General features: G+C 45.3%; 3 protein-coding genes and 1 non-coding gene across 6 annotated transcripts in view; 1 reads left to right on the forward strand and 3 right to left on the reverse strand.

Annotated features, from left to right (window-relative positions):
* The first annotated feature begins 37892 nt into the window (after window positions 1–37892).
* Window positions 37893–37965, forward strand: TRNAF-GAA (transfer RNA phenylalanine (anticodon GAA)). The gene has a single exon. It is a non-coding gene; the product is annotated as a tRNA-Phe (tRNA).
* A 5699-nt stretch (window positions 37966–43664) lies between these two features.
* LOC123116084 (uncharacterized) lies at window positions 43665–50085 on the reverse strand. Its single transcript, XM_044537088.1, has 2 exons — window positions 48145–50085; window positions 43665–43966 (listed from the first exon to the last, which is right to left on the reverse strand). Exon 1 carries the CDS (start codon window positions 49983–49985, stop codon window positions 48156–48158), a length of 1830 nt encoding a protein of 609 aa, XP_044393023.1. The 5' UTR covers window positions 49986–50085; the 3' UTR covers window positions 43665–43966; window positions 48145–48155.
* Window positions 50086–61099: 11014 nt separating this feature from the next.
* On the reverse strand, window positions 61100–63128 carry LOC123111752 (uncharacterized). 2 transcript variants are annotated; one of them, XM_044532607.1, is made up of 3 exons: window positions 62699–63128; window positions 61562–61670; window positions 61100–61463 (listed from the first exon to the last, which is right to left on the reverse strand). In XM_044532607.1, exons 1-3 carry the CDS (start codon window positions 63084–63086, stop codon window positions 61403–61405), a joined length of 558 nt encoding a protein of 185 aa, XP_044388542.1. In that variant the 5' UTR covers window positions 63087–63128; the 3' UTR covers window positions 61100–61402. The 2 variants fall into 2 exon arrangements, with proteins under 2 accessions (XP_044388542.1, XP_044388543.1); XM_044532608.1 differs by lacking the exon at window positions 61562–61670 and having other exon boundaries at window positions 62699–63123.
* Window positions 63129–71569: 8441 nt separating this feature from the next.
* LOC123111753 (uncharacterized) overlaps window positions 71570–72089 on the reverse strand; it is a 4613-nt gene continuing 4093 nt past the window's right edge. For both annotated transcript variants that reach the window (XM_044532610.1, XM_044532609.1), the window contains one exon: window positions 71570–72089. This exon is cut by the window's right edge and continues 325 nt beyond it. In XM_044532610.1, coding sequence (XP_044388545.1) covers window positions 71868–72089 — 222 coding nt within the window. In that variant the 3' untranslated portion in view covers window positions 71570–71867.

The raw sequence follows: 72089 nt of genomic DNA on the forward strand, positions 1-72089 counted from the left end.
ACCCTAGGCCTCGTTTCCTACCATTGCAATACCGTTTACGCTCACTTTTATCGCTCATTACCTTGCTGTTTTTATTATTTCAGATTACAAAAACCTATATCTACTATCTATTTTGCACTTGTATCACCATCTCTTCGCCGAACTAGTGCACATATACGTTTTACCATTGTATTGGGTGTGTTGGGGACACAAGAGACTCTTTGTTATTTGGTTGCAGGGTTGTTTGAGAGAGACCATCTTTATCCTACGCCTCCTACGGATTGATAAACCTTAGGTCATCCACTTGAGGGAAATTTGCTACTGTCCTACAAACCTGTGCACTTGCAGGCCCAACAACGTCTACAAGAAGAAGGTTGTGTAGTAGACATCAATTTGGAAGTGCAGAAACCACTTTTGGGTGAAGTGGACATATTTGACGGATCGAAAAAGCGGTAAAAAGTGAGTTTTATTTACCACAAAGGAACTGATAGATGGGGCAGAACGGATGCCGAGCAGTTCAATCTCCCGTGCCCTAACTTGGTGACGGAAGACACCTACGGTGGCGGTGGAGAAGACGAGGTCCGCGGCCGGCGTGAGGATGGCGTCGAAGAAGTCGCGGCAGCTAAGCGCTTCGTCTTCAGCGTCGACACGAGCTAGCAGTGGCACTAGGGTTTGAGCGAGATGGCGAGGTGGAAGAGGAGATAATGACCGCGTGGATGTGTATTTATAAGGAGGAGGGCGGCGCAGCGCAATTACGCAGGTGCCCCTGGCGGTTCACATTTGATGGACACGTGGCATGCATGCAACTTATCAGGAGTTGAACCATGTTCCCATGCACGCCTGGATTGTCGGGTGGTCGTTCCGGCTTCTCCGGTTTTTAGGCAAAAGATAAGGCGTTAAAAATAGTTTTAAACGTGTGTCTCTGTATCTTCAGCTGACAAGGACACAGTGAAGACATTTCTACACGTGTCAACATAATGCATATGACTAGACAGAAAGAATTTGAGGGAGTAGCACAGATGAGGTCAGGGTCCGATCACATTCACTTAGGTTAGAAGAATAGCAACTCGAAGACATAGCTATAAGTGAATGTTGTAGAGGACATAACACATATATAGTATTGAAGATAAAACAACATTGCAAAGATATAGATCTTGAAGACAAATCAATGTTCAATACAATCCAAATGTGAAGATAATGCAATCATGACGCCAAATGAAAATCTTCAAGAAAGTGTGGTGGTGGCGTTACCCACCGTATAGGGAGTATTAGACCTAGACACGACACACAATTATCGTGGCGCTCTGAAGTCAAATTCCACATTAATGTATTCACACTCAAAGGGTACGTCTTCATTGATTGAAGAAATACATTACTTTGTGTGTTGCACATCTAAGTCATCAACATGCATAAGCGTTAGGATGTGTGTCCATTCACTGGACATTTGAGGATTCTAAGATATTTAGCTCACACCGCAGCTTGCAAAACCTTTTCTCATCCAAGGGTTTTGTGAAGATATTTTCCAGTTGCTCTTCAGGGTTGACGTGAATGATATCAATATCTTCCTTGATGACATGATCTCTGAGAAAGTAATGACGAATCTCAATGTGCTTTGTCTTCGAGTGCTGAACTGGATTCTTGGCAATATTGATGGCGCTTTCATTGTCGCAGAAGAGTGGCACATTCTTCATGTTGATGCCATAATCCTTGAGTGTTTGCTTCATCCAAAGAAGTTGAGCACAACAAGATCCAGCAGCAATGTATTCAGATTCAATAGTGGAGAGAGATACACAGTTCTGCTTCTTTGAAGACCAACAGACAAGAGACCATCCAAGAAAGTGACATGTGCCTGATGTAGACTTGCGATCAACTTTGTCACTAGCATAATCAGCATTTGAGTATCCAACTAGATCAAACAATGAGCCCTTTGGATACCATAATCCTAGTGTTGGGGTATGAGCCAAATATCGAAGAATTCGCTTCACAGCAAGGTGATGCGATTCCTTTGGTGCCGCTTGGAATCAGGCATACATGCAAACACTAGGCATAATATCAGGCCTAGATGCACATAAGTATAGTAAAGAACCAATCATGGAGCGGTATACCTTTTGATCGAACTCTTTACCATTGTCTTCAGGGCCAAGATGAGTTTTGGTTGGCATTGGCGTCGTGTACCCTTTGTAGTCTTGCATTCCAAACTTTTTCAGGCAATCTTTGAGATATTTTTCTTGTGATATGAAGATGCCAGTGCGTTGTTGACGGATTTGAAGACCAAGGAAGATTTTCAGCTCTCCCATCATGGACATCTGATATTGCTCTTGCATCATGTATCCAAGCTCATCACTGTATCTCTTATCAGTGCAGCCGAAGATAATGTCATCCACATATATTTGGCACACAAATAGTTCACCATCATATGTCTTCGTGAAGAGAGTGGGATCTAGAGAACCAGGTTTGAAGCCTTTGCTCTTCAGGAACTCTTTGAGTGTGTCATACCAAGCGCGAGGTGCTTGTTTGAGGCCATATAGTGCCTTGTTGAGCTTGTACACCATATCAGGATGCTTTGGGTCTTCAAAACCAGGCGGTTGCGCGACATACACTTCTTCTTTGATTTTGCCGTTGAGAAAGGCACTCTTCACATCCATTTGGTACAGAAGAATGTTGTGATGGTTAGCATAGGCCAGCAGTATGTGAATGGCTTCAAGCCTAGCCACAGGAGCAAAGGTTTCATTGAAGTCGATTCCATCCACTTGTGTGTAACCTTGAGCAACGAGGCGATCTTTGTTTCTGACAACTTGTCCAAGTTCATCTTTCTTGTTGCGATAGATCCATTTCGTGCCAATGATATTGTGCTTTTGAGGATCAGGACGTTTGACAAGCTCCCAGACATTATTCAGCTCAAACTATTGAAGCTCTTCTTGCATAGCTTGAATCCATTCTGGTTTCATGAAGGCTTCTTCAACTTTCTTGGGTTCAGATATAGAGACAAAGGCAAAGTGACCGTAGAAGTTTGCCAGTTGTGTAGCTCTTGATCGAATGAGACGACCAGGTGCATTGATGCTATCAATTATCTTCTCAATTTGGACTTCATTTGCAACCTGAGGATGAACTAGACAAAGATTTTGATCAGACTGACTATTTTCTTCATCTTCAGGATTTCCGTCAGGCTGGGCATTGTCTTCAGGTTGATTAGGCGCAAAAATAATGATCTCATCCTCAGCCTGTTCCTCGGTGGGTATGATTTCTCCAGTACCCATTAGCCTGATAGCTTCGCCTGGTGTAGCTTCATCTAGTACATTTGGCAGGTGTTCTCTTTTCGAGCCTTTAGTCTCATCGAACCGCACATCTACAGTTTCAACCACTTTATAGTGAAAATAGGTGGAAGACTCTGTAGGTGTGCGAATCCTTTCCGTAACCAAGCATAAAACCTTCATGAGCTTTCGGTGCGAATTTAGAAGTGTGATGTGGATCCTCGATCCAGAACCTAGCACCAAAGACTTTGAAGTAACTGACGTTCGGCTTCTTACCAGTCAGAAGTTCATAAGATGTCTTCTTGAAGAACTTGTGAAGATAAACTATGTTGATGATATGGCATGCGGTATCAATGGCTTCGGGCCAGAATTTTCTTGGAGTCTTGTATTCATCGAGCATCATGCATGCCATCTCAATGGGCGTTCTGTTCTTGCGCTCCATGATGCCATTCTGCTGAGGTGTGTATGGAGCAAAGAACTCATGGGTGATGCCCAAGGTATCAAGATAAGTGTCTAGGCCAACGTTCTTGAACTCAGTGCCATTGTCACTCCGGATGTGCTTGATCTTAACACCATAATTCGTCATGGCTCGATTTGCGAAGCGTCTGAAGACATCCTGCACTTCAGTCTTATAGAGAATTATGTGTACCCAGGTGTATCTCGAATAATCATCAACAATAAACGAAGCCATAGAGATGTGCAGTGGTAGTAAGGGTAGAGTAGTGAGTAGGGACAAATAAGTCCATGTGAAGCAACTCGAAGGGACGTGAGGTAGTCATGATTGTCTTCCGGGGATGCTTGGCTCTAGTCATCTTCCCAGTTTCACAAGCACCACATAGATGATCCTTCTTGAACTTTACGCCCTCAATGCCAATGATGTGCTTCTTCTTCGCGAGAGTGTGCAAGTTCCTCATGCCCGCATGTCCTAGCCGTTGATGCCATAGCCAGCATTCTAAAGCCTTTGCTAGAAGACGCACGGTAAGCTGTGGTCCTGCTGAGAAATCTACCACATACAGATCACCTCTTTGATAGCCTTCGAAGACTAGAGATTTGTCAGATTCCATTAGCACAAGACAACGATATTTTCCAAATATCACAATCATGTTCAGATCACAGAGCATTGACACAAACATTAAGTTGTATCCAAGGGATTCAACAAGCATCACTTTATCCATGTGCTGATCCTTTGAGATAGCAACTCTACCAAGACCCAATACCTTGCTTTTACCAGTGTCAGCGAATGTGATGTGGCTCTTAGTAGATGGACGTAGGGTTGAATCCATGAGAAGACTTCGATCACCAGTCATGTCGTTGGTGCAGCCGTTGTCCATGATCCATTCAGTGGCTTTTACAGTTGTACCCTACAGAGCAGTTAGCGGGATAGGCTTCACCAAGAGTATTGTGAAGCAAAAACATGTATCGAACAAGCATATTATCAAAGTTTAGATTCTGGTTAGGCATGATAGGATGCTCGTCAAGGAACCCTGGGATGAAATACATGGTAAGACCATTGGGGCATTTTATCTTGCGTCCCACAAGATGTTTTAGGTCTCCAGCATTGTCGTCAGAAGTCTTTGATTTCCGGCTGGAGACCTTTCCCTATAAGAGAAGTTAATTCTTCTTAACCGCCCACATCTTCAGGGGTGGCTTAGAAGCAATGAGTCTAAGTGCAGCATCTGAGAATTTTGGCTTGGGAGCCCTAGCAAATAGCTTCGCGGGAGGAGAATAATACTCATATGAATATGCAGAAAAGTTCTTAGTTTTGTGAACATAGCGGTTAGAGGAAACACGCTCATATTCATGAGTCTCATAATGGTTCTCCTGCAAAACATTGGTGTTAGGGTGACCATGAGTGGTCCTCTGTCTGTATGAAGCCTTTGGGCCATATGATGCCTTTGGCCTGGGGTTTGTCTTCTTCCCAGGTGGTGTCATGATGACATTCATGGGAAGCTTCTCAAGACAACTTTTGGGCACCCAGATCTTCTTCAGGGGTGGCTCGTTCCTGCAGTTAGTACCAATGTACCTGGCAAACACTTCACCATTCTGATTCTTAAACATTTTATAATTGGCATCAAAGGATTCATCAATGACTATTGGGTTAGCATAAGTGAAGCCAGATAAAGTAGATGGGTCCACTTAAGGATCCTTAGCAGTAACCCAGGTAGTTTTGGTACTGCTCGGGCGCCCAGTATGAACCATCAACGTTCATTTTCCTCTCGAACCCAACACCTTCTTTCCTAGGGTTTCGGTTCAGAATCTGTTTTTGAGGACATCACACAAAGTTGATGCCCTTTGAGGCTTTTGTACATGCCAGTCTCAAGCAATGTCTTCAACCTAGCATTCTCATCAGCAATAGTGGTGGTATTCTAAGTAGAGGGGTTAGTTACCACATCAACAGTTGAAGATATTGCAACATCATAAGTAGTAGAACATCCAGCAACAAAGACAACACTATCACGCTCAAGATATTTTAAACATGGTGGAACAAATTCTTCCTAAGCGGAACTGATCTGTTGGGCGAGTAGTGAATCATTCTCTTTTTGAAGATCTTCATGAGACACTCTCAGTTTCTCAAGGTCTTGCTTCCTTTGAAGATAATCGTAGGAAAGCTTCTCATGAGAGGTTGAGAGAGTTTCATGACGACTTTCAAGTTCTTCATACTTAACGCAAAGACTTTTAATATCTTCGATTAAGGACTGAATTCAATTCATTTCCGCGTCCAACAGGTCATCGCTTTTGTCTAGCAGCTTTTGAATATGTTCCATTGCAGTTTGTTGCTCAGTTGCAATTTTAGCAAGTGTCTTATAGCTAGGTTTGGATTCACATTCAGAGTTGTCTTCACTAGAGGTTTGGAAATAGGCATCGCGTGAGCTTACCTTGGCACCACGTGCCATGAGGCAGTAGGTTGGAGAAGATGGCTCGGGTTCGAAAGCCATCGTTTTAAGAGACTCCTTGAATTCACAGAACCAGGGATCTTGACGAGTTCGATGACCTTCATAAACATCAGAAATCATGTCCCATATAAGCTTTGCATTGCAGAGATTCATGATGCACCTGAACTCGTCATTGGATAGGCAGGAGCATATGATATCCTTTGCCATGATATCCAGCTGAGTGTACTTGCGAATGTCGTCAACTTGCGCCATCTTGCATAGATCGGTGAGACCAATCTCCGTGATGGTCCAAAGCTCACTGTTCACCGCAAGGAGGCGCTTCCGCATCATGACCTTCCATTTGGGATAATCATGACCATCAAAAATAGGACACGCAGTGGAGACCTTTATTATCCCTGCAGTCGACATAGCTAAAACTCCAGGTGGTTAAACCGAATCACACAGAACAAGGGAGTACCTTGCTCTGATACCAATTGAAAGTGCTAGTTATTGACTAGAGGGGGGGGTGAATAGGCGATTTTTATGAAAGTCTTCAAAACACAATGGCTTTGAAGACAAACAAGTAAACTGAACCTATATAGTAAGCAGCAAAATGTAAACTACACTAGGCAAGCATTAGTCAAGCATACAATAAAGTTGAAGCACGAAGACTAACTACAGCTAGGTAGACAAGATCATAATGGAAGACAATACGAACCCAAACAGATATAAGTCTTCACACTGTGAAGTCAAATGAATCAGGCAGGCAAGCAATAACTTCTCGAAGACAAACTGAAGAGTAGGGAGAGTAAGGGATAGAACCAGTTGCTTGGTGAAGTCAAGGATTTGGTAGACCAGTTCCAGTTGTTGTGACAATTGTACGTCTGGTTAGGGAGGCTGAGATTGAACTCAGAAGACCGTGTCTTCACCTTATTCCCCTTGAGATAAGGACACCCAGTCCTCGTCCAATCACTCTGGTAAGTCTTCAAGGTAGACTTCCGAACCTTCACAGACTTCGTTCACCGACAATCCACAATGACTCCTGGATGCTCAAAACACGATGCCTAATCGGCTGGAGGATTCACAGTCCTCAAGTGTAACAAGTCTTCAGATCATGCGGATAGAAAGACTTCAGTGATGCCTAACACTCTTTGGCTCTGGGTGTTTTGGGCTTTGTCCTCGTAAGGATCTCTCTCTCAAATGCTTCGGAGGTGGGTTGCTCTCGAATGACAAAAGTCATGCACTAACTCTGAGCAGCCACCAATTTATGGTGTATGGGGTGGGCTATTTATAGCCAAGTGGCAACTCGACCTGATATGGCCGAAATGACCCTGGGTCACTAAAGAACCGACACGTGTCCAACGGTCGGATTTAAAATACACATGACAGCTTGGCTTGGGCTACAAGTAAAGCTGACTCATCCAGCTCTGGATAAGATTTGCTCTCATTGTCTATGCTCGAAGACATAGGATTTGGTTGAGCATCACATCAGTCACTCTGACTTTGTTCACTTGGACCCCACTTAATAGTACGGTGGTTCCTATGACTCAATAAAGAAGAAAGGAAACTACAAAACAACTATGTCTTCACACCCATAGTCTTCAAGTGGATATCTTCACACGTCATATGCTTCATCGTGAATGTCTTCACGAACCACCATTGTCTTCAATGTCTGCATACATTTTTAGGGGCCATCTCTGGTAGGTAAACCGAATCAATGAGGGACTACTACCTGTGTTATCGTGCAATTCTCACAAACACATTAGTCCCTCAACCACGTTTGTCGTCAATACTCCAAAACCAACTAGGGGTGGCACTAGATGCACTTACACAGACATTATTCCTACTAAGGGACATCGCCGCCACCACACAGCCCCAACCAAGATATTGAGTCTAACAAGAATGAGAACGTGGTCCCTCCCACCGATGGGAGGTCGAGATCCTCCACACCTCCATGGCCAGAGGCCATCGGAGATGGCGCGGACCGACGACAGCGCCGACAGGAGGAGAAGGGGATTTTCTTAGGAGGAAAGCGATACTTTCTAACTTTATTATTAAAAAATTATCAACTCATTATTTCTTTGCCAGGTACTCCCCCATGATCTAAACGCTCTATATTTCCTTACAGAGGGAGTAACATTTTTCTCTTAATATCAATTTTAAGACATAACACTGCCAAGACTATAGTAAAAAAAACTACAGTTAGAGAGCAACGATGTTATCACTTGTTCACCTGCAGGAACTTGAATGGTGATAAAATGGTTTCTGAAATCCCTTGAGTCGCTCATCTAAAAAGATCAACTCGTGAGCTATGAGCATGCTTGTGTCCGGATAATACCCTAGAAATAGAGACCGTCAACCACTAAATCTTCACTACAACATTGAGGAAATATTTTAAATCCACCAAGAATTAAACCAACAGAAACAATATGACATATAAGTTCATCATATCCGAATTATAAGATCTACAAGGATACAAACCTCCATGGCTCCATGGCACCGCCATAGAGAACCGGAGTAAATTTATTCATAAAACACAACGACCAAGACTACTAATTTGTTGAAGATCTGAGGCCCCCACCTCTAAGCAACTAGATGGTAGCTGGAGGCAAGGGGACAAGAAATTCTCCTCCGACGATGGCTAGGGCTCCAGCTCTGGCAAATGCAGTTTGCGCAAACACATTTGCTTGCATATTTCACTGACATCCCTACTGTCCAGCATTGGGAGTCACTCACACCTCTGGACTATGTATTCGTCATCGTGCGGTCAATTATCCTTGCAATGACATGAAGCGACATTGGTATTCAGAAGCTTTCCTTTGTCCACATAGGTTGGCAATTGGGTAAACATGAAATACGTATTCAAGTTTAATCACACAAAAGAAAAAAACAAATTGAATAATTGTTTTTTCTATACCGTGTTTCGACGTTCTTTCGAAAATTGGACATTAAAGGAGAAAAGTCAAATTCTGTATCTAAGAGAACTTAAGGGAGTTTCACCTTTTCTTCTTGGGTACACAATCACATTCCCATCTTCATGAACAATTATTTCCTTGTAACTTTTTCGGCATGATCAAAACTAGAGCCACAAATCCCAATACAAAACAAAGGGTTGATGCACACTCAATCAACACAAACAAACAACCACGGCGAGGAGATACCCATGTGACAATGGTCGAGCATTCCCGGTGTGTAGCTTTTTCATGTGCTCTAAAATTGTTAGCCATAAAAGCTTTAAGTTCCCCCAAAAGGGTTCAAGTTAGCCAAAAATGACATAATGTAGACAGCAGACCCGATTTTCTTAATTCAGGGAAATCCACACCAAAGAAACATGTCATCTCACTGTTAGTCTTATGCTATCACACCTGGATTTTTTGGTACATTTTCCCCATAGATTCGGTGCTTAGCTTGCACCTCTCCTAGTATTCTCCGCTGCGTATAGACTCCCCTACTCACTCACGTGAACAAATTGTTGCGAGGAAGTCACCTTATGAGTACACCCTTATCACTAGTATATCGGATGTTGTTCACCACCATGTCATCTATGCCGAATACCTCTAAACAAACACAGACAATTATTCCAAAGAGCATCAAAAGGAAGCACGATTACAACATGGGGCCAAGATGAAAGGAAATTTCAACATTCTATTGATCACTATCGATCACTTCATGATTGATCACCCAATGTGCTATGCACTTGTATAAAAATAAGATGTTGTACTTGCACAAAGGGTTTGAAGAAACCATGACAGGGTGCAGTATTTCTCCGTTGGCAACAAGGTCGCTTCTTCTTTGTGAGGTGTTTTTTATCAATACCTTGGCATGCATCATGGATGAAGAGACGCACCATGATGTAGAGCAACCCCAAGGATCAAGAGCACATTAATCGCTTAGAACTACAAGATGTAAGGTATAGTTCTTTTTTTGGAAACCCCACCGATATGTTAATTCAATTAAAATGTTCATACAATCATTCATCAAGCTTTCACCATGTATGGAGAAACACTATTAATAGCACACCATCAGACCGATTATTAAACTAAACTTCGTAACCTTTCCAGGCACCATATTGGCCTTTCTGTTAATCTTGGAGATCTTTAAATTCGTCAACATCCTAGAGATACTCAACGCTTCCTTCTTCAGGTCCACAAGGTGTGACATGTCAAGATTATCTTTCCCAATAAAGGAAACCATAAAAGAGCAATCTGTTTCCAAGATGATGGGTTCGTGAAGAGTAATACCTATATAAAGGCCAGATAGGGTAGCTTTAAGTTCCGCTTTATCAACGATATTGCACACCCCAATATAATCCCAAAGTAAATGATAACTTCTCCAGTAGGGCTGATACGTCTCCAACGTATCTATAATTTTTGATTGTTCCATGCTATTATATTACCCATTTTGGATGTTTATGGGCTTTATTTTACACATTTATATTATTTTTGGGACTAACCTACTAACCGAAGGCCCAGCCCGTATTGCTGTTTTTTTTGCCTATTTCAGTATTTCGAAGAAAAGAAATATCAAACAGAGTCCAAACGGAATGAAACCTTCGGAGGCGTGATTTTTGGAACGAACGTGATCCAAAGGACTTGGAGTGCAAGTCAAGAAGCAACCGAGGACTCCACGAGATAGGAGGGTGCCCCCCTATAGGGCACGCCCCCTGTCTCATGGGCACCTCGGGCGTCCACCGACGTACTTCTTCCTCCTATATAAGCCTACGTACCCCGAAAACATCCAGGGAGCAGACGAAACACAATTTCCACCACCTTAACCTTATGTATCCGCGAGATCCCATCTTGGAGCCTTCGCCGGCGTTCTGCCGGAGGGGGAATCGACCATGGAGGGCTTCTACATCAACATCCTTGCCCTCCGATGAGTTGTGATTAGTTTACCATAGACCTACGGGTCCATAGTTATTAGCTAGATGGCTTCTTCTCTCTTTTTGGATCTCAATACAATGTTCTCCCCCTCTCTTGTGGAGATCTATTTGATGTAAACTCTTTTTGCGGTGTGTTTGTCGAGATTCGATGAATTGTGGGTTTATGATCAAGTTTATCTATGAATAATATTTGAATCTTCTCTGAATTCTTTTATGTATGATTGAGTTATCTTTGCAAGTCTCTTTGAATTATCAGTTTGGTTTGGCCTACTAGATTGGTCTTTCTTGCCATGGGAGAAGTGCTTAGCTTTGGGTTCAATCTTGTGGTGTCCTTACCTAGTGACAGAAAGGGTTGCAAGGCATATATTGTATTGTTGCTATCGAGGATAACAAGATGGGGTTTATATCATATTGCTTGAGTTTATCCCTCTACATCATGTCATCTTGCTTAATGCGTTACTCTGTTCTTATGAACTTAATACTCTAGATGCAGGCAGGAGTCGGTAGATGTGTGGAGTAATAGTAGTAGATGCAGGCAGGAGTCGGTCTACTTGTTACGGACGTGATGCCTATATACATGATCATGCCTAGATAATCTCATAATTATTCGCTTTTCTATCAATTGCTCGACAGTAATTTGTTCACCCATCGTAATACTTATGCTATCTTGAGAGAAGCCACTAGTGAAACCTATGGCCCCGGGTCTATCTCTTATCATATTTGCTTCCAATCTACTTTTATTTGCATCTTTACTTTTTTGCATCTATATTATAAAATACCAAAAATATATTTATCTTATATCATACTATCTTTATTAGATCTCACTTTCGCAAGTGGCCGTGAAGGGATTGACAACCCATTTATTGCGTTGGTTGCGAGTTCTTTGTTTGTTTGTGTAGGTGCGTGGGACTTTTGAGGAGCCTCCTACTGGATTGATACCCTGGTTCTCAAAAACTAAGGGAAATACTTACGCTACTATTGTTGTATCACCCTTTCCTCTTCAAGGAAAACCAACGCAAGCTCAAGACGTAGCAAGAAGGATTTCTGGCGCCGTTGCCGGGGAGGTCTTCGCTCAAGTCAAGACATACCAAGTACCCATCACAAACTCATCTCCCTCGCATTTACATTTTTTGCCATTTGCCTCTCGTTTTCCTCTCCCCTACTTCACCCTTGCCGTTTTATTCGCCCTCTCTTTCCCAATCTCCTCCTCTCTCTTTCGCTTGCCTTTTTCCGTTTGCTTGTGTGTTGGATTACTTGTTACCATGGCGCAAGATAATACCAAATTGTGTGATTTCTCGAATACCAATAATAATGATTTCCTTAGTACTCCGATTGCTCCTCTTAATGATGTTGAGCCTGGTGAAATTAATACTGCTTTGCTGAATCTTGTTATGAAAGATCAATTCGCCGGCCTTCCTAGTGAAGATGCCGCTACTCATCTAAACAACTTTGTTGATTTGTGTGATATGCAAAAGAAGAAAGATACGGATAACAATATTGTCAAATTGAAGTTATTTCCATTTTCACTTAGAGATCGTGCTAAAGTTTGGTTTTCGTCTTTGCCTAAAAATAGTATTGATTCTTGGAACAAGTGCAAAGATGCTTTTATCTCTAAATATTTTCCTCCCGCTAAGATCATTACTCTTAGGAACGATATTATGAATTTTAAACAACTTGATCATGAGCATGTTGCCCAATCTTGGGAAAGAATGAAATTGATGCTTCGCAATTGCCCTACTCATGGTTTGAATTTATGGATGATTGATACGTCTCCAACATATCTATAATTTTTGATTGCTCCATGCTACTTTATCTACTGTTTTGGACTATATTGGGCTTTATTTTCCACTTTTATATTATTTTGGGACTAACCTATTAACCGGAGGCCCAGCCCAAAATTGCTGCTTTTTGCCTATTTCAGTGTTTCGAAGAAACGGAATATCAAACGGAGTCCAAACGGAATGAAACCTTCGGGAACGTGATTTTGTCACTGAACGTGATCCAGGAGACTTGGACCCTGCTCCAAAGAACAAAAGAGTCGGTCATGAGGGTGGGGGGCGCCACCCCCCCTAGGGCGCACCCCCCTACCTCGTGGCCCCCCTATTGCTCCACTGATGTACTCCCTCCTATATATACCTACGTATCCCCAAACAATCAGAAGAGGAGCCAAAAACCTAATTTCACCGCCGCAACCTTCTGTATCCACGAGATCCCATCTTGGGGCCTGTTCCGGAGCTCCGCCGGAGGGGGCATCCACCACGGAGGGCTTCTACATCAACACTATAGCCCCTCCGATGAAGTGTGAGTAGTTTACTTCCGACCTTCGGGTCTATAGCTAGTAGCTAGATGGCTTCTTCTCTCTTTTTGGATCTCAATACAATGTTCTCCCCCTCTCTCGTGGAGATCTATTCGATGTAATCTTCTTTTTGCGGTGTGTTTGTTGAGACCGATGAATTGTGGGTTTATGATCCAGCTTATCTATGAATAATATTTGAATCTTCTCTGAATTCTTTTATGTATGATTGAGTTATATTTGCAAGTCTCTTTGAATTATCCGTTTGGTTTGGCCAACTAGATTGGTAGTTCTTGCAATGGGAGAAGTGTTTAGCTTTGGGTTCAATCTTGCGGTGTCCTTTCCCAGTGACAGAAGGGGCAGCAAGGCACATATTGTATTGTTGCCATCGAGGATAACAAGATGGTTTTTTTTATCATACTGCATGAATTTATCCCTCTACATCATGTCATCTTGCTTAAGGCGTTACTCTGTTTTTAACTTAATACTCTAGATGCATGCTGGATAGCGGTCGACGAGTGGAGTAATAGTAGTAGATGCAGAATCGTTTCGGTCTACTTGTCTTGGACGTGATGCCTATATACATGATCATACCTAGATATACTCATAACTATGCTCAATTCAGTCAATTGCTCAACAGTAATTTGTTCACCCATCGTAGAATATCTATGCTCTTGAGAGAAGCCACTAGTGAAACCTATGGCCCCCGGGTCTATTCTCATCATATCAATCTCCATCACTTTATTACTTGCTTTGTTTTCTTCTTTGCCTTTTACTTTTCACTTTGCATCTTTATACCAAAAATACCAAAAATATTATTTATCATCTCTATCAGATCTCACTCTCGTAAGTGACCGTGAAGGGATTGACAACCCCTAATCGCGTTAGTTGCGAGGAGCTATCGTTTTGTGTAGGTACGAGGGACTTGTGAGTGGTCTCCTACTGGATTGATACCTTGGTTCTCAAAAACTGAGGGAAATACTTACGCAACTTTGCTGCATCATCCTCTCCTCTTCGGGGAAATCCAACGCAGTGCTCAAGAGGTAGCAAGAAGAATTTCTAGCGCCGTTGCCGGGGAGGCTCACGCCAGAGCAAGTCAACCATACCAAGTACCCATCACAATCCCTATCTCTCGCATTACATTATTTGCCATTTGCCTCTCGTTTTCCTCTCCCCCACTTCACCATTGCTGTTTTATTCGCACTTTCTTTCCCAATCTCCTTCTGTCCTTCCCGTTTGCCTTTTCCCGTTGCCTTTTTGTTTGCTTGTGTGTTGGATTACTTGTTGCCATGGCGCAAGATAATACCAAATTGTGTGACTTCTCGAATACCAATAACAATGATTTCCTTAGTACTCCAATTGCTCCTCTTAATAATGATGAGTCTTGTGAAATCAATACCGCTTTGTTGAATCTTGTTATGAAAGATCAATTCGTCGGCCTTCCTAGTGAAGATGCTGCTACTCATCTAAACAATTTTGTTGATTTGTGTGATATGCAAAAGAAGAAAGATACGGATAACAATATTGTCAAATTGAAGTTATTTCCATTTTCACTTAGAGATCATGCTAAAGTTTGGTTTTCGTCTTTGCCTAAAAATAGTATTGATTCTTGGAACAAGTGCAAAGATGCTTTTATCTCTAAGTATTTTCCTCCCGCTAAGATCATCACTTTTAGGAAAGATATTATGATTTTTAAACAACTTGATCATGAGCATGTTACCCAATCTTGGGAAAGAATGAAATTGATGCTTCGCAATTGCACTACTCATGGTTTGAATTTATGGATGATTATACAAAAAATTTATGCCGGATTGAATTTTGCTTCTAGAAATCTTTTAGATTCAGCCGCGGGAGGCACGTTTATGGAAATTACGTTATAAGATGCTACAAAATTGCTTGATAATATTATGGCTAATTATTCTCAATGGCACACCGAAAGATCTTCTAGTAAAAAAGTGCATGCTATGGAAGAAATCAATGTTTTGAGTGAAAAGATGGATGAACTTATGAAAATATTTGCTACTAAAAATACTCCTCTTGATCCCAATGATATGCCTTTGTCTACTTTGATTGAGAATAATAATGAATCTATGGATATGAATTTTGTTGGTAGGAATAGTTTTGGAAACAACGTGTATAGATGAAATTTTAATCCTAGGCCTTATCCTAGTAATCCTTCTAATAATTATGGAAACTCCTACAACAACTCTTATGGAAATTTTAATAAGATGCCCTCTGAATTTGAGAGTAGTGTTAAAGAGTTTATGAATTCACAAAAGAATTTTAATGCTTTGCTTGAAGAGAAATTGCTTAAAGTTGATGATTTGGCTAGGAATGTTGATAGAATTTCTCTTGAAATTGATTCTTTAAAGCTTAGATCTATTACTCCTAAGCATGATATCAATGAATCTCTCAAAGCCATGAGAATTTCCATTGATGAGTGCAAAGAAAGAACCGCTAGGATGCGTGCTTCCAAAGATGCCTTTATATAAGCGTGTTCTTCCAATTCCTATGAAAATCAAGATGAAGATCTAAAAGTTATTGATGTGTCCCCCATTAAATCTTTGTTTTGCAATATGAATCTTGATGAAACTGAATATGATCTTCCTTTACCTAGAAGGCTTTCTAAGAATTCGGAGTTTCTAGATCTTGATGATGAAATTGATGAAAGTGGGATTGAAAGAAATAAAAACCTAGATGTTGCTAAACCCACTATTTTGGATCTCAAGGAATTTAATTATGAAAATTTCTCTTTAAATTGGTTGTATTTTCTTGTTGCAATACGTGCTAGATTCTCCTCATGCTTATAGTCAAAATAAAGCCTTTACCGAACACATTGTTGATGCCTTGATGCAATCTTATGAAGAAAAACGTGAGTTGAAAGTTTCTATCCCTAGAAAACTCTATGATGAGTGGGAACCTACTCTTAAAATTAAAATTAAAAATTATGAGTTTCATGCCTTGTGTGATTTGGGTGCTAGTGTCTCTACTATTCCCAAAACTTTGTGTGATTTGCTAGATTTTCGTGACTTTGATGATTGCTCTCTAAACTTGCATCTTGCGGATTCCACTATTAAAAAGCCTATGGGAAGAATTAATGATGTTCTTATTGTTGCAAATAGGAATTATGTGCCCGTAGATTTTATCGTTCTTGATATAGATTGCAATCCTTATGTCCTATTATTCTTGGTAGACCTTTCCTTAGAACGATTGGTGCAATCATTGATATGAAGGAAGGGAATATTAGATTCCAATTTCCCTTAAAGAAGGGCATGGAACACTTCCCTAGAAAGAAAATAAAATTACCACATGAATCTATCATGAGAGACACTTATGGATTGCCTACCAAAGATGGCAATACCTAGATCTATCCTTGTTTTTATGCCTAGCTAGGGGCGTTAAACGATATCGCTTGTTGGGAGGCAACCCAATTTTTTTTTATTTTTTGTTTTTTCTTCTATTTAGGAATAAATAATCCATCTAGCCTCTGTTTGGATGTGGTTTTATGTTTTAGTTAGTGTTTGTGCCAAGTAGAACCTAGAGGATAACCTACGATGATAGTTGATTTGATTCTGCTGAAAAACAGAAACTTTACACGCAAGAATATAATTTTTTTTAAATCACAGAAATGTTCTTTTGCGTTGATTCTTTTTGCTTCTGTTCAATAAACAAATTGTCCAGGACTTCCTATTTTTGTAGGATTTTTAGAGTTCTAGAAGTTTGCGTTAGTTACAGATTACTACAGACTGTTCTGTTTTTGACAGATTCTGTTTTGTGTGTGTTGTTTGCTTATTTTGATGAATCTATGGCTAGTAAAATAGTTTATGACACATAGAGAAGTTGGAATACAGTAGGTTTAACACCAATATAAATAAATAATGAGTTCATTACAGTACCTTAAAGTAGTCTTTTGTTTTCTTTCTCTAACAGAGCTCACGAGATTTCTATTGAGTTTTGTGTTGTGAAGTTTTCAAGTTTTGGGTGAGTTCTTTTGATGGATTATGGAACAAGGAGTGGCAAGAGCCTAAGCTTGGGGATGCCCATGGCACCCCCAAGATAATCCAAGGACAACCAAAAGTCAAAGCTTGGGGATGCCCCGGAAGGCATCCCCTCTTTCGTCTACTTCCATCGGTAATTTACTTGGAGCTATATTTTTATTCACCACATGATATGTGTTTTGCTTGGAGCGTCTTGTATCATTTGTGTATTTTCTTGTTAGTTTACCACAATCATCCTTTCTGTACACACCTTTTGAGAGAGCCATACATGAATTGGAATATGTTAGAATACTCTTTGTGCTTCACTTATATCTTTTGAGCTTGATAGTTTTGCTCATAGTGCTTCACTTATATCTTTTGAGCATGATAATTTTTGCTCTAGTACTTCACTTAGATCTTTTAGAGCACGGTGGTGGATTTGTTTTAAAGAACTATTGATCTCTCATGCTTCACTTAGATTATTTTGAGAGTCGTTAATAGCATGGTAATTTGCTTAATGTTAATATACTTGGTATTCAAGTTATGTGAAACTTTCTTTTGAGTGCGTTGAATACTAAGATAAGTTTGATGCTTGATAATTGTTTTGAGATATGGAGGTGATAATATCAAATTTGTGCTAGTTGAGTAATTGTGAATTTGGGAAATGCTTGTTGAAGTTTGCAAGTCCTGTAGCATGCATGTATGGTTAAAGTTGTGTAACAAATCTGAAACATGAAGTGTACCTGGCTTGTGTATCCTTATGAGTGGCGGTCGGGGACTAGCGATGGTATTTTCCTACTAATCTATCCCCCTAGGAGCATGCACGTAGTACTTGATTTTTGATGACTTTTAAATTTTTGCAATAAGTATATGAGTTCTTTTGACTAATGTTGAGTCCATGGATTATACGCACTCTCACCTTTCCGCCTTTGCTAGCCTCTTCGGTACCGTGCATTGCCCTTTCTCACCTTGAGAGTTGGTGCAAACTTCGCCGGTGCATCCAAACCCCGTGATACGATACGCTCTATCACACATAAACCTCCTTATATCTTCCTCAAAACAGACACCATACCTACCTATCATGGCATTTCCATAGCCATTCCGAGATATATTGCCATGCAACTTCCATCATCATATTCATGACATACATTACTTTTGTCATGTTGCCATTGCATGATCATGTAGTTGACATCGTATTTGTGGCAAAGCCACCATGCATTATTTTTCATACATGTCACTCTTGATTCATTGCACCATCCCGGTACACCGCCGGAGGCATTCATATAGAGTCATATCTTGTTCTAAGTTTCGAGTTGTAATCCTTATGTTGTAATCAATAGAAGTGTGATGATCATCATTATTAGAGCATTGCCCAAAAAAAGAGAAAGGCCAAAAGAAAAAAAAGAAGGCCAAAAAAAGGGCAATGCTACTATCTCTTTTTCCACACTTGTGCTTCAAAGTAGCACCTTGTTCTTCATGTAGTGAGTCTCATATATTGTGCTTCAAAGTAGCACCTTGTTCTTCATGTAGTGAGTCTTGTAAGTTGTCTTTTTATACTAGTGGGAATTTTTCATTATAGAACTTGGCTTGTATATTCCTACGATGGGCTTCCTCAAATGCCCTAGGTCTTCATGAGCAAGCAAGTTGGATGCACACCCACTAGTTTTCTTTTGTTGAGCATTCATAGCTCTAGTGCATCTGTTGCATGGCAATCCCTACTCTTCATGTTGACATCAATTAATGAGCATCTCCATGGCCCGTTGATTATCCTCGTCAATGTAAGACTTTCTCCTTTTCTGTCTTCTCCACACAATCCCCTTCATCATATTCTATTCCAGCCATAGTGCTATATCCATGGCTCACGCTCGTATATTGCATGAAGGTTGAAAAAGTTTGAGATTATTTAAGTATGAAACAATTGCTTGGCTTGTCATCGGGGGTATAGAAGTTGGGAACATCTTTGTGTGACGAAAATGAAGCATAGCCTAACTATATGATTTTGTAGGGATGAACTTTCTTTTGCCATGCTATTTTGAGAAGACATGATTGCTTTGATTAGTATGCTTGAAGTATTATTATTTTTTATATCAATATGAACTTTTGTCTTGAATCTTTCGGATCTGAATATTCATGCCACAATTAAGAAGATTTACATTGAAATTATGCCAAAGTATCACTCCGCATCAAAAATTCTTTTTTATCATTTACCTACTCAAGGACGAGCAGGAATTAAGCTTGGGGATGCCTGATAAGTCTCCAGCGTATCTATAATTTTTGATTTCTCCATGCTACTTTATCTACTATTTTGGACTATATTGGGCTTTATTTTACACTTTTATTTTATTTTTGGGACTAACCTATTAACCGGAGGCCCAGCCCAAAATTGTTGCTTTTTGCCTATTTCAGTGTTTCGAAGAAATGGAATATCAAACGGAATGAAACCTTCGGGAACGTGATTTTCTCACCGAACGTGATTCCGGAGACCTGGACCCTGCTCCAAGGAACAAAAGAGTCGGTCACGAGGGTGGGGGGCGCCCCCCCTAGGGCGCGCCCCCCTCCTCATGGCCCCCCTGTTGCTCCACCGACGTACTCCTTCCTCCTATATATACCTACGTATCCCCAAACGATCATAAGAGGAGCCAAAAACCTAATTCCACCGCTGCAACCTTCTGTATCCACGAGATCCCATCTTGGGGCCTGTTCTGGAGCTCCGCCGGAGGGGGCATCCACCATGGAGGGCTTCTACATCAACACCATAGCCCCTCCGATGAAGTGTGAGTAGTTTACTTCAGACCTTCGGGTCTATAGCTAGTAGCTAGATGGCTTCTTCTCTCTTTTTGGATCTCAATACATTGTTCTCCCCCTCTCTCGTGGAGATCTATTCGATGTAATCTTCTTTTTGCGGTGTGTTTGTTGAGACCGATGAATTGTGGGTTTATGATCCAGCTTATCTATGAATAATATTTGAATCTTCTCTGAATTCTTTTATGTATGAGTGAGTTATCTTTGCAAGTCTCTTCGGATTATCCGTTTGGTTTGGCCAACTAGATTGGTAGTTCTTGCAATGGGAGAAGTGTTTAGCTTTGGGTTCAATCTTGCGGTGTCCTTTCCCAGTGACAGAAGGGGCAGCAAGGCACGTATTGTATTGTTGCCATCGAGGATAACAAGATGGTTTTTTTATCATATTGCATGAATTTATCCCTCTACATCATGTCATCTTGCTTAAGGCGTTACTCTGTTTTTAACTTAATACTCTAGATGCATGCTGGATAGCGGTCGATGAGTGGAGTAATAGTAGTAGATGCAGAATCATTTCGGTCTACTTGTCTTGGACGTGATGCCTATATACATGATCATACCTAGATATACTCATTGTTGGGGAATGTAGTAATTTCAAAAAAATTCCTACGTACACGCAAGATCATGGTGATGGCATAGCAACGAGAGGGGAGAGTGTGTCCACGTACCCTCGTAGACCGAAAGCGGAAGCGTTAGAACAACGCGGTTGATGTAGTCGTACGTCTTCACGGCCTGACCGATCAAGCACCGAAACTACGGCACCTCCGAGTTCTAGCACACGTTCAGCTCGATGACGTCCCTCGAACTCCGATCCAGCCGAGTGTCGAGGGAGAGTTCCGTCAGCACGACGGCGTGGTGACGATCTTGATGTACTACCGACGCAGGGCTTCGTCTAAGCACCGCTACGATATTATCGAGGTGGATTATGGTGGAGGGGGGCACCGCACACGGCTAAGAGATCCAAGGGATCAATTGTTGTTTTGTCCTAGAGGTGCCCCCCTGCCCCCGTATATAAAGGAGCAAGGGGGGAGGGGGCGGCCGGCCTAGGAGGGGCGCGCCAAGGGGAGTCCTACTCCCACCGGGAGTAGGACTCCCTCCTTCCTTGTTGGAGTAGAAGAAGGGGGGAAAGAGGGGGAGAGGAGGAAGGAAAGGGGGGCCGCACCCCTTGTCCAATTCGGACCAGAGGGGGGCTGCGTGCCTCCTTCCTTTCGGCCTCTCTCCTCTATTCTCGTATGGCCCAATAAGGCCCATATACTCCCGGCGAATTCCCATAACTCTCCGGTACTCCGAAAAATACCCGAATCACTCGGAACCTTTCCGAACTCCAAATATAGTCGTCCAATATATCGATCTTTACGTCTCGACCATTTCGAGACTCCTTGTCATGTCCCCGATCTCATCCAGGACTCCGAACTCCTTCGATACATCAGAACTCATAAACTCATAATAAAACCATCATCGAAACCTTAAGCGTGCGGACCCTATGGGTTCGAGAACTATGTAGACATGACCTAGAACTATTATTGGTCAATAAACAATAGCGGAACCTGGATGCTCATATTGGCTCCTACATATTCTACGAAGATCTTTATCGGTCAAACCGCATAACAACATACATTGTTCCCTTTGTCATCGGTATGTTACTTGCCCGAGATTCGATCGTCGGTATCCAATACCTAGTTCAATCTCGTTACCGGCAAGTCTCTTTACTCGTTACATAATGCATCATTCCGTAACTAACTCAATAGCTACATTGCTTGCAAGGCTTATAGTGATGTGCATTACCGAGAGGGCCCACAGATACCTCTCCGACAATCAGAGTGACAAAACCTAATCTTGAAATAAGCCAACCCAACATGTACCTTTGGAGACACCTGTAGTACTCCTTTATAATCACCTAGTTACGTTGTGACGTTTGGTAGCACCCAAAGTGTTCCTCCGGTAAACGGGAGTTGCATAATCTCATAGTTACAGGAACATGTATAAGTCATGAAGAAAGCAATAGCAATATACTAAACGATCAAGTGCTAGGCTAACGGAATGGGTCATGTCAATCACATCATTCTCCTAATGATGTGATCCCATTAATCAAATGACAACACATGTCTATGGTTAGGAAACATAACCATCTTTGATTAATGAGCTAGTCAAGTAGAGGCATACTAGTGACTATATATTTGTCTATGTATTCACACATGTATCATGTTTCCGGTTAATACAATTCTAGCATGAATAATAAACATTTATCATGAAATAAGGAAATAAATAATAACTTTATTATTGCCTCTAGGGCATATTTCCTTCAGTCTCACACTTGCACTAGAGTCAATAATCTAGTTCACATCGCCATGTGATTTAACACTAACATTCATATTTGTATATGATTAACACCCATAGTTCACATCGTCATGTGACTAACACCCAAAGGATTTACTAGAGTCAATAATCTAGTTCACATTGCTATGTGATTAACACCCAAAGAGTACTAAGGTGTGATCATGTTTTGCTCATGAGAGAAGCTTTAGTCAACGGGTCTGTCATATTTAGAGCCGTATGTATTTTGTAAATATTCTATGTCTACAATGCTCTGCACGGAGCTACTCTAGCTAATTGCTCCCACTTTCAATATGTATCCAGATTGAGACTTAGAGTCATCTGGATTGGTGTAAAAGCTTGCACCGATGTAGCTTTTACAATGAACTCTTTTATCACCTCCATAATCGAGAAATATCTTCTTAGTCCTCACTAAGGATATTCTTGGCCGCTGTCCAATGATCTACTATTAGATCAAAATTGTATTCCTTTTGCCAAACTCAGAGCAAGGTATACAATATGTCTGGTTCACAGCATAGCATACTTTATAGAACCTATGACTGAGGCATAGGGAATGACTTTTCATTCTCTTTCTATTTTCTGCCATGGTCGGGTCTTGAGTCTTACTCAACTTCACACCTTGCAACACAGGCAAGAACTCCTTCTTTGACTGTTCCATTTTGAACTATTTCAAAAATTTATCAAGGTATGTACTCATTGAAAAATCTTATCAAGCGTCTTGATCTATCTATATAGATCTTGATGCTCAATGTGTAAGCAGCTTCACCGAGGTCTTGCTTTGAAAAACTCTTATTCAAGTATCCTTTCATGCTATCCATAATTTCCATATCATTTCCAATTAACAATATGTCATCCACATATAATATTAGAAATGCTACAGAGCTCCCACTCACTTTCTTGTAAATACAGGCCTTTCCAAAAGTCTGTATAAAACCATATGCTTTGATCAACTCATCAAAGCGTATATTCCAACTCCGAGATGCTTGCACTAGTCCATTGATGGATCGCTGGAGCTTGCACATTTTGTTAGCACCTTTCGGATCGACAAAACCTTTTGGTTGTATCATATACAACTCTTCTTTAAGAAAACCATTAAGGAATGCAGTTTTGACATCCTTTTGCCAGATTTCATAAAATGTGGCAATTGCTAACATGATTCTGACAGACTTAAGCATCGATACGAGTGAGAAAATCTCATCGTATTCAACACCTTGAACTTGTCGTAAAACTTTCGCAACAAGTCGAGCTTAGTAGATAGAAACACTACTATCAGTGTCCGTCTTCCTCTTGAAGATCCATTTATTTAACATGGCTTGCTGATCATCGAGCAAGTCAATCAAAGTCCATACTTTGTTCTCATACATGGATCATATCTCAGATTTTATGGCCTCAAGCCATTTCGTGGAATATGGGCTCATCATCGCTTCCTCATAGTTCATAGGTTCATCATGGTCTAGTAACATGACTTCCAGAACATGATTACCGTACCACTCTGGTGCGGATCTTACTCTGGAAGACCTACGAGGTTTGGTAGCAACTTGATCTGAAGTTTCATGATCATTATCATTAACTTCCTCACTAATTGGTGTAGGAATCACTGGAACTGATTTCTGTGATGAATTACTTTCCAATAAGGGAGAAGGTACAATTACCTCATCAAGTTCTATTTTCCTCCCACTCACTTCTTTCGAGAGAAACTTCTTCTCTAGAAAGGATCCATCTTAGCAACGAATGATTTGCCTTTGGATCTGTGATAGAAGGTGTACCCAATAGTTTCCTTTTGGGTATTCTATGAAGACGCACTTCTCCGATTTGGTTTCAAGCTTATCTGGTTGAAGTTTCTTCACATAAGCATCGCAGCCCCAAACTTTAAGAAACGACAACTTTGGTTTCTTGCCAAACCATAGTTCATAAGGCGTCGTCTCAACGGATTTTGATGGTGCCCTATTTAACGTGAATGCAGCTGTCTCTAATGCATAACCCCAAAACAATAATGGTAAATCAGTAAGAGACATCATAGATCGCACCATATCCAATAAAGTGCGGTTACGACGTTCGAACACACCATAACGTTGTGGTGTTCCAGGTGGTGTGAGTTGTGAAACTATTCCACATTGTTTTAATTGAAGACCAAACTCGTAACTCAAATATTCGTCTTCGCGATCAGATCGTAGAAACTTTATTTTCTTGTTACGATGATTTTTCCACTTCACTCTGAAATTCTTTGAACCTTTCAACTATTTCAGACTTATGTTTCATCAAGTAGATATACCCATATCTGCTCAAATCATCTGTGAAGGTCAGAAAATAACGATACTTGCCACGAGCATCAACACTCATTGGATCGCATACATCGGTATGTATTATTTCCAATAAGTTAGTAGCTTGTTCCATTGTTCCGGAGAACGGAGTTTTAGTCATCTTGCCCAATAGGCACGGTTCGCAAGCATCAAATGATTCATAACCAAGTGATTCTGAAAATCCATCTCTATGGAGTTTCTTCATGCGCTTTACACCGATATGACCAAAACGGCAGTGCCACAAATAAGTTGCACTATCATTATTAACTTTGCATCTTTTGGCTTCAACATTATGAATATGTGTATCACTACGATCGAGATCCAACAAACTATTTTCATTGGGTGTATAACCATTGAAGATCTTATTCATGTAAACAGAATAACAATTATTCTCTAACTTTTAAATGAATAACCGTATCGCAATAAACACGATCAAATCATGTTCATGCTCAACGCAAATGACAAATAACATTTATTTAGGTTTAACACTAATCCCGAAAGTATAGGGAGTGTGTGATGATGATCATATCAATCTTGGAACTACTTCCAACACTCATCGTCACTTCCCCTTCAACTAGTCGTTGTTTATTCTGTAACTCCTGTTTCGAGTTACTAATCTTAGTAACCGAACAAGTATCAAATACTCAGGGGCTACTATAAACACTAGTAAGGCACACATCAATAACCTGTATATCAAATATACCCTTGTTCACTTTGCCATCCTTCTTATCCACCAAATATTTGGAGTAGTTCCACTTCCAGTGACCATTTCCTTTGCAGTAGAAGCACTCAGTTTCAGGCTTAGGTCTAGCTTTGGGCTTCTTCACGGGAGTGACAACTTGTTTGCCATTCTACTTGAAGTTTCCCTTTCTTTCCCTTTGCCCTTTTCTTGAAACTAGTGGTCTTGTCAATCATCAACACTTGATGCTCTTTCTTGATTTCTACCTTCGTTGATTTCAACATCACGAAGAGCTCGGGAATCTTTTTCGTCATCCCTTGCATACTATAGTTCGTCATGAAGTTCTAGTAACTTAGTGATGGTGACTAGAGAATTCTATCAATCACTATCTTATCTGGAAGATTAACTCCCATTGATTCAAGCGATTGAAGTACCCAGACAATCTGAGCACATGCTTACTAGTTGAGCGATTCTCCTCCATCTTTTAGCTATAGAACTTGTTGGAGACTTCATATCTCTCAACTCGGGTATTTGCTTGAAATATTAACTTCAATTCCTGGAACATCTCATATGGTCCATGACATTCAAAACACCTTTGAAGTTCCGATTCTAAGCCGTTAAGCATGGTGCACTAAACTATCAAGTAGTCATCATATTGAGCTAGCCAAACGTTCATAACGTCTGCGTCTGCTCCTGCAATAGGTCTGTCACCTAGCGGTGCATTAAGGACATAATTCTTCTGTGCAGCAATGAGGATAAACCTCAGATAACGGATCCAATCCGCATCATTGCTACTAACATCTTTCAACACAATTTTCTCTAGGAACATATCAAAATAAACATATGAAAGCAACAATGCAAGCTATTGATCTACAACATAATTTGCAAAATACTACCAGGACTAAGTTCGGGATAAATTTAAGTTCAATTAATCATATTACTTAAGAACTCCCACTTAGATAGACATCCCTCTAATCCTCTAAGTGATTACGTGATCCATATCAACTACACCATGTCCGATCGTCACGTGAGATGGAGTAGTTTCAACGGTGAACATCAATATGTTGATCATATCTACTATATGATTCACGCTCGACCTTTCGGTCTCCACGTTCCGAGGCCATATCTGTATATGCTAGGCTCTTCAAGTTTAACCTGAGTATTCCGCGTGTGCAACTGTTTTGTACCCGTTGTATTTGAGCGTAGAGCCTATCACACCCGATCATCACGTGGTGTCTCAGCACGAAGAACTTTCGCAACGGTGCATACTCAGGGAGAACACTTCTTGATAATTAGTGAGAGATCATCTTAAAATGCTACCGTCAATCAAAGCAAGATAAGATGCATAAAGGATAAACATCACACGCAATCAATATAAGTGATATGATATGGCCATCATCATCTTGTTCTTATGATCTCCATCTTCGAAGCACCATCGTGATCACCATCGTCACCGGCGCGACACCTTGATCTCCATCGTAGCATCGTTGTCGTTAAGCCATCTATTGCTTCTACGACTATCGCTACCGCTTAGTGATAAAGTAAAGCAATTACAGGGTGTTTGCATTTCATACAATAAAGCGACAACCATATGGCTCCTGTCAGTTGCCGATAACTTCGGTTACAAAACATGATCATCTCATACAATAAAATATAGCATCACGTCTTGACCATATCACATCACAACATGCCCTGCAAAAACAAGTTAGACGTCCTCTACTTTGTTGTTGCAAATTTTACGTGGCTGCTACAGGCTTAGCAAGAACCGTTCTTACCTACGCATCAAAACCACAACGATAGTTCGTCAAGTTAGTGTTGTTTTAACCTTCGCAAGGACCGGGCGTAGCCACACTCGATTCAGCTAAAGTGAGAGAGACAGACACCCACCAGCCACCTTTAAGCACGAGTGCTCGCAACAGTGAAACCAGTCTCGCGTAAGCGTACGCGTAATGTCGGTCCAGGCCGCTTCATCTCACAATACCGCCGAACCAAAGTATGACATGCTGGTAAGCAGTATGACTTGTATCGCCCACAACTCACTTGTGTTCTACTCGTGCATATAATATACGCATAAAACCTAGGCTCTGATGCCATTGTTGGGGAACGTAGTAATTTCAAAAAAATTCCTACGTACACGCAAGATCATGGTGATGGCATAGCAACGAGAGGGGAGAGTGTGTCCACGTACCCTCGTAGACCGAAAGCGGAAGCGTTAGAACAACGCGGTTGATGTAGTCGTACGTCTTCACGGCCTAACCGATCAAGCACCGAAACTACGGCACCTCCGAGTTCTAGCACACATTCAGCTCGATGACGTCCCTCGAACTCCGATCCAGCCGAGTGTCGAGGGAGAGTTCCGTCAGCACGACGGTGTGGTGACGATCTTGATGTACTACCGACGCAGGGCTTCGCCTAAGCACCGCTACGATATTATCGAGGTGGATTATGGTGGAGGGGGGCACCGCACACGGCTAAGAGATCCAAGGGATCAATTGTTGTTTTGTCCTAGAGGTGCCCCCCTGCCCCCGTATATAAAGGAGCAAGGGGGGAGGGGGCGGCCGGCCTAGAAGGGGTGCGCCAAGGGGAGTCCTACTCCCACCGGGAGTAGGACTCCCTCCTTCCTTGTTGGAGTAGGAGAAGGGGGAAAGAGGGGGAGAGGAGGAAGGAAAGGGGGGCCGCACCCCTTGTCCAATTCGGACCAGAGGGGGGCTGCGCGCCTCCTTCCTTTCGGCCTCTCTCCTCTATTCCCGTATGGCCCAATAAGGCCCATATACTACCCGGCGAATTCCCGTAACTCTCCGGTACTCCGAAAAATACCCGAATCACTCGGAACCTTTCCGAACTCCGAATATAGTTGTCCAATATATCGATCTTTACGTCTCGACCATTTCGAGACTCCTCGTCATGTCCCTGCTCTCATCCGGGACTCCAAACTCCTTTGGTATATCAAAACTCATAAACTCATAATAAAACTGTCATCGTAACGTTAAGCGTGCGGACCCTACGGGTTCGAGAACTATGTAGACATGACCTAGAACTATTCTTGGTCAATAACCAATAGCGGAACCTAGATGCTCATATTGGCTCCTACATATTCTACGAAGATCTTTATCGGTCAAACCGCATAACAACATACGTTGTTCCCTTTGTCATCGGTATGTTACTTGCCCGAGATTCGATCGTCGGTATCCAATACCTAGTTCAATCTCGTTACCGGCAAGTCTCTTTACTCGTTACGTAATGCATCATTCCGTAACTAACTCATTAGCTACATTGCTTGCAAGGCTTATAGTGATGTGCATTACCGAGAGGGCCCAGAGATACCTCTCCGACAATCAGAGTGACAAAACCTAATCTCGAAATAAGCCAACCCAACATGTACCTTTGGAGACACCTGTAGTACTCCTTTATAATCACCCAGTTACGTTGTGATGTTTGGTAGCACCCAAAGTGTTCCTCCGATAAACGGGAGTTGCATAATCTCATAGTTACAGGAACATGTATAAGTCATGAAGAAAGCAATAGCAATATACTAAACGATCAAGTGCTAGGCTAACGGAATGAGTCATGTCAATCACATCATTCTCCTAATGATGTGATCCCATTAATCAAATGACAACACATGTCTATGGTTAGGAAACATAACCATCTTTGATTAATGAGCTAGTCAAGTAGAGGCATACTAGTGACTATATATTTGTCTATGTATTCACACATGTATCATGTTTCCGGTTAATACAATTCTAGCATGAATAATAAACATTTATCATGAAATAAGGAAATAAATAAAAACTTTATTATTGCCTCTAGGGCATATTTCCTTCACTCACAACTATGCTCAATTCTGTCAATTGCTCAACAGTAATTTGTTCACCCACCGTAGAATATCTATGCTCTTGAGAGAAGCCACTAGTGAAACCTATGGCCCCCAGGTCTATTCTCATCATATCAATCTCTATCACTTTATTACTTGCTTTGTTTTTTCTTTGCCTTTTACTTTTCACTTTGCATCTTTATACCAAAAATACCAAAAATATTATTTATCATCTCCATCAGATCTCACTCTCGTAAGTGACCGTGAAGGGATTGACAACCCCTAATCATGTTGGTTGCGTGGAGCTATCGTTTTGTGTAGGTACGAGGGACTTGTGTGTGGTCTCCTACTGGATTGATACCTTGGTTCTCAAAAACTGAGGGAAATACTTACGCTACTTTGCTGCATCATCCTCTCCTCTTCGGGTAAATCCAACGCAGTGCTCAAGAGGTAGCAATGATCATACAAAATTTTTATGCCGGTCTGAACTTTGCTTCTAGAGGTTATTCGGCCGCGGGAGGCACGTTTATGGAAATCACGTTAGGAGATGCCACAAAACTTCTTGATAATATTATGACTAATTATTCTCAATGGCACACCAAAAGATCTTCTAGTAAAAAAGTGCATGCTATAGAAGAAATCAATGTTTTGAGTGGAAAGATGGATGAACTTATGAAGTTGTTTGCTACTAAAAATACTCCTCTTGATCCCAATGATATGCCTTTGTCTTCTTTGATCGAGAATAATAATGAATCTATGGATGTGAATTTTGTTGGTAGGAATGGTTTTAGAAACAATGCTTATAGAGGAAACTTTAATGCTAGACCGTTCCCTAGTAATTCCTCTAATAATTATGGAAATTCCTACAATAATTCTTATGGTAATTTTAATAAGATGCCCTCTTATTTTGAGAATAGTGTGAAAGAATTTATGATTTCTCAAAAGAATTTTAATGCTTTGCTTGAAGAAAAATTGCTCAAAGTTGATGATTTGGCTAGGAACGTTGATAGACTTTCGCTTGATGTTGATTCTCTTAAAATTAGATCTTCTTCTCCTAAGCATGATATCAATGAGTCTCTCAAAGTAATGAGAATTTCCATTGATGAGTGTAAGAAAAGAACCGCTAGATTGCGTGCTAAAAAAGATAGCTTTATAAAAGCGTGTTCTCCTAGTTTCCATAAAAATAATGATGAGGATCTTAAAGTTATTGATGTGTCTCCTATTAGATCTATGTTTTGCAATATGAATCTTGATAATTATGGGACTGATGATGAGTCAACTTTGCCTAGAAGGCGTCCCAAGAATTCGGAGTTTTTAGATCTTGATGCTAAATTTGGTAAAAGTGGGATTGGAGAGGTCATGACTTTAAATAGTATTGAACCCACTATCTCGGATTTCAAGGAATTTGATTATGATAATTGTTCTTTAGAAGGTTGTATTTCCTTGTTGCAATCTGTTGTTAATTCTCCTCATGCTTATAGTCAAAATAAAGCTTTTACCAAACATATCGTTGATGCCTTGTTACAATCTTATGATGAAAAACTTAATTTGGAAGTTTCTATACCTAGAAAACTTATGATGAGTGGGAAACCTACTATAAGGACTAGAATTAAATATCATGAGTGTTTTGCTTTGTGTGATTTGGGTGCTAGTGTTTCCATGATTCCGAAAACTTTATGTGATATTCCAGGTTTCCATGATCTTGATGATTGCTCTTTAAATTTGCACCTTGCGGATTCCACCATTAAAAAGCCAACGGGAAGGATCAATGATGTTCTCATTGTTGCAAATAGAAATTTGGTGCCCGTAGATTTTATCGTTCTTGATATAGATTGCAATCTTTCTTGCCCTATTATTCTTGGTAGACCTTTCCTTAGAACGATTAGCGAGATAATTGATATGAAGGAAGGGAATATTAGATTACAATTTCCATTAAAGAAAGGCATGAAGCACTTTCCAAGAAAGAAAGTCAAATTACCTTATGAATCTATCATGCGTGCTACTTATGAATTGAGTGTCAAAGATGGCACTACTTAGATCTATCTTCGGTTTTATGCCTAGCTAGGGGCGTTAAACGATAGCGCTAGTTGGGAGGCAACCCAATTTTCTTTATGTTTTTTGTTTTTACTTCTGTTTAGTAATAAATCTTGCATCTACCTTCTGTTTAGATGTATTTTTATCTTTTAATTAGTGTTTGTGCCAAGTAGAACCTATAGGATAACCTATGATGATAGTTGATTTGATTCTGCTGAAAAACAGAAACTTTGCGCGCACGAATTTAGTTTTGTTAAATCACAGGAATGCGCTTTTGCATTGATTATTTTTTCTGGTGATCAATAAACAAATTTTCCAGGACTTCCTATTTTGGTAGGAATTTTAGAGTTCCATAAGTTTGCGTTAGTTATAGATTACTACAGACTGTTCTGTTTTTGACAGATTCTGTTTTTTCTGTGTTGTTTGCTTATTTTGATGCATATATAGCTAGTAAAATAGTTTATAAACCATAGAGAAGTTGTAATACAGTAGGTTTAACACCAAAATAACTAAAGAATGAGTTCATTACAGTACCTTATGTGGTGGTTTTCTTTTCTTTCACTAACGGAGCTTATAAGATTTCCTGTTGAGTTTTGTGTTGTGAAGTTTTCAAGTTTTGGGTAAAGCTTTTATGGACTATGGAATAAGGGGTGGCAAGAGCCTAAGCTTGGGGATGCCCAAGGCACCCCAAGATATTCAAGGATAGCCAAAAGCCTAAGCTTGGGGATGCCCCGGGAAGGCATCCCCTCTTTCGTCTTCGTTTATTGGTAACTTTACTTGGAGCTATATTTTTATTCGCCACATGATATGTGTTTTGCTTGGAGCGTCATGTATTATATTAGTCTTTGCTTTTTAGTTTACCACAATCATCCTTGCTGTACACACCTTTGGGGAGAAGCCTACTTGATTAGAATTTGCTAGAATACTCTATGTGCTTCACTTATATCTTTTGAGATTGATAGTTTTTGCTCTAGTGCTTCACTTATAACTTTTAGAGCATGGTGGTGTCTTAATTTTGAAGAAATTGCTAGTCTCTCATGCTTCACTTATATATTTTTTAGAGTCTTTTAGAATAGCATGGTATTTGCTATGGTTACAAAGTTGGTCCTAGAATGATGAACATCCAAGTTGGGTATAATAAAAACTATCATAGAATAAGAATTGGATGCTATGATCAATATGATGCTTGATAATTGTTTTGAGATATGGAGGTACTGATATTAGAGTCATGCTAGTTGAGGTGATTATGAAAAATACTTGTGTTAAGGGTTGTGATTCCCGTAGCATGCACGTATGGTGAACCGCTTTGTGATGAAGTTGGAGCACAATTTTATTTATTGATTGTCTTCCTTATGAGTGGCGGTCGGGGACGAGCGATGGTCTTTTCCTACCAATCTATCCCCCTAGGAGCATGTGCGTAGTGCTTTGGTTTTTGATGACTTCTAGATTTTTGCAACAAGTACATGAGTTCTTTTGACTAAAGTTGAGTCCATGGATTATACGCACCTCATCCTTCCATTATTGCTAGCCTCTCTTGTGCCGCGCAACTTTCATCGGTACCATACACCCATCATATACCTTCCTCAAAACAGCCACCATACCTACCTATTATGGCATTTCCATAGCCATTCCGAGATATATTGACATGCAACTCTCCACCGTTCCATTCATATGACACGCATTACTTTTATCATATTTCTCTTTGCATGATCATGTAGTTGACATCGTATTTGTGGCAAGGCCACTTTCATAATTTTCATACATGTCGCTCTTGATTCATTGCATATCCCGGTACACCGCCGGAGGCATTCATCTAGAGTCATATGTTGTTCTAGCTTTGAGTTGCAATTCTTGAGTTGTAAATCCATAAAATTGTGATGATCTTCATTATTAGAGCATTGTCCTAGTGAGGAAAGGATGATGTAGACTATGATTCCCCCACAAGTCGGGATGAGACTCCGGACTTTAGAAAAATAAAAAAAATAAAAAAAGAAAGGCCAAAAAGAAAAAAAAATGAAGGGCAAAGAAAAAAAAGGGAAAGAAAAAAAATAAGAGAAAAAGAGAGAAGGGGGACAATGCTACTATCTCTTTTTTCCACACTTGTGCTTCAAAGTAGCACCATGATCTTCATGATAGAGAATCTCATATGTTGTCACTTTCATATACTAGTGGGAATCTTTCATTATAGAACTTGGCTTGTATATTCCAATGATGGGCTTCCTCAAAAGTGTCATAGGTCTTCGTGAGCAAGCAAGTTGTATGCACACCCACTTAGTTTCTTTTGTTGAGCTTTCATATATTTATAGCTCTAGTGCATCTGTTGCATGGCAATCCCTACTCACTAACATTGATATCTATTAATGGGCATCTCCATAGCCCGTTGATACGCCTAGTTGATGTGAGACTATCTTCTCCTTTTTTGTCTTCTCCACAACCATCATTCTATTCCACTTATAGTGCTATGTCCATGGCTCACGCTCATGTATTGCGTGGAAGTTGAAAGAGTTTGAGATTATTAAAGTATGAAACAATTGCTTGGCTTGTCATCGGGGTTGTGCATGATTAAATACTTTGTGTGATGAAGATAGAGCAACAGCCAGACTATATGATTTTGTAGGGATAACTTTCTTTGGCCATGTTATTTTGAGAAGACATGATTATTTTGATTAGTATGCTTGAAGTATCACCATTTTCATGTTAATATGAACTTTTATTTTGTATCATTTGGATCTGAACATTCATGCCACAATAAAGAAAATTACATTGAGAATTATGCTAGGTAGTATTCCACATCAAAAATTTCTTTTTTATCATTTACCTACTCGAGGACGAGCAGGAATTAAGCTTGGGGATGCTTGATACGTCTCCAACGCATCTATATTTTTTTATTGTTCCATGCTATTATATTACCCCTTTTGGATGTTTATGGGCTTTATTTTACACATTTATATCATTTTTGGGACTAACCTACTAACTGGAGGCCCAACCCGTATTGCTGTTTTTTTGCCTATTTTAGTATTTCGAAGAAAAGGAATATCAAACGGAGTCCAAACGGAATGAAACCTTCAGAGGCGTGATTTTTGGAACGAACGTGATCCAGAGGACTTGGAGTGCAAGTCAAGAAGCAGCCGGGGACTCCACGAGATAGGAGGGCGCGCCCCCTGTCTCGTGGGCCCCTCGGGCGTCCACCAACGTACTTCTTCCTCATATATAAGCCTACATACCCCAAAAACATCCAGGGAGCAGACGAAACACAATTTCCACCACCGTAACCTTCTGTATCCGCGAGATCCCATCTTGGAGCCTTCGTCGGCATTCTGCCGGAGGGGGAATCGACCATGGAGGGCTTCTACATCAACATCCTTGCCTCTCCGATGAGTTGTGAGTAGTTTACCACAGACCTACGGGTCCATAGTTATTAGCTAGATGGCTTCTTCTCTCTTTTTGGATCTCAATACAATGTTCTCCCCCTCTCTTGTGGAGATCTATTCGATGTAAACTCTTTTTCGGTGTGTTTGTCGAGATCTGATGAATTGTGGGTTTATGATCAAGTTTATCTATGAATAATATTTGAATCTTCTCTAAATTCTTTTATGTATGATTGAGTTATCTTTGTAAGTCTCTTCGAATTATCAGTTTGGTTTGGCCTACTAGATTATTCTTTCTTGCCATGGGAGAAGTGATTAGCTTTGGGTTCAATCTTGCGGTGTCCTTATCTAGTGACAGAAAGGGTTGCAAGGCACGTATTGTATTGTTGCCATCGAGGATAACAAGATGGGGTTTATATCATATTGCTTGAGTTTATCCCTCTACATCATGTCATCTTGCTTAATGTGTTACTCTGTTCTTATGAACTTAATACTCTAGATGCAGGCAGGAGTCGGTCGATGTGTGGAGTAATAGTAGTAGATGTAGGAAGTAGTTGGTCTACTTGTTACGGAAGTGATGCCTATATACATGATCATGCCTAGATAATCTCATAATTATTCGCTTTTCTATTAATTGCTCGACAGTAATTTGTTCACCCACCGTAATACTTATGCTATCTTGAGAGAAGCCACTAGTGAAACCTATGGCCCCCGGGTCTATCTCTTATCATATTTGCTTCCAATCTACTTTTATTTGCATCTTTACCATTTTGCATCTATATTATAAAATACCAAAAATATATTTATCTTATCATACTATCTTTATTAGATATCACTTTTGCAAGTGGCTGTGAAGGGATTGACAACCCCTTCATTGCGTTGGTTGCGGGTTCTTTATTTGTTTGTGTAGGTGCATGGGACTTTTGAGGAGCCTCCTACTGGATCGATACCTTGGTTCTCAAAAACTGAGGGAAATACTTACGATACTATTACTGCATCACCCTTTCCTCTTCAAGAAAAACCAACGCAAGCTCAAGACGTAGCAAGGGCTTCTGGCAATGATTCCCATGCTCGTAGCTAATGGCCTGCACAAAACGAGCATCGACATTAATATTAATGAACTTTGAGATGGAGGGTTGCCAAGAAAAAAATTTGCTCTCCATATTATTGATGGTTTGCAAGCCATCCATCAGTTCCTTATCTTTGTTACTTAGCTTCACCCACTGTTGCCATGACAAGACGAAAAGGATGCCCAGTAATTTTGTAGACCGAGAGAGGCAGAAATAACTTCCTCTCACGTACCAAATATCAGACCATTCCTCAAGTGTCATGCTCTACACAATATGAATATAGTTTGCTCACACATTTTCTTTCTTTTTTTGTGATAAAATGCTACAACATCCAAGGTCTATGCCGGTCGTCATTAGTTTCATTAGCACTAGGTCTTGGAAAACAAAATAGTTTAGCATAAGGTCTTGGAATTTTTTCTTTACCAAGTCATGCATCTATTAGATTTGGCCTAGGGTATGAGGTACTACATCTGTTTGGATTTATTAGTCCTCATCGTATTTTGGGTCACACTTTAACCACATATTTGACTGCGATAACTCCCCCATCCAGTTCAGACCTTGCCCAAGGTGCACACAGGAAGACCAAGTGAAATTGCTAAGGACACACACAAAGTAATGAAACTAATGATGTCGGTACATTAAAAATAGGAAATGATTCTTTCGACCAACTAAAAACGCGTTGCGCGTCCGCCGTCTTCTCTATGCTACACATGTCTATGTGGGCCCATGAACCTTGTCTCCTCCCTTTCCCGGTCTTATCACATCTTCTTTCTTCTTCACAGGTAGTACACACCTGCAGCGGCCATGGTTAGATGGAGCACGCGTGCGTGCGCTACGGGGTGCGGCTGCGGCTGGGGCACACACGTGTGACACAGAGGGCCCACGCTGAGCTTGAGCTTCTCCATGGACGTGGCCATGACATCCGGGCTCGAGCGTATAGATGCCTTTTCTTGCAACAATGCTTTTTGATGTGGCTTTTTGCAACATCGGCAGTGTTGCAAACGATGGTTGTGCTTCTACGACATGCATCGACAACGGTGGCAGTGTTTTTACGCATCATTTTCATTGCAAAAATTTCTGCAACATTTCCTATGTTGCAAAAGTTCTTCCGCAACATCACTGGTATTGCGAAAAAGTGAAAACAAAGAAAAAAAACTGCAACATGACCTATGTTATAAAAGTTTTCTGCAACACAACCTTTGTTAATGTTTATGCAACAAGACTTTTGTTGCAAAAGTAGAGGATAACGCTTGGCCACTAGATTGTCCCATATTTGACGGCTCGCGAGGCGACGAATCTTTATAAAAAAATCTGTCGACCGACGCGTAGCATTCCCCATTAAAAATTGCTTTGAAAACAGAGAGTGTTCTGCAGTAATGTGACCCATTGTATTTATTATAATATTTTTGTAAAATAATCCAAATCTCTATTATAAAAAATCATCGAAAGTACAAAGCATCTCAAGCATAATAAAATTACATTAGGATTCATAGACCACTGAATAACCATTATCACCGCCACAACAAGGCGCCGACGTGGAGCTGTCGCCGCTCTCCTAACAGAGCTGGCTTGACCTTGTCGATGACAGCTGAAGTCTTCGTGTGTGTGCCCCAAAGGATCAGCACCCTGGAGCCGCAGTCGTCGTCGTTGAACCCTTGAATAGATATGAATCACCTGACACCAAATCTTGCCACATGACGAGAAACCCTGACCCCACCGCCCTAAGGAGACTGCAAGAATCTGCACCGAAGCTTCGTCGACTACGTTTAGACGAACGAATTCAGGGAGGACCGAAGCCCGGGAGACAAACGTGAAAAAGAAGCGTTGCCATTCGCTCGAGCGCTGCTCCCGCAAGAACTAGAAAACCCTAACCTAAACTACTAACCGGAGTGGAGGCATCAAGTTCCCCTCCCCACCACCAGACACTGGAGCGGCAGGAAGAAGGGCGTCAAATCCGTGGTCGAAGCTTGGAGGAGAGAGTTTGCCCTAGCCGCCGAGGAATAAAGGAGGAAAAAGTTAAAGGCCCCACGCAAAATCATGATTGGCCAATAATTGTTATAGCTGTCGCATAGATAAATATAAGGCAATTTCCAGCCTCACTCATCTAGGGTTAGAAAACGTTTAGTATATTATTAAGCACCTTTTTTTCCTCCGAAAAGAAAAACAATGCAGTAAGCAAGGCTATCGAAACTTTCGCAATCTTAGTTCTAATAAGATTCGGAGATGAAAATTTCACGCAGCGGGGATAGCTCAGTTGGGAGAGCGTCAGACTGAAGATCTGAAGGTCGCGTGTTCGATCCACGCTCACCGCAAAACCTTTTTACTTTTTTGCTTATGGCCTAATTAAACCGGCTTCTTATGAAGATTTGGACATGATAATGCGCAGCAATAGTATGCTTGATTTGTAAAAAGATCAAACCTCAATCTGCTACGTTCCTACTGAGCACACGAATTTAGCAGCGCAATAACTTTTGCTTCAGATAATGGCCAGCATAACCGCAAAACCATTTTACTTTTTTGCTTATGGCCTAATTAAACCGGCTTCTTATGAAGATTTGGACATGATAATGCGCAGCAATAGTATGCTTGATTTGTAAAAAGATCAAACCTCAATCTGCTACGTTCCTACTGAGCACACGAATTTAGCAGCGCAATAACTTTTGCTTCAGATAATGGCCAGCATAATAAACACAGGGAGGGACATTGTAGTTTGTTATTCTAATTTAGCAGCGCAATAACTTTTGCTTCAGATAATGGCCAGCATAACCGCAAAACCATTTTACTTTTTTGCTTATGGCCTAATTAAACCGGCTTCTTATGAAGATTTGGACATGATAATGCGCAGCAATAGTATGCTTGATTTGTAAAAAGATCAAACCTCAATCTGCTACGTTCCTACTGAGCACACGAATTTAGCAGCGCAATAACTTTTGCTTCAGATAATGGCCAGCATAATAAACACAGGGAGGGACATTGTAGTTTGTTATTCTAAACAGGTTGGCTTGAGAAGACCTTTTTACTTTTTGCTTATGGCCTAATTAAACCGGCTTCCTACTGAGCACACGAATTTAGCAGCGCAATAACTTTTGCTTCAGATAATGGCCAGCATAATAAACACAGGGAGGGACATTGTAGTTTGTTATTCTAAACAGGTTGGCTTGAGAAGACCTTTTTACTTTTTGCTTATGGCCTAATTAAACCGGCTTCTTATGAAGATTTGGACATGATAATGCGCAGCAATAGTATGCTTGATTTGCAAAAAGATCAAACCTCAATCTGCTACGTTCCTACTGAGCACACGAATTTAGCAGCGCAATAACTTTTGCTTCAGATAATGGCCAGCATAATAAACACAGAGAGGGACATTGTAGTTTGTTATTCTAAACAGGTTGGCTTGAGAAGACCTTTTTACTTTTTGCTTATGGCCTAATTAAACCGGCTTCTTATGAAGATTTGGACATGATAATGCGCAGCAATAGTATGCTTGATTTGCAAAAAGATCAAACCTCAATCTGCTACGTTCCTACTGAGCACACGAATTTAGCAGCGCAATAACTTTTGCTTCAGATAATGGCCAGCATAATAAACACAGGGAGGGGCATTGTAGTTTGTTATTCTAAACAGGTTGGCTTGAGAAGACCCCGTACCCCCCGTGCCCCCCCGCGTCGCCCTCCCCGAGCGAGGCGACCGGGGCGGCTCCCCACCCCTCCCCCTCCCCGCGAGTCCCCGCCCCCCTTCCCCCTCGCCGCTGCCGCCGGCGGGCGCGGCCGGGCGTTGCCCGCGCGGCGCCCCGCAGTCCGGCGGTGGCGGCCCTCCTTCACCCGTCGCTGGACCCCGGCTCGGGTGAGCGGTCCTGGCGGCGGAGCCCTTCGGCCGGCGGCGTTCCGGCGCGGATCTGGACGGCGGCGATGCGGAGGCGTTGCCCCTTGGCGGCGGTGACGGCCCATGGCCTGCGGCGGCCGGCGGCGCTCGGCTGGCCCAGATCTAGGCCCTACGGGCCCGATCTGGGTCGGGGCGGGCCTGCTGGTGGCCGCAGTGGGTTGTTCTCCGGTGGTTTCCGGCGAGCTCCTCGCGACAGGGACGGCGGCTGCTGTGCCGCGACTGCTGCAGCACGGCGGCGAAGCTTCACGGGCCCACGCAGGGCCTGGCCGGACAGGGGGTCTGGTGTGCCTCTGCTGCTATGCCCGGTCTGCTACCGCCTAAGCCGGTGGAGGTTGTTCCCTCCCTCGTGGCTGCGGTGCTGCCGGTCCTTGTCTTCGAGTGTCTCGTTTGGATCCGGCCGGCCTCGCTTCGTTGGCCGTGGTGAGACGACGGCGGTGTCCTCGTGACTGTTGGCGCATGTTGGTGGGCGGCGGGTGTGGTGGAGCCGAAGGTTGGTCCTGGGTGGTGGGCGCGAGAGGTCGGGAGAAATCCATGTCGGGTCTTGCCGGCACCAACGCGGTGACGCCTGCGGGCGCCACCATCCTTCTTGAAGGGCGTCGGGTGACCCTCTCCCCCCTCTACCCTCCGTGTACCAGGAGAAATCCTAGGACTCGTCCGGGCAGCAGCGTCGTCATCGTCGCATTCCTTCTTGAAGGTGGTGCTTGGTACACGGCAACTCGGTGGCTTTGGAGCGTGGTGGTTATCTTCGGTGGGCGCAACGATCGCGGTGTGCCGTAGCTTTCGTCGATCCGGCGTTGTTGGCATTTCTTCTCTTATTTTCTCTTGTTATTTCTTTTGGGCGTGCTTGTGCTGTTTGCCCCAGCGTGGATCGGATTGTTGTATCGGGTGGTTGCTATATCAATATAGCGAGGCGTAAGCCTATTTCGGTAGAAGACCCCGTACCCCCCGCGCCGCCCCCCCGAGCGGGGTGACCGGGCGGCCCTCCCTTCCCTCGCCGCCCAGCCCCCACCTCCCACCCCTCCTCCCGCCGCTGCCGCCGGCTGGCGTGGCAGGGCGTTGCCCGCGCGGCGCCGTGGCGAGGCCGGCGGTGGCGGCCCTCTTCCTCTCCCCCTCGCGGTTCCCCGGCTCGGGCGGCGGTTTCCGGCGACGGTGCGCCTCGGCGGGTGGTGCTCCGGTGTAGATCGGGCGCAGATGCGGCGGCGGCGCGGCCCTTTGGTGGCGGTGGTGGCTGGCGGCGGGGGTTGGCCGGCGGAGCCCTATAGGCTGGGCTGGCGGGATGCGGTCGTTGGGATCGGCGGCTTTGCGCTGCGTCGGCTGCAGCGCGGCAGCAGGAGCTTAACGGGCCCAATCTGGGCCCAGCTGGGCAGGAGGTCCGGCGTGATCCCGCGCCTGTGTCCGGTCTGCTACGGCTTGTGCCAGTGGAGGTTGTCCCCTCCCACGTGGTTGTGGTGCTCCTGGTCCCTATCGGCGGTGGTCTCGTTTGGTTCGGCCGGCCTCGCAGCGTCTGCGGTGGAGAGACGACGGTGGTGTCCTCGTGACTATGGTGGCGCAGGTTGGTGGGCGGTTGGCGTGGTGGAGCCGCCGGTTGGTCCTGGGTTGTGGGTATGAGGGGTAGGGCGAAATCCCTCTCGGGTCCACCCGGCACCGACGCGGTGACGCCTGCGGGCGCCATCAACCTTCTTGAAGGGCATCGGGAGTACCTCTCGCCCGCTTCCCTCCGTGTACCAGGAGAAATCCTAGGATTCGTCCGGGCAGCAGCGTCGTCGTTGTCGCGGTCCTTCTTGAAGGTGTTTGCTTGGTTCGCGGCGACTTGATGGCATTGGAGCGTGGTGGATGTTTCCGGTGGGCGCAGCGGTTGCGGGATGCTTCAGCTTTCGTTCATCTGGTGCTGCCGGCATTTCTTTCTCTTGCTTTTCTCTTGTTTTTCTTTTGGGCATGATTGTGCTGTTTACCTGAGCATCGAACTTCTGGCTGTATCGAGTGGTTGCTATATTAATATAGGGGGGCGCAAGCCTTTTTCGGTAAACACAGGGAGCATAAGCCTCTTTCAGAATGATACACACAGGGAGTACTATCTTTCGCTTTCTTCCCTGTTATCTTTCAGGCAAACAGTCTTTCAGGTTTCCAAGCCAATACGCATATTCCGGCTGAACGACTGAGATACGAGGTCACCGTTGATCCTTCCTTCCCTCTTCCTAGAAGCGGTACTCCGTCTGGATTCGACCACGGCTGCAGCAGGCAGCAGCAGGGACCTCCGCACGGTTTGCACCCCCCTCGCCTGCAACCCTGGCACAGTCAGATCCCTCTGCTAGGTGGTACTGGTCAATTTGCGCGGAATTATAATTCACGCATAGAGGTTAGGCCAAGCGTCGGAGCTCATGATAGTATGCATAAAAGATCCGAGGACAGAAATGCAAAGAAGAACAGAAACAGTGAAACTGATGTGGGGCCGAGTTCTAGAAGTATGCAGGATGTTGACATGACTGCTGAGGGGGACACTGAGAAACAGCAGCAACATGTTAGTTTGTCAGAGCTAGAGAAGGAGATGCAACTCAGGGGAGACGTTAGAAAAGCAGAAAACGGAGAAAGAGAACAATGAATTGCAAATTTCTTAAGGACTTGGAGAAAACAATGAGAAACATGCTGCTGAGAATGCTGCTCTGATGGATTTTCAGAAAGATGGATACTCACAAGAACAAGTTAACTTTAGTAATGAACTAATGATGAGTTGGAAAGGCAGGGGGCAGAGGAGGAGCTGGGCCCTGAAACACAAGCAATGAAGAAGAGGATCGAGGAGGAGTACAAAAATCCTGAAGAAGTGCCTGGCTCACAACCTGAGATGCAATCATATGAATGTACTAGTGTGTATTTTGGCATAGAGAATGTTGTTAGAATGGGGAAGGAAACAGTGACGATTAAGGACAATGTGGTGGATGAAGATAGGAGGAGAACCGTAAAGGCGATGTTGAAGAATCTGGAGGTGCTCCCAGGTAATGAGATTACACCTTCTGTTCTAAATACTGCTAGAGATAAAATTGGGAAGTACACTATAGCTGCTGGTGTAGGGATTAAATTAGGACAAAACGCAGTAGAGGTAGATTATAATGTGCAAGTGATTAAACATTTATAAAAAAAGCTAGATTTGACATTTTTAGAAGTAAAGCATTAGATGAGCAGAAACACAGTAAAGAAGTAGATGCTGCTGATGTGCAAGATAAAGAGGCTGAGCATGCTTTTTGCACTGATAATGATGATAGTGAACAAGATAATGACAATATAGAGAAGGTGGTTAGTAATATAGTAGGATTGGGTAGTTTCTTACATAAAAAGAAATTTGGTAATTTGTTAGTAAAGGTATTGTTTTAGGAAAAAGCAGAAGTAGAATTTCTAGTGATATTAATGCCAAAAAGCTTTTCTAATGGCTGATCTTTTCAGGAATGCCAGAAGGCCGGGGGATCCGGAGAAGAAGTATTTCCTTAGAGATGCTATTGTTGAGCATAAACTGAGATTTGTTGCTGTACAGGAAACTAAGAACCATTTTTGTCTCCCTTGATTTGGTTAATTGGTTTGCTTAATAGCATCAGTGGTGGTCGTAATTTTTCCGGGGCTTATGTTCCATCTAGAGGTCTCTTGGCATGTTACTCGGTGTAGATAGTGGTTTTTATAATGTGATAGATACGAAATTAGGAGTTCTTTCATCAAAATGCTGGTAGAGGATAAGCAGTCTGGGAATTTGATTAATATTTATGGTGCTCCTCGTAACAAGATAAAGAGATTTTTTTAGTAGAACTTGTTTATGTTTTGAGAAATAAAGATTTCCCTGTTATTATCGGAGGGTACTTTAATATTATTAGGAAAAGTAATGAGATTAATAGGAAGAAAGTTTTATCTAAATGGTCTCACCTTTTTGATACTGTTATCTGGAATTGTGAATTAAAAGAGCTAGAACTCTCGGGTTTGAGATTTACTTGGTGTAATGGTCATGAGGATCCCACCTTTGAGAAGTTGGACAGGATTTTAGTTAGTGTAGATTGGGAAGCTATGTTCCCTTTATTATATCTTTTTAGTGATTTGCCAATGACACTGTCTGAACATGCTCCTCTAGTACTAGATTTCGGTTTAAATCAGCCAAAGATTGCTAGGCCATTTAGGTTTGAATCATGTTCGTTGATCTCTCGAAATAGGTTTTCGCCCGCTTTATAAATAAAGCAACGGTCCATACAACCAACATCCATAGTCCGAAACAAGAACGACAGCTGGGGCAACAACACAATCATGCCCAAAAAACAAGAGAGAAATAAGAAAAAAGCCACCTGGTGCCAGTCGTCAGGCGGTCCTACGATGACGATAAACGACGTGCCGAATCCAGAAGCGCATCCAGCATGAGGCCAGGCGATCACGGTCGCGCTGTCTAGAGAGCGGGTGCCAGTGCTGCAGAAAAGCAAGGAATTTGAAAAAGGAATCAGACGCCTGCCGCGGGAAGATCCGCTCGATCACCATTTTATTGTGTGTCGTCCATGACATTGCCACAAAGATAAGCCAGAGTAAACGGCGATGTTGTCTAGGCTGGGTCGCTCTAGCCTGGATGAACTCCGTGAAGTCCAGGCCCAACCAGTCGGGCCCTAGAGCTTCACGAATGAACATCCATAGGGCCCGAGCCACCGTATAGGAGAATAGGATGTGTGTCCCAGTCTCACGTACCGCACATAGGGGCACAAGCCATCACCCGAGCTATGCCGCTTAAGCACTTCAGTTCCCGAAGGGAGTCGATCTTGTAAAAGTTGCCACACAAAGATCTTAATCTTCAGAGACAAAGGGGCCTTCCACAAGTGGGGAGGCCAAGTAATAATGGGCGATTGGCATAATGTCGGGTATTCCGAGTTTACCGAGAACTCACCCGATTGCGATAGCCGCCATGATACGCTGTCCGGAGAGTCCGGCAGCGTCCGCGGGAGGGTCGGTTGCAATCTAGTCCACTCGTCAGTCTCTGCTTGCCCAAATGTATGACGAAACCTTAGGTCCCACCGTCCAGATCGGGAAGCCGCATCGACGAGCAGAAGCGGGTCTGCGCATATTGAGAATAGGCTAGGGAAGCTCTCCCTAAGGGGCATGATACCCACCCAGGGGTCCAGCCAAAATTGGGTCCCAGACCCATTACCTATAGAGGCTAGGGAAGCTCTCCCTAATAGGCTAAGGAAGCTCTCCCTAAGGGTCATGATACACGCATATCCTCTTGATTCCTTGGATGGATCTCCAAAACTGGGAATCACCTGTGCGGGAACATGCTAGCAGCGGCTCACCCCTTAGGTAATTTGCCTAAAGGAGCTGGAGCCCCAGGCCACCCTCGCCGCGCATGATCCGCCAAACCCATCACAAAATGAGCGCAACATTCATGCGACGTGAGGCAATAATACCCAAGCCACCCCAGTCCTTGGGCATACAGATATCCACCCACTTGACCATGTGATACTTCCGGCGGCCATCAGTAGCCTGCCAGAAGAACCTAGCGAGCTCCTTATCAAACGGGCAGTGGATGCCCTCCGGAAGGATATACATCCCCATCATATACATGGGGAGGCTCACCAGATTAGAGAGGTAGACCGCCCATGCCATGGCTCGGCCTTAGAGGCCACAAGCCCGACCAACGGGTCGAAAGCACTCATCAAAATCTTTGAGTCGGCCATCGGCATTCCCAAATATGTGATGGGAAATGAGGCCAACCTACAGTTTAGGTTGTCTGCGATCCGCTGTTGTTCTTTCGTCGGGAATTCAAGGACAACGACCTCACTCTTATCAAAGTAGATCTTTAGTCCCGACATAGCCTCGAAACAAAGGAGGAACTTAAGATTCACTATGTCCATGTCCGACCCCTCCACCATAACCATGGTGTCATCAACATATTGCAGATGAGTGACACCACCCGAGGATCAAGTGGCCAACTACCCCCGAGAGATGGCCAGCCCTCCTAACTTTATCCAGGATTCTGGCCAGCGCATTGATGGTGAGGTTGAAGAGGAGGGGGAAAATCGGGTCCCTTGCTTTGCTCCTACAAAGGATGTAAAGAAGGGTCCCACCTCACCATTAATATTAATCGCCCTCTTACCAGACCTAACCCGCTGCATGGTCCAAGAGCACCATCTGTCATCGAAGCCGTGACGCTAGAATACTAATCGCAAGAAGGACCAATCCAGTCGGTCATAAGCCTTCTGGAAGTCCAACTTGAGGAAGACCCTTATAGCCACGTGCCCTCACCTCATGGACAATCTCATGAAGGGCCAAGATCCCATAATGGATCCTTCGCTCCTTCAGAAATGCGTCTGGAGTGGGTGATCTAGCCGCTCCGCGACAGGGGCCAGATGAGTCGCGCAAACTTTCGCGAAGATGTGTTCTAGAACATTGATCACCATGATAGGTCTAAAGTGTCGAATATCCATAGCCCCAACTACTTTGGGGATCAGGGTAATGACACCATAACTTATTCGGGACATGTTGAAAGTCCCAATGTAAAATTCATGGAACATTGGCATGATCACCGGCTTGAGGACATTCCCGAATTTCTGGAAGAAGGCCATCGAGAAGCCGTATGGCCCAGGGGCCGACCCCGCCTTCATAGAGGCGATAGCCCTACCCACCTCTTCTGGCGAGAATGGGAGAGTCAATTCCACATTCTTAATGTCAGAGACTCTGTTCACAGCCGGAAATAAGTCCTCCGCCAAAGATACCCACCATGGGGTACCGCCATAAAGAGCTCCTTAAAGAAGGAGTAGATGTGGGATCGAATCCCATCCGGGTGCTCCAGGAGGTTGTCACCCACCCAGAGACACGGGACAGAACATTTCCGAGACGCCCATTGGCAATCGCCTGAAAGTACGCGGTATTTGCATCGCCCCGGAGGAGCCACTTCTCGCACCCTCGGCATTGCCAGAATAGCTATTCTCCCTTGATGTTTACTTGACCCCTAAGCAAGCGAACCTTATCTCTAATTAACCCTAAGACTAACAGGCCAATTAGGCCCATTACGTACTCTAACACTTGAAAATCTCCATCAGAGAAGATTCAAGGGAATATCGTCGGAGCCACTCATTGACCGACAAACCGGTCGAATCAACCACCACATCTAGAGCCTTAATCTGATCCATCAGAGCCCCTTTTGTGGGCCCTGATGTCCGCCCCTAGGTTGCCCCCCCCCCCCCGCATGAATTGGCGGGTGACCGTAGTGCAGTGGTGCCATATGTCGGTAGTGCAGGAAAGAGCATGGCGGGTGGCCGGACCTTCTACCCATTGGTCCCGCACCAACTCAACAAACCTTGGCTGCAACAACCATGGCGGTTCGAAGTGGAAGCATCTCACCCGCGGTGGTGACTCTTCCCCTGAGGAGAACATCAGGCGGGCATGATCCGATCCGATCCGCGTGAACGCCCTAAGCGAGCACAGTGGGAACATGAGTTCCCACTGGACAAACACTAGGACCATATCAAGTATACTCTGGATAGGGTCCACCTGCTTATTGGTCCACGTGAATCTCGCCCCAACACGGGCAATCTCGCTTAGAGCCAAATCAGCAATGCGCTCGTTGAACAAACACATACGCAGACGATCTATATTAGGGGAACTCTTCTCAGCTTCCTGGCTAATAAGGTTAAAGTCTCCCGCGACCACCACCGGCATGGTGTAGTGTTCCACCTTATCCTTAAGCTCGGCCAGGAAGTCTGGTGACCACCCGTGATCAGCCGGGCCATAGACGATGATCACCAGGTTCCTTCGCCGGTCGGTGAGGGACATACTAAGAATTCCCCTCTATCCATGTCTTCAACCGAGAACAGATCTTCCCAGACACCCAGCAGGATGCCCCCAGATAGCCCAATCATGGGCAGCCACTGCCAGGCAAACAAGTGTCGGGACAACCCATGTAGTTCCTGGATGGAGAAGTCCCGGCGGATCGTCTCCTGCAAACCTACAATATCAATCTCCTCCTTCCTAATGTAATAAATCAGCTGCCGCCTCCGGCCCAAGTCCTCGAAGCCGCGTATGTTTCAACATAGAAGCTTCATATGAAACCACTGTTGGACTAATAGGCCCCTCAGGTGGGGCCGAACTAGCCCGGCCGCCATTCACGGGATTGGAGGAGGGGGAAAGGAGGGTTGCTTGGCCGGGCGGCCGCGGTGCCCCTTCCTAGTAGGGGCATCCACGGCCTCGGTGTCCCGAGCAGGAATGCCGACACTAGCTCCACGCACCGGTACCAGCTGCTCGGTGGGGTGGAGGCGCGTGGGCAGCCTATCCCTGAGCGCCCTTCCCTGTACAGGGCGCCCAAGGGTAGCGGTAGCCGCCCCTATGCGGCTTGGCCCCGACTCAACCCCGGGCTCTCTATGCCCAGAGTCAGTGGGCGTCCACAGCCCCCCTGCTCAGCACGATCACGGGCCTGTGCCAGCGCCCCATCTAACCTCTCCTTGGCACAAATGGCTGAGATCTGCTCAAGTCGAGGGCCCTTCTCGCCTTGAAATACAATTTGACAATCCGAAGCAACGTCGCCGAGATATGCGAGCGGGACCGAATCAAGGAACACAAAACGAGAACCCGAATAGGAAGGACCAGAGGTGGGGGTGTCATACCTGGGGTGAGATCATGTGTCGCCGCACACATGGCCACCTTCTCCGGGATCGTAGGAACCCAACCGCCCGGGAGAGTCCGAGATCGGCAGAGACGCGCGCTCTGCCTGGATGCCACTGCCGGTGAGGGTACAGGCCGGGTCCCGAGGCTGGCCACGGGGGAGTCGGTGCGAGCGAGAGTAGCACACCACCCCAGGGGAGCGCGGCGGGGACGGCGGGCGAACATCCAGCCTAGCATTCAGGGTCTCCTCCTCCAGCTCAGGAACCAGCGAAGATGCCGCTACAACAGCAAGGGCGAGGGTGGAGCCACCCGGCAGTCCAGCGCCCACCGTACCAGCCGAAGCTGGCGCGCGACGGTTCTCGGTCGACGCCGTCGGCGGAAGCCCATCATCCGACTTCGGGGAGTTGTCCTCAGACTGGCTGTCCTCATTGTCCCGTCCCGCCACGGGTGGGGCCGGTGTTGGTGCGGGCGGCTCGTCCTCCGGTCGCCCCTCTAGTGGATCCAGATCGATCTTGTAGGTGATACACTTGCCCTTGTTCTTGCCGAAGTAAAAGATTAAGGACAGGCCGTCCACATCAGCTGGAGCCTGACAAAGGAGCTTGACGCGCGCCGGGCCATCGCCCTCCAAGGAATCCAGATCGACCGTCAGAATCTTGCCCACCGGCTCCGAGATGGCCTTGAGAATGTGCTTGCGCTTGCCCCCACTCGGGAGCCCGTAGATGAGCATCCACACCTGGGTAAGGGGGGCCACCGTGTCCGGCACAGCATCAGCCTTCTGGATTGAGATCATGAAGTTGTTGATGGGGCACTTGATGTGGTCGTGGCTGCAGACATTGAGCATCTCAGCAGAAGGGAAGGGTACCGAGAAGACCATCGGTGCTGTCTCAGTGACTTCCCAAGAGAAGGCGCTGTCTCTATAATCGCCAATGTATGCTGACAGCTCTGCCCGTATGGTCTCAGCGGTAACCACAACCGACGGCGGCGGCTGCTGATCCGGCACGAGGGTGATCGTCGCTAGGTGCGGCCGGACGGGTTCGTCCTCCAGGGTCGCGTCCACATAGTAGAAGCCACCCCCCTCCACCCCGTACCCCAGGTAGGCAAGAGTGGTAGGGCACCGGGAGGGCGTCAAGCACTCCGAATGGAAGTGACCGGCACACCCACAGTTGATGCACAATGTCTCATCATGGGTCCGGGCGCGACTGGCTCTGGCCGGGGGAATCACCGGGGCCTCCTGCTGACCACTGAGCCCACCCGAGTGCTTCTTCTTCCGCTTCGTCGACGGCCCAACTGGACCCGGAGCCTCCTCCGAGGTGCAACGGGGGGTGTACCGCGGCGACCAGGACAAGGACCTATGCCAATTGAGCGAGTCCGCACTGTCCGACTCCTCAGACCCATACCGAGCACGGTCATCCGAATCTACGGAACTCCGGGCGCCTTGGCGCGAGCTCTGACCCACCTCCGGACCAGGTCGGCTAGGGGCGGAGTACACAGACCGGCGTTGTAGCTCGGGGTGGAGTTCATCTTCGCGTCGCTGGTTGTCTTCACGCAGCCGCCCAGCCTCCTCCCGGCGTCGCGCCCCCTGCGAACCAGGCAGAGGGAGTCGTGCGTCGCGCCGGCCCTCAAGGGTGCCCTCACGAGCGGGGAGCGGCCAGTAGGGAGCGGCTGCCCAAGCTCTGCGGGGAGCGGCCCAGTCATCCCGGTCAGCGAGCCGGCGGTTGTCGGCCCCCCGTCGGGCGCCGTCCCTAGCCGGCATGGGAGGGCCACGCGGAGGGCGAGAGGACTCAGGGCGCTCCAACGGCCTCTTCGGGCGGGGCCCCTCATCCCCATGCAGGCGGGGAGCCATCAGCACGGCCGAGTAGGAGCGCGCGGGGGCGGGGGTGAGCGGCGGCGCGCCGGAGTCGATGGGAGGGGATCGAGGGTTGGGGGGGGGGATGCGGGTGACAGTGGCGGCGCGTGATGGGAGATGTGTCGGGTGTTCGATCCAAACCTAGCGAAGTTGGTCCGAGATGATCTAGATGGTTAAATTAAGAAACTTTGGGGTGAGTAATATTTTTGTAGAAACTTACAAGACAGATGGCAGAATAGAGGGGGGGTCGGATCTTTTGCCCCACTTTACATGGGGTTTGATGATTTGCCCCATTGTCTCAATGGCAAGTGGCCCCGGCCCCACACGGCAGCCTCTCGGGGGGGCAAATTATCAAATGGAGAAGTAAACTGGCAAAAGATCCAATTTCTCCAGAATGGAGGTAGATGCATTAGGAAAAAAATAAAGGAGTGGAATTTAAATTATGTGTGGTTCTATAAAAACAGAGGGTAGCTTTACTCGAGAAGATAGATAATATAGATAAGGACAGCGAGATCAATGATTTAAGTAGATAGAACTACTTATTAAGAAAAGACTTAGAGGAACAGAGGAAGATTTTTTGTAGAGAAGAAGAGGTTATGTGGCTGCAGAGATCTAAAGAGAAAGAGCTGTTGGAAGGGGATGTACTCCCTCATTACTTTATTGCTATGGCTAGTGGTAGGAAGAGAAAAAATAGGATAACTTCCTTTAATTTTATAGATAATGTTGTGCAAGGGAATAAAGACTTGTTAGACTATGCCACATCCTTTTATAAACACTTATTTGGCCATGTAACCCATAATTTAATGTTACTGTTGATTTGGAGTTTCCTTTTGTTTTAGATGATATTGGTAGAAGGTTATTAGGTAGGGAATTTACTTTAGAAGAGATTAAAAAAGTAGTTTTTCAGATAAAGCATAATAAGGCGCCTGTGCCTGATGTTGTCGCGGCTGAGTTTTATCAACATTTTTGGGAAGTAACTGGTGTTGATTTACTTAAAAAAATTTATGATTTTTATCATGGTAAACTAGATTTAGTTAGATTTAACTACGGAGTGCTCAGTCTGCTTCCCAAATATGTGGGGGCCGAAACACTACAATAGTATAGACCTATATGCCTACCTAATGTGATTTTTAAATTTACTAAGCTAATTAATAATAGGGCAAGTATATAAAATGACAAAATTATAATTCCTGTGCAAACAACATTTATTAAAGGTAGATATATATTAGATGGATTGGTGGTGTTACACGAAGTCATGCATGAAGTACATAAGAAAAAGATGGCTGTTTTTTAAGTATATTTAGAGAAAGCGTACGATAAGATTAACTGGACATTTTAGATTTGTTAAGGGAAAAGAAGGATTTCATGATAAGTATATTAACTGGGTGATGCAAAACAGTTACCTCAGGTAAAGTAATAGTGATGGTCAATGACCAAATTGGTTCCTTTTGCTACTAAGAAGGGTTTAAGACAAGGTGACCCCTTGTCACCAATTTTATTTAACATTGCTATAGATATGCTTAAAGTGTTACTAGATAAAGCTCCGGAAAGTGGTTTAACTCCTGATTTAGTTGATGTTACATTTGCATGTTACAATATGCAGATGGCACCATTTTTTGTTTGAAGATGATCTAGAGGGGGCTAAGAACATTAAGTTTATTTTTGTCTCTTTGAGCAGATTTCCGGGTTAAAGGTAAATTTTCATAAAAGTGAAGTAATGTGTTTTGGTAATGCTAGAGATAAACAGAATGAGTATACTACTATTTTTACTTGTCGATAGGATATCTTTCCTTTAAGTCTTTAAGTAGGTATTCCTGTTAATTGTGTAAGATTATGCAATAGTGATTGGGATCCTACTGCAGAGAAAGTTGAGAAAAAAGTAAGTCCTTGGAAAAGTAAATTACATTCATATGGAGGCGGGTTGATTTTACTTAGGTCTTGTTTGACCAATATTCCTTTTTTAATGATGTCTATGTTCGAATTACCTAAAGGACCAAAGAACAGTATGGATATATATAGGAAAATATTTTTCCAGCAAGAAGATGAAGATACTAAGAAAGTTCATTTAGTTAATTGGAAGACTGTTTGCTTACCTAAAGATATGGAAGGCCTGGGTGTAGTAGATTTTACTATTATGAATATTTGTTTATTCTGTAAGTGGCTTGGAAATTAGAGAATGAAAAAGGAGTCAAGATTTGCTTAGGAAGAAGTATATAGGTAAATCTACTCTGTCCATGTGTAAAGCTAGACCTGGACAATCACACTTCTGGCAAGGTTTGATGAAAGTGAAGCCTATTTTCTTTAAGTATTGTAGAAAAATTGTGGATTGTGGGTAATGGTAGGAGAACCGGGTTTTGGGAAGATCTTTGGTTAGGAGATAATTATTTGTGCATTAAATTCCCTAGATTGCATTTGCTTACTTTCAGTGCTAATTCCTCAGTACCAAAACTTATCAAGAGTGAGTTTGCTACTGTTAGATTTAGATGGAATTTGTGTGTGTGTGTGGGTGGGTGGTGGGGGGGGGGGGGGGGGGGGGCGCATCTGACATGTGGAACCAGCTGAGACAGATGTGTGATGGTATTACTTTGTCAGATAAAGAAGATGTATGCTACTGGCTGTTAACCAAAAATGGCAAATTAGTGTTAGATCCTGTTAGACTGTTAGACTGTATTTACATGTGTATATTGTAACGTTGTATACCACCTCATTATAAATATATGTGATAGGCCACCCCTAAAAGGTTGTGCCGGTTCCCTCCAAAGCCTATTGTCTTACATGGTATCACGCTAGGTTACGTCCGCTTCCGCCTAAAAACCCTAAACCGCCGCCGCCACCGCCGCCGCCGCCGCGCCCGCCGTCGCCGTCGCCCGACTGCTATGACGTCCGCCGCTGCGTCCGGCTCCACCGCCACCGGTTTTCTGCCGGCCTCCCTCGCGGCACTTCTCTCGAGGCCGCTGGATGCCGCCTCCCTTCAGGCGCCGATCGGGACACGGAGCGTCGGCTCCCTCTTCGCGCTCCCGCCGGCTGCTACTTCGCCCGGGCTGGCGCTTGTGGCCCACACCGCCGCCGCCCCGTCAACCGCGGCTGTCGCGCCCTCGGCCACTGCGCCGCTGGTGGCGGAGGACGTCGCGCTGGCAGGCTTCGCGGCGTCAACCGCGGCCATCGCGCCCTCTGTCACCGCGCCGGCTGCCCCTCTGACTGTCTCCACGGTGGTCTCACCTCAGCCAGTCTCCTCGATGGGATCGCAGCCGCCGCCGCCGTTTCACTTCGGCCATCTCATCACCATCAAGTTGTCGTCGGACAATTACATCTTCTGGCGCGCGCAGGTTCTTCCGCTTCTTGGGAGTCACTATCTGCTTGGCTATGTCGACGGCTCTCTCCCTTGCCCTCCTGCGCTGGTTGACAGCGTGCACGGTCCGGTCTATAATCCGGCTCACCGTGTCTGGACAGGGCAGGATCAGGCGAACCTCTCCTCCATCCAGGGGTCGCTCTCTCCGGCCGTTGCTGGGCTTGTTGTCTTCGCCAAGACGTCCCACGAGGCATGGACTATTCTTGAGCGCTCGTTTGCGGCACAGTCGCAGGCTCGTGTATCTGGGCTCCGTCGCCAACTTGGGGAGTGTCAGAAGCTTGACTCCACCGCCACTGAGTTCTACAACAAAGTCAAGAGTCTCGCCGACACGCTGGCCTCCATTGGACAGCCCCTCACCGACTCTGAGTTCAACTCGTTTATTGTCAATGGTCTTGATGAGGAGTATGACGCCCTAGTCGAGATCATCAATGAGAGGGGCAACTCCACGCCCATGCCAGCACACGAGGTCTTTTCACGCCTCCTGCTTACTGAGCAACGAGTCGAGACGCGCCGATCCAGGGGCAACGGCGCCCTCTCGGCAAACGCCGCCACCAAGGGTGGTCGCTCCTCTGCTTCATCCAGGGCTCCTTCGGGGCAGTCACCACCACCCGCCTCGGCCCCTCCTCCTACTGCGACGCTACCAGGGGCTGGCGGTCCACGTGTGTGCCAGCTTTGTGGTCGTGATGGGCACTGGGCCTCGAAGTGTCACAAGCGTTTCCAGCAGGGTTTTCTTGGTCTCGGCAATGACGGGAAGGATACACGCAACTTTGCTCGTCAGGTCGCCATGGCTGATCGTCCGCCGCCGCAGAAGCCACAGGGACACACTCAGTCCTACTCCATTGATCCCCACTGGTACATGGACTCTGGGGCAACAGAGCACCTGACCAGTGAGATGGGGAAGCTTCACACTCGTGAACCCTACCATGGCTCCGACAAGATCCACACCGCCAATGGAGCAGGTATGCACATCTCTCATATTGGTCAAGCATCACTTCTCACTAGACATGCCAATAGGAGTCTTCAACTTCGCAATGTTCTTCGAGTTCCATCTGTGACACGTAATCTTCTTTCAGTTCCTAAACTCACTCGTGATAATAATGTGCTTTGTGAATTTCATCCTTTTGATCTTTTTATTAAGGATCGGGGCACGAGGGACATTCTTCTTAGTGGGCGGCTCTGCCAAGGTCTCTATTGTCTGGAGCATCCTGGCGTCGCTCGCGTCTTCAGTGGAGTTCGGGTATCTCCGTCACAGTGGCATGCTCGTCTTGGTCACCCGGCCACACCTATTGTCCGGCATGTTTTGCGTCGTCATGAGCTTCCTAGTGTGTCTAGTAATAAAGATGTAGCGGTGTGTGATGCTTGTCAGCAGGGGAAGAGTCATCAACTTCCTTTTTCGGAGTCCAGTCGTGAGGTGAAACATCCTTTAGAACTTGTGTTTTCAGATGTATGGGGTCCTGCTCAGACTTCTGTTAGTGGTCATAATTACTATATCAGTTTTGTTGATGCTTACAGCCGCTTTACCTGGCTTTATCTTATCAAACGTAAATCTGATGTGTTTGACATTTTTGTTCAGTTCCAAAAACATGTTGAACGCCTTCTCAAGCACAAAATTGTTCATGTTCAGTCGGACTGGGGTGGCGAGTATCGCAACCTCAACTCCTTCTTTCAGTCGCTTGGGATCACTCACCGTTTAGCATGTCCACATACACATCAGCAAAATGGTTCGGTAGAACGTAAGCATCATCACATTGTTGAAGCTGGTCTGACTCTTTTGGCCCATGCATCTGTTCCGTTTCGTTTTTGGAGTGATGCTTTCACCACTGCATGTTTTCTCATCAATCGTACTCCCACTCGTGTTTTGAATATGAAGACTCCCATTGAAGTTCTCCTTAATGAACAACCGGACTACACCTTTCTCAAGGTGTTTGGGTGTGCTTGCTGGCCCCATCTCCGTCCATATAACAAGCGTAAGCTCGAGTTTCGTTCCAAGAAGTGTGTTTTTCTTGGTTATAGCTCTCTTCATAAAGGATACAAATGTCTTCATGTGCCCACTAATCGTGTCTACATCTCTCGGGATGTTGTGTTTGATGAGCATGTTTTTCCCTTTGCCAAACTCCCTGTGTCCACTACCGAGCCACCTGTCATGCATTCATCCTCTGTTGCTTCTGACCAATTTGATGATGTTGCATATTCTCCTCTATTGTTGCCTAACCATGGTGCAGGCACTGGTCGTGGGGCTCGTTTGGAGATTCTGGAAGTGCCATCTTCCTCTTCGTCACCATCGCCTTCATCCTCGGCACCTTCTGTTGTGCATGAGGAGCACATGGCGCCCCTGCATGGCCTCGGTTTCCGTGCTCATGCACGGCCGATCGACGCCCTGGCCCGGTCGCCTCTGGCTTCTGGGCTGCCTTCGCCATCGTCGCGCCCTGCAACCCCGCCGACTGGGCCGGCCTCCTCGGTCCCCGTCTCGCCCAGGGCGTCGGGGCAGTCATCACCAGGCCTGGCCTCGCCCGCCCCTGCCTCGCCCAGGGTGTCTGGGCCCTTCTCACCAGGGCCGGCCTCGCCTGCTCTCGCCTCGCCAAGGCCGTCTGGGCCGGTGTCACCGGAGCTGGCCTCGCCCACTCTCGGTTCGCCCATGGCCTCTGAGCCCCTGTCGTCGGGCCAGTCTTCGCCATGCAGCCCGGAGTCGTCTGTCCCGAGCTCGCCTGAGGTGATTCCTGCATCTCCGACGACCGTCACGTCTCCGTCACCTTCGCCTCCGCCGGCTCCTGCTGCTGCTCTACGTCCACATACGCGCAGTCGGAGTGGCATTTTTCAGCCTAAGCAACGTCACGATGGCACAGTTGCTTGGTTAGCGGCGTGCATGTCTGCTGCTCTCGCAGATCCATCCTCTGAGCCACGCACGTATCAAGCTGCTATGCGCATTCCTCATTGGAGAGAGGCCATGGAGCAGGAGTATCAAGCGCTTCTTCGCAATTAGACATGGACTCTTGTTCCTCCACAATCACGGGTAAATGTCATTGATTCCAAATGGGTTTTCAAAGTGAAGAGGCATTCTGATGGGTCCATTGAGCGCTATAAGGCTCGTCTGGTTGCTCGTGGTTTTCGACAGCGTTTTGGACTTGACTATGAAGACACCTTCAGTCCAGTGGTCAAGCCTACTACCATCAGACTTCTTCTCTCTCTGGCTGTTACTCGAGGTTGGTTTCTTCGTCAGCTTGATGTTCAAAATGCTTTTCTTCATGGTGTCTTGGTGGAGGAGGTTTACATGCGCCAGCCTCCGGGTTTCTCTGATCCGGATCGCCCTGATCATCTCTGTCGTCTGTCCAAGGCAATTTATGGTCTGAAGCAGGCTCCTCGTGCTTGGCATGCTCGTCTTGCAATGGCTCTTCGTGCTCATGGTTTTGCATCATCAACTGCTGACTCCTCATTGTTTCTTCTTCAAAGGCCTGAGGTTACTATGTACTTGTTGGTCTATGTAGATGATATCATTTTGGTCAGCTCCTCTCAGTCGGCTGCTACTGCGCTTGTTCGCTCACTTGGTGCTGATTTTGCGGTCAAGGACCTTGGGAAGCTTCATTACTTTCTTGGTGTGGAGGTTACTTCTCGTGATGCTGGCCTTGTTATGACGCAGAAGAAGTACTCTCTGGATTTGTTGCAGCGAGCTGGGATGCTTAAGTGCAAACCGACGACTACACCCATGTCTACCACTGATAAGCTCAATGCTGTTGATGGTGTGCTTCTTTCTTCTTCTGATGCGACAGAGTACAGGAGTATTGTTGGTGGGCTCCAGTACTTGACGATCACGGGACCAGACATTTCCTATGCTGTTAACCGAGTCTGCCAGTATCCGCAGTCACCCCGTGACACTCATTGGTCTGCTGTTAAGCGGATTTTGCGCTATATTCGTTTCACGGTGGCTCATGGTTTGCATATTCGGCCGTCTGACTCTGGTTGTCTTTCAGCATATTCTGATGCAGACTGGGCTGGCAATCCGGATGACAGGCGATCCACGGGGGGTTATGCTGTCTTCTTTGGCTCTAACCTGATTGCCTGGAGTGCTCGGAAACAGGCTACTGTCTCGCGTAGCAGTACTGAGGCTGAGTATAAGGCTGTGGCCAATGCCACATCAGAGATCATCTGGGTACAGTCCTTGCTTCAGGAGTTAAGTATACCCCAATCACAGCCTCCTGTTCTTTGGTGTGATAACATCGGTGCTACATACCTTTCTGCAAATCCGGTATTCCATGCCCGAACGAAACACATTGAAGTTGACTATCACTTTGTGCGTGAACGTGTCTCTCAGAAGCAACTACAGATCAAGTTTATTTCTTCCAAGGATCAACTTGCTGACATCTTCACCAAGCCATTGCCTTTGCCACAGTTTGAGACTTGCAGGCGCAATCTTACCCTTCTAGATTCATTAGAAAGTGGCTAAGATTGAGGGAGGGTGTTAGACTGTATTTACATGTGTATATTGTAACGTTGTATACCACCTCATTATAAATATATGTGATAGGCCACCCCTAGAGGGTTGTGCCGGTTCCCCCCAAAGCCTATTGTCTTACAGATCCCTTTATATTAGTTTCAAATATAGTCACAAGAAGTATGGGGGGTTAAAGTTCTCATGTGGTTGGTCCTAAGGAAAATTATTCCAACTAGAGATGTTCTGGCTAAAAGAAACTGGGACAGTAGTGAAACTAAATGTAGTTTTTATGATTATGCCGAAAGTACACGACATCTTTTCTTTGACTGTGCTATTGCTAAATATGTGTGGGGAGTAGTTCGTGTGGCTATAGGTTTGTCTGAATTCCCCAAACTGTAGATCAATTGTGCTTGGATTGGTAGTTTTAAAGGTAAAGTAAAATAGAGGTTAGCGTTGGGTGTAATAGCTGTGTTCTGGACACTCTGGAAAACTAGGAACACTGCTACTTTTGACCACATATACCCTAGTGATCCTACTATGGTGGTGTATAAGTTGTCTCATCTATAATACCTAAATAGTTCATCCCTACTATCCTATTTCTCTAAACATGCAGCCTATCCACCTCATCATGTATGCCACGTCATTGTTTTCCTACGATTTTGTTAGGCCATGTCATCTGTAGGTCCCACGTCCTTTCTAGGGAGCGTGCTGAACGATAGAAAAGAAAGCCCTCTACAGCTGGCCGTTGACGCTTCCCTTCCATACGAAATTATGAATCTCCACTACGGCCCGTCCCTCTCGCTTCTTCTTCTTCCAATCGCCATTCGCCAGTAACAGCCGTCGTTTACTCTGCTCCTGTTTGACGCTCGGCGTCTCCTATTTTACTACCCCTTGCCCTCATCCTCTACCCACAATGTATTGCCCTCCTTCCCATGATCCCATCCCACTCGCCCATGCTTCTCCTTTCGTCTCGCATACTGCATCTATGAGCAGGCTCCGGCCAGTGTAATTTCGGCCACACGGAGGATGCAGCTGGCATGCCTGCATCTCTAGACTGAAGTCAAACCATATGTACAGCTCTTGATCGAAGACATTCTGGATGTGCCATTTGGTATATGCATGTCCAAGCAGTAATACACTAGCCTCATTTTCATGTTGCCTTGGTTGTTGAACGATGCATACAAGACAATCCATTGGCTCTTCAATGGCTTCTTCAGAAGTAGCTATCATAGTACGTGTGCCACAACATTTCATATGAGTTGTTATTTTTCTCACTCTGTTTTTCATCAACGCCTCACTTACTGGTACAACTTTGTTTACTTAAAATATCTTCTTGACCTTACATATCTATCTCACAGCTGGATCATTGGCTGCTGTTCTACTATATAGCAGCTCTGCCCCTCTGGGTACGCTGAAGGTATGACCATTTGAATTCCCATTCATTTTTATTTTCAGTAGCAGTCAGTATGTTATGTACATGTACTTTCTCAAGTCTCAAACAGATTAGGTTCTTTGAGCTACATTCCATGGCTCAAGCCCTATACCCAGTTGACAACTGAGTACTAGATTTTCGTAAGTATATCAGTTTTTGTGTGGATTATATTAACTGAATTGGGCTTCATTTTTTCGCTTGGTATTTGTTCCCTTGACTGCATAATTACTGAACAAACTAAAAAATCGGCCCAGTTCTATGTTGTTGGCAGCGGTTGTCCCTTTGATGATTCTTCTGCACTATTCTTCATTTAGACATTAATTTTGTTTTATGTTTCTTTCAATTACATGCATGGCCATTTTAATAGATATAAATCATTTTAGGTTAGGACCTTTATCTTGAATGATGCATCCCTTTTTATTTTAGCTCTTCTACTTTCACCTTTTTGTTACAAATATGGAGGATTCTCAATTGTTTCTCAATTGATCGAGGCATTTTCCCTATGTCATAGCTGGTTTAAAATATTAATAATTTTGCACCCCCTCCAATGTACATTTCTTACAACATTTTTTAGTCTTCAAGTTTATTCCTTCCAAACAGGGAATGTTCTCACATGCACGCTAACGTCCCGCCGCAACGCGCGGGAAATTATCTAGTTGGATTAAATTCTGGTCTGGTTTACAGAAAACGGAAAACAATTGGAGGTACAGAGATCAAGATGGCCGCAAACTCACTCTTGATAACTTTTATGGTTTGCTATTATGGCCATGCTGTTCATTAAGGTTTGTTATCATAGATAGGTTGCTTATTTATCAGTCTTATTTCAGTGTTTCTTTATTATTATTGTTCGTTTCCTCTTCATTCCTTCAGTTTTATGTTCCTTTATTTTGTAATTTTTCTTGCATCATTTTTCAGTATTTTAGTCAATAATTATTTAGTTCATCCCAATAGCCCCTTATAATTCTCTATTTAAATAGTTATTTCAGTTTTTCCTGTTAGATTCATTTATGCCTTCACTTGATTTAGTTGATCAGTGTGTTTGGTATTTCAATAGTTCTGTATTTTCATTTCTTTAGTGTTCACTTTCTCTTTTTTTAGTATGCAGTTTATCATTTTTAAGTCTTCATTTGTTTATAGTCCCCTAAAGGGTCTGTACCTTTGGTATTTCATTTGGTCCTCTTTAGTTTTTTTATAACTTAGTAGGTAATTGCCTGTGCGTTGCACCGGGGGCCTGAATATTCAATTGGTTTCACATTAATCGTGTTTTGTTTAGGATCCTCCTGCACATCAAATAGCATTGTTGATTTTTTTAACCTTTAAATCATCCTACTTCTTTGTCCTCCCGTATTCTTTGTCTCCCCAATCCATCCACACCATTGTCGTTAATGGTACATCCGGTTTACAATCATCCAACCCTTCGACAATACGAAGGTATGTTGCGAACGGGCAAGCGCCAAGTCAACATGCTGATTACTGTAAAAGTACATCAGATTAGCGTTCCTTAAAATTTGGCATCAAATAAAAAATGTAGAAATACTTATTGATACATAGCTAGTACAAATGTAGAGAAAAATAGAAATGTAGAAAAATAAACCTTCTAAAATGTGTGGTATGTGGTTTGCTTGCAGACATTCTTATATGTCTAAGTTTTTCAACATAAGTAAGATTCATTGTGCATTATGCATCAAATATATCAAAACTGAAGTTGGGTGGATGGATGTGTAATTGATCCAGTGTTGCATAGATCAAAAATATTCGACGAAGCGTCCACTCATTGGCCATGTTATTTAGGCCGTTCACAACCATCAACCGCATGGCGAAAATATTGTAGTGAAGCCCTCTATGTTGAACCCCGCAGTTCTGAATCTACACCTTGGCACTCAATAGCAAAGCCGACGACTGAATTTGCATTGTAGAAAACAACATCATTTACTAACCTTTCTCCTTAAAAAACATTCGAAATCAACAATAAAAACTCTTGCAGCAACCCAATCTAAGTTAATTTGTCTGGTAGAGAAGTACATGTTGCCGGGGACAGGAGTGACGCCACACCCAGCAGAGCGGCTAGATGGGCGCCCAGCAACTACAGCTCGGCGTAACCACTTTGGCGAACGGGGTTGTCCAGGGCGAGCGTTTGACTTTGATCGGGCACCACTAATGTGCTGATGATTTAAGGCAGCACCCATTCATCATTCATATACTTGCATCTACTCCAACATATGACATGTGTTCAGGCTTGCACTGCTAGGGCATATGATAGGTGTGTTCCTGTAATTCATTCAGTGAAAACAACAAGAAAAATTGAAACGTCAAATCAATAATGGTTGGACAATTTCCAACGGAGAAGAAATCAATGAAAATCTTACCCACATCCACACCCACACACGTCAGTAACCAGGACTCGCCCTCGTCCTTTCTGTATGACACCATGGAGGAGGGGCCGCGGAGCACGCGTGTAGCACAACACCATGAGGGCTGAGGAGCACGAGTCCATATCAATGAAGGGCCGGATACGGGGAAGCAAGTGTTGGCGAAGCGTGGTGGTGGAGGTCGAGCGGCGACCGAGGAGCTAAGGAGGTCGAGTGGCGGCAGAGGAGCCAAGGAGGTCAAGGCACGGCCGTGGATGTCTAGCGGCGGCCGCGGAGCCAAGGAGCGGCGGTCGCCGAGGTCGAGCAGTGGTCGAGGCTGGGGCTGGGCGAAACCCTAGCGTCGCCCATTTGAGGCCGTGAGGAGGAAGGAGTGCGTGTGCTTTTTTTTGAGACAAAGAGCTGCTCTATTCATAGCACAATATTACACAGACACCCTCTGAACAGAAAGAAAATACAACAGAAAAGCACAGCCGGCCACCGAAACACTCATCGCCTGAACACGCGCAGACCACGTCGCCATCGCCGGAGCTCACCGAAGCTGGAGAAGACGCCATGCCCACAGGCCGCCTCAGGGGTACAGGAACCCCCGCCATAAAGTTTTTGAAGCCGCATGAGCCACCCGACGCCGGGCGGGATCTGAAGTCGATGAACGCATATCGGCGGCGACACCAAGAGCCAACAACGGCATCAGCATACTCCGAGAGAACGACACTCTCCGAACGGAACCGGAGAGGAAGAAGACGACCAGCATCTCTTGAGAGGGAATCAAACCTGCAGCTCAACCAAACACCTCCTACACTCCAGGACCCCACCTCCACGCCACCGATGGATACTTCGCCGGCGCAACAACAAAGAGGAGGGGGAGATAGATACTCACATCGCCAGGACGGCGAAGCCGCCACACCGCCCTGCCTGAGAATCCAAGAACTCGCGGGATCTACAGATCCGTGAGGACCAAAATCACTTCTCCATCCGACGGCGCCACCATCGGAGGGGAAGGCCGAGACACCGCTCGATCCGTAGATCAGCAGGAGATACACGCCGCCCAGTCCCCAACAAATCAACAACAAGCAAAGATTTATTGGACGGAGAAGGAACGAGCGACCAAAAATCCTTCGGCAACGGCGACCTCACCGTAAGCCGCCACCACCAGGAGCACGTCGGACAGGCAGCCGACCCCCGGCCGGCCAACCACCACCACCCACGAGCTCGACGACGCCACACCGGAGGAGAGCATCGCCATGGGGAAACATGTCGCCGCCGCCGCCACCCCCATAGCACTGACGACGATCAGGCAAAACAAGCTATTTACACACCGGACGCGCGGATCCGAGGTTTCCCCACCCTCCCGCCGCCGAAGCGGCCGGCGGAGGGGAGGGAAACCAGCGGCGGCGCCGGCGGATCGACGGGAAAAATCAGTCGCTTCACTTTCACCTCGCACATGTACTATAGAAGGAGGGGAGTGCGTGTGCTTGTGCGCGTAGGCTGGCTCGCTCGGGCTGGGCTTTGGCCTTTGGCCCATGTGCGGACGATCGAGGAGCCACGAGCGACGAGCGAAAATCTGGCGTCGGACCAACGTAAGAGGGGAAACGGAACGTTGCGTTCTTTTTAGGTAGTAGAGATAGAGACTAGTTATTTTTTCACTATGTCCATCAGTTTAAAGTTAAGTAGTTAAGAATAAAGTTAAGCTATCCATCAGTTTAGCTATAAGAATAGGTTTTTCTCTGCCATATGTGCAACCTCTTTTTAAGTCTATCAGTTTTGAGAGTTTAACAAGCATCAGGAGAGCAAATCTTTCTTTTTGAAAAATATTTTATTTTCATTTCTTCTTCAGTTTCTGTATGACTTCAGTTTTCTTTTCTTTTTCAGATATAAACAAATTATTTTTAGCATGCAATCTCCTTTTCAGTTTTGAGAGTTTAACAAGCATCAGGAGAGCCAATCTTCTTTTTTCGATTCTTTTTTCATTTTCATTCTTCTTTAATTTCTGTATGACTTCAGTTTTTTTGTTCATTTTAATTCTTTTTTTACTTGCTCCTTTTTCTGCAGTTTGTGCTATGGCACTCAAGGGCCGAATTCAACGGCGCAACTGGTGACTGTGCCCTTTGAGGAATGTGAGGGCCGCAGATTTCTGCAGTTTGTTCATTCAGGCACATCAAGATCGCTGGCTAACAAGTTTACAATACTGCTAGGGGCATCATCCACCCAAAAGCAATCCTGGGACTCATTTCTCATCCCGACCTGGGCAAGTTCATGCGCTACGGTGTGACAGACACGACTACTAAAAGAGAACTTGAAAGACTCAAAATTTGAAACACATAAGCTCCAAGCTTCCTTCACCAGTACGACCGACAGAACATCGCCCTCCGTGCGGGCCGAAGCCGGCGCGCGACGGCTCTCGGTCGACACCGGCGGCGGAAGCCCACCCCCCGACTCCACGGAGCTGTCCTCAGGCTAGCTATCTATCCTCGGCGTCCTGCCCCTCCGCGGGTGGGGCCGGCGGCGGTGCTCGCGGCGTGTCCTCCGGCCGCCCCTCCGTTGCATCTAGGTCGATCTCGTAGGTGATACACTTGCCCTTGTTATTGCCGAAGTAGAAGATCAGGGACAGACCGTCCACATTAGCTGGAGCCTGACAAAGGAGCTCGACGCGCGCCGGGCCATCGCCCTCCAAGGAATCCAGATCGACCGTCAGAATCTTGCCCACCGGCTCCGAGATGGCTTTGAGAATGTCCTCGCGCTTGCCCCCACTCGGGAGCCCGTAGATGAGCATCCACACCCGGGCAAGGGGGGGCACCGTGTCCGGCTCAGCATCAGCCTTCTGGATCGAGATCATGAACTTGTTGATGGGGCACTTGATGTGGTTGTGGGTGCAAACATTGAGCATCTCAGCAGAAGGGAAGGGTACCGAGAAGACCATCGGCGCTGTCTCAGTGACTTCCCAAGAGAAGGCGTTGTCTCTATAATCGCCAATGTACGCCGACAGCTCCGCCCGTATGATCTCAGCGGTAACCACAACCGACGGCGGCGGCTTCTGATCCGGGACGAGGGTGATCGTCGCCAGGTGCGGCCGGACGGGCTCGTCCTCTAGGGTCGCGTCCACATAGTAGAAGCCACCCCCCTATACCCAGTACCCCAGGTAGGCAAGAGTGATAGGGCATCGGGAGGGCGCCAAGCACTCCGAATGGAAGTGATCGACACACCCACAGTTGATGCACATCGTCTCCTCACGGGTCCGGGCGCGACCAGCTCTAGCCGGGGGAATCGCCGAGGCCTCCTGCTTCGGCTCCCTCACAGCCGACCTCCCCGATCCATCCACGATGGCAGGACCACCGAGCCCACCCGAGCGCTTCTTCTTCCGCTTCATCAACGGCCCAACCGGACTTGGAGCCTCCCCCAAGGTGCTAAGGGGGGTGTACCGCGGCGACCCGGATGAGGACCTAAGCCAATCGCACGAGTCCGCACGGTCTGGCTCCATGGACCCATACCAAGCACGGTCGTCTGAACCCGCGGTTCTCCGGGCGCCTTGGTGCGAGCTCTGACCCACCTCTAGAACGGGCCGTCTAGGGGCGGAGTATGCAGGCCGGTGCTGCAGCTCGGAGCGGAGTTCATCTTCACGTCGCTGGTCGTCTTCACGTAGCCGCCCAGCCTCCTCCCGGCGTCGCGCCCCCGGGAGCCAGGCAGAGGGAGCCACGCGTCGCGGTGGCCGTCATGGGTGCCCTCACGAGCAGGGGCCGACCGGTAGGGTGCGGCTGCTGAAGCCCTGCGGGGAGCAGCCCAGTCATCCCGGTCAGCGAGCCGGCGGTCGCCGGCCCCCCGTGGGGCGCTGTCCCTAGCCGGCATGGGAGGGCCGCGCGGCGGGCGAGAGCACTCAGGTCGCTCCAACAGCCTCTTCAAGCAGGGTCCCTCATCCCCAGGCAGGCGGGAAGCCATCAACACGGCCGCGTAGGAGCGCGCGGGGGTGGGGGTGAGCGGCGGCGCGCCGGAGTCGGGCGGCGGTGGGAGGGGATTGAGGGTTTTGGGGGGGGGGGATATGGGTGACAGTGGCGGAGCGCGATGGGAGATGTGTCGGGCGTTCGATCCAAACCTAGCGACGTTGGTGCGAGGTGATCTAGATGATTAAATTAAGAAACTTTGGGGTGAGTAATATTGTTGTGGAAACTTACAAGACAGATGGCAGAATAGAGCTAGATACATTAGGGAAAAACTAAAGGAGTGGAATTTAAATTATCTGTGGTTCTATAAAAAACAGAGGGTAACTTTAGTTGAGAAGATAGATAACAAAGATATGGACAGCGAGATTAATGGTTTAAGTAGAGAGAACTACTTATTAAGAAAAGACTTAGAGGAACAAAGGAAGATTTTTTTTAGAGAAGAGGAGGTTATTTGGCTGCAGAGATCTAAAGAGAAAGAGCTGTTGGAAGGGGATGCACTCCCTCATTACTTCATTGCTAGGGCTAGTGGTAGGAAGAGAAAAAATAGGATAACTTCCTTTAATTTTATAGATAATGTTTGTGCAAGGGGATAAAGACTTGTTAGACGATGCCACATCCTTTTATAAACTTATTTGGCCCTGTTACTAATAATTTAATGTTACTGTCGATTTTGAGTTTCCTTTTGTTTTAGATGATATTGATAGAAGTTTATTAGATAGGGAATTTACTTTAGAAGAGATTTAAAAAGTAGTTTTTCAGATAAAGCATAATAAGATGCCTGTGCCTCTTGTTTTCGCGGCTGAGTTTTATCAACATTTTTGGGAAGAAACTGGTGTTGATTTACTTAAATTGTTTAATTATTTTTATCATGGTAAACTAGATTTAGTTAGATTTAACTATGGAGTGCTCAGTCTGCTTCCCAAATATGTGGGGGCCGAAACACTACAATAGTATAGACCTATATGCCTATCTAATGTGATTTTTAAATTTACTAAGGTAATTAATAATAGGGCAAGTATAGTAGCTGACAAAATTATAACTCCTGCCAAACAACATTTATTAAAGGTAGATATATATTAGATGGATTGGTGCTGTTACACGAAGTCATGCATGAAATACATAAGAAAAAGATGGATGTTTTTTAAAGTATATTTAGAGAAAGCGTATGATAAGATTAACTGGACATTTTAGATTTGTTAAGGGAAAAGAAGGATTTCATGATAAGTATATTAGTTGGGTGATGCAAACAGTTACCTCAGGTAAAGTAGTAGTGATGGTCAATGACCGCCGAATTGGTTCTTTTTTCCTACTAAAAAGGGTTTAAGACAAGGTGACCCTGTGTTGGCTTTCTTCCTGACATCCCACCACTCCCACACAAGACAAGAGCCCTCAGCTGGGAGGCACTATCAGCTTTCCACAATTCACCAAGCATCTCATGGGCAGACTTGTGCTTAACCAAGATTTCCTTAAGACCACCCAACGCCAGCCTGCTCCGACATTCTTTTACCTTCTTACATTTGAGGAAAATGTGGCCGCCGTCTTCATTTAACCGATGACACACCGGGCAGGCCGTGTCCAGTTCCACCCCCAACCTCTGAATCCTCATCCTGTTTGCCAAACTTTCGTGAGCAAGGAGGCGCCCCACAAACATTTTGTACTTATTGGGACCCAGCAACTTCCAAATTTGCTTCCAGTTGAAATTTTCAGTGCTGCTCCCTTTTATTTCCGCGGAGGTAGCCGTTGATCCTATATACAGGATAAAAGTTACTTCCCAGTCTTGATCTCTTGAATATTTTGCTTGTGTTTTGTGAGAAAAGTGTGAATATCTTGAATGGGGGCAAAATTGGATTTCCTGGACAAAACGATGGAACTAATGTAAATTTCAGAGTAGATGTTGGAATCGGTAGATGAGGACAGACTTGTTTCACATGGTGTTGTTTGGTTTAGGCCAGGGTTTCTGCTCTTATTTGGACAAGCACATGCAGAAGCAAGTGTCATTTTGTAATGGAAGTAACTTGAAGGGGCAACCAGACTCCTCTCCCCCTCTCGTGACCGCGCCGCCCCCGCGGCCGGCCGGCCGCGCCCCGATCTCTCCCCCCTCCAGCCCCCCTCTTCCCCTCCTCCCTGCCGCCGTCGCTGGCGCCCGCGGCCGGCCTGGCCCCGGGGTCGCTGGTGGCGGCGGCCCTCCTGCATTTCCCCTCCCGGTGGCTCTCCGGCGCGGGGCGGAGCTGCGCCGGGGGGTGCTCCTAGGCGGCGACGGTCTTGCTGGCGGCGGGGTGCCTCGTCGCAGGGCGGGCGAGCGGCTGGACGGCGGCGCCGTCGTTGGCGGTGGGGTGGCGCTGCAGCACATCCTAGCGGCGGATCTAGGCCCTACGTGGCCCATCTGGTCTTGGCCGGGCCGGCGGCGGGTGGGTCGGCGGCGTGATTCCCGGGAGGCGGGGGAGCGGGGTTGCGCGACGGGGGCTGGCGGTGCCGACGCCAGCCTGCTGCACCACTGCTGGCGGGGCTTAGCGGGCCCGTTTCGGGCCTGGCCGGGCCAGGGGTGGCCTGGTATGCCCCGCTGCCGTGTCCGGTCGGCTATCGCGACGGTGCCGGAGGCGCGGGCTTCTCGCACGACGGCGGTGGAGGTGGTTCCCTCCCGCTCGGCCTTGGTGCTGCTGCTCTCGTTGTATGGCGCTTCTCTTCGGTCTTCTCGGCCTCGTGTTGGTGCTCGTAGTGAGACGGCGCAACCGCGATGGCGCATTGGGCGGTGGTTTGGTTGGTTGGCTCCGGATGGGCGGTGGTGTTTGGTCGTGCAGGAGAAATCCTTGCCGGCTCGTCCGGCTCCGATGCGGTGACACCGGCGGGTGCCACCATTCCTTCTTGAAGGGTGTCGGTGGTAGCCATTCTCCACTTCCCTCCCTGTACCGGGGGAAACCCTAGGACTCGTCCGGACAGCAGCGTCGTCGACGTCGCATACCTTCTTGGAGGTGCTGCTTGGTACACGGCACTCGGAACCTCGGGCTGTGGTGTAGTGTCTCTGGAGGGCGCAGCGGTGGCGGGCCTTCCGCGCTTAGTCGAGCTGTCGTTGTTGGCATTTGTTTCTTCTTCTTTTCTTCTTTGGGCTTGTTGTGCTGCTCGCCCCAGCATCGCGCGTGTCTGTTGGTTGGTGCTTTGGAATACAAAGCGGGGGGAAACCCTTTTTCAGTAATGGAAGTAACTTGTCTTCTTTGAATACCAGTGTATGCGAGTGGGTGCTAAATGGATTTGAAATGTGACTATTGTTCTTGACATACATGCCACTTTCGTCTCCATTGGGGACTGATGGATTCTATTCTCTTCCTCATCAACTTGGGTGAAGCTTTTTTTTTAAGGAGGGTCACGCCCGGCCTCTGCATCAGAGTGATGCATGCGGCCATACCATTCTTCCTCATCAACTTGGGTGAAGCTGACTATACCATTCTTGAAAAAGGAAGCTGCGGCATTCTTTGTGGACTTAACTCTTAAGAGATTCTGGTAAATCTGTAGATGAATTCTGGTACTAGGTTCTAGTTTGGAGTATTACCTTTTGTCGGCTTAAAGTGACCTTACTACTTCATGGCCATCAAACTAACTTTTAATCTCAAGAATCAGTGCGCTGACTGAAGTACACGGGCTTCTTGCAACCTGTCCAGATGGACAAAATGAGACGCTACTAAAAGCGCAGCGATAACAAACTTGTCCCGAGCATTCAGAGAGGGAGTGATGATCTACATCTACATGATGGCCCTGGAAGATCAAATACAGTAGGCTACCAAGGATTGGGAACATGGTATGATTCGTTTTGATGCTTTATTGTTAAGTGAACTATCTTAGTTTTAGTACTGGAATAGAACTGTCTAATACTCTAATTGTGTCATTTGGGTGTGCTGGAATAGGCCCATTTCTTGGCGATTCAATCTATCTTGAGAAAAAAAAAGGTAGCAACAGTTTCCACATCGTAGTCCCAAAGTCTCTCAAGTCCATCTTCTACCCGCGAAGAAAATCGTCAAACTCACCGGCCGAGTAACCGTCATCAGGACTGAGCAGTTGCAAAGACCGAAACTTAAGCAATAACACATGCCGACTACATGAACCACAGTAGGAACATGTTGCAAGAGGCGGGACAAAACGCACACTTAACCAATGTCAGGCAGGGCCTGTGAACAAGCTGATGAAAATCTGCCGCGGAACCACCAACAGCAAGGAAGAAGAATCCAACACTATGCTCAATTCCTTTAAAAAAAACTATGCTTGATTAGAAAGAAACTTATCTGGCCCTAACTATAAATGGGTGTGGAAAGCCCCCATCCCGCTGAAAATCAAAAAAAAAATGTGGCAGCTTTTTCAGAATGTTGTGCTTACAAGAGATAATCTACGCATTAGGAAGTGGCCTGGGAACCCTACATGCTCTTTTTGTACAAGTGTGGAAACAACGAACCACTTGTTCTTTACTTGCCCGCTTGCCCGTACGGTTTGGGGCGTGATGGGGATGACAGTTGGATCCTCTTGCTGTCCTCGATCGCTTTGGCAAAGTTGGGCTTGGCTATATAAGTTCTTTTCAGGAGGAAAGCAGTTCTATATGATGATTATTGCTGCCATATGCTGGGGGATTTGGAACCTGCACAATAAAGTTACTTTTGATAAACATGTTGCTCGCACTCCTCTGGAGGCTGTTTTCACTGCATGTTCGTTTATGTTATATTGGGCAGGTTTGCTTAAAGGAGAAGACAAGGTGAAGCTCCAGGCTATTGGCTCATGCGGCTGCTACCCTGGCGGACAGATCCTTCCCTCGTGGCAGACTCCCATTAGGAGACAATGACGGGATCCAGATCGGCTAGCTGGGTGCATTACTAATGTCTTTTGGTCCTGTTTCCCACTGGGGTTTGATGCCCGCTGGACTTGTTCATCTTGGTAGCATTTTGCTTCGGCGTCTTTATCAGTAGTTTCATCATTGAACTCTCTTAGTTGGGCAGTGGCTTGTAAGTGTCATCAGGTTTTCGCCCCATGGCGGATGGTCAGTTTTAGGATCATCGGGCGGTGGGTTTCCTGATGATGCGCCAATTCGCTCCTCCGATGCGCCAACTCGCTCCTCCCCTTTCAGTCTCCTTTGCTTATCTCATTTCGGTGCTAGTTCCTTGTTAGTAAGTGGCTGAATGACAAAGACTTGATAACAGACTGATGTATTTCCGTTGATTGCAAAATTAATGGAAAGGGGTGTGAGCCCGGTTGGGAAAAAAAAATTATTCTGGCCTGCCGCCATAGGTACCATCGCGTCACCCAATATATCCGGCTGCCTCACGGGATCAGCCTACCGCCGGCATCGATGCAAACACTGTCGGGGCTTATGACATTGCTGAGATGTCATCGCCGCCTCAACATCGTTATTAGGAGAAATGAACAAAGACCTACACAACAAAGAGAGTATACACCTGATGAAGAACGCAGTCCGCCTGTGCATCAGCACGCCTAGATGACGTCCTGAGCAGGTCGAGAACGATAGTCTTGCTGGAGAATAGACAAACCCTAGCCGCCTTTGTGCGAAGAGAAGAGAAAGAATGATTTTGATTATTTTTTCCCTTAGCACCATAAAGAACCAAGAAATTCTGGTGATGGATTCTACTGGCATAAGTTTGATCGTCTTTTGTCATAAATGGCACAGATGAAATAGTTTTGTTAGGTCCAAACCAGAGCGTTTAGCTGACGCTGTGACCAATTGAAATGAGTAGTCTTGCCCCATCTGCCACATGCCAAATGTGATTTACTTCTTCATGACCATAAAACTGACATTTCTCAGCATGCTAAAGAATTTATGCAGGCTTCTCACAATCAGTTCAGATGAACAAATGAGATACTACTATGGCTCGCTGAGCGCACGCTGATAAATGGTGTATTGATCATCCATGCTGCCCTTGAAGATCAAAGCAGTAAGTTACCATGGATGGGGATTCGTTTTGGTGCTGTTATGGGACTGTCTATCTGGAAATCTATCTATCTGGAAAGAAAGGCAGCACAGCAAGAATGCTTAAAAGGGCAGCACAGTGGACATAGCTCCCGCTTGCGCAGAGTATGGCAATAATGCTTAAAAGGACAGCAAGAATGCTTGATTATGTAAAATTTGTGACAGAGAAAAGCTACAGCCAGAACTCATGTACCCAGTACAGGTTCGGTTCTGAAAATAAAACTAACAGCAGAATGAGCTAATGCAGCTCTTTAAAAAGCAGTACTAATTCAACGCTAGGGTAGCAAGAAAAAAACATCACAAGCCATCAACGACTGCAAGGTGACCGGGAGAGTAAAGACCAAGGAGCACTACGCTGACAGGACTGCGTTCCGCCGAAATATGAACATTACCATCACCAGTCACCGATACCTTAGTAAAGCCTGAGGCGGCACTTCGACGAACCGCAAAAGCATTTCTTCTCCTTCACCTTGCCATTCTTGCGCACATTACCTATGTTATAATTGTAATCGTAAGTAAGCTCTTGTAGAGGACGGATATTCTTTTCGGCGAAAAGCATAACATGCGGCATCCTCCTATCATCATGGTCCCAGAGAACATCCTGTGCATGCATGTTTGGAGAGCAGCTATGGTT

The sequence above is a fragment of the Triticum aestivum genome, chromosome 5B (assembly GCF_018294505.1).
Source record: "Triticum aestivum cultivar Chinese Spring chromosome 5B, IWGSC CS RefSeq v2.1, whole genome shotgun sequence".
Taxonomy (NCBI): domain Eukaryota; kingdom Viridiplantae; phylum Streptophyta; class Magnoliopsida; order Poales; family Poaceae; genus Triticum; species Triticum aestivum.

Coding starts and splice junctions, on each gene's coding strand:
- LOC123116084 (XM_044537088.1), bottom strand. CDS start 49,985: ATGGCTCCCCGCCTGCATGGGGATGAGGGGCCCCGCCCGAAGAGGCCG.
- LOC123111752 (XM_044532607.1), bottom strand. CDS start 63,086: ATGGGCCAAAGGCCAAAGCCCAGCCCGAGCGAGCCAGCCTACGCGCAC. Junction 61,671..62,698: donor CCTGGTGGTGGCGGCTTACG/GTGAGGTCGCCG, acceptor CGTGCTCCTCAG/CCCTCATGGTGTTGTGCTAC. Junction 61,464..61,561: donor GTGTGTGGGTGTGGATGTGG/GTAAGATTTTCA, acceptor AATGAATTACAG/GAACACACCTATCATATGCC.